This window comes from Panthera pardus, unplaced genomic scaffold (genome assembly GCF_024362965.1).
Source record: "Panthera pardus isolate Hobbes unplaced genomic scaffold, ASM2436296v1 HiC_scaffold_12, whole genome shotgun sequence".
NCBI lineage: Eukaryota > Metazoa > Chordata > Mammalia > Carnivora > Felidae > Panthera > Panthera pardus.
This window is the reverse complement of record NW_026526677.1, coordinates 14,450,482-14,522,570: the sequence shown is the minus strand read 5'-3', so window position 1 is coordinate 14,522,570 and position 72,089 is coordinate 14,450,482. Positions and strand designations below refer to the sequence as shown.

Sequence of the window (72,089 nt, the reverse complement as noted above, 5' to 3'; positions counted from 1 at the left end):
GAAACCTTGCTTCCAAGTTTCTTAGAGACTTTCATTATCCCTAACCCCTTCTCAACTTGAAAGTACCGAATCCAGTCACTGGTCAAAACCCCAGGGCAGATCTTTCTTGCCCCGGGTCCTGGCCCCATGCTTTAATAAACCACCCCTTTTGCACGAAAGATAATTCAAGAAGTCTGTCTTAACTTTTCCCTACCAGACTGCAACATTTCACATCACTTGGTCATTTTATATGACTCCTTCCCAAACTCATTTTCTCATCAGATGCTTCTCCGTCTCCAGGGATGACAAACCCCTTCAGGTTACACTCTGTTTAGATAGAACCTAAATTTACCGTCCTACACTTGACTGCCCCATAAACCATTTACGCTAAGTTCCCTTCAAACCCTTCCATTAAAATCTGAGCTTTAGGGACCATATGATTATAAAAAATTGGATGATTAACATCTCAAAGGATTTGTATTTCATTGATGATGGCTTTCGAAAATAATGAAAGAAAATTACTCCGTTCTAATGCAAGACACCAGAGACAAGCATGTGAAGAAAACAATTGTATCTAAACGCCCTTCCCTGGCGCCACAATAATCGATGTAGTCAGCTATCTGTTTATAAAGTCTCTCCTTCAGAAAGTAGCTGCATGGCTGTGAGTCTTGAGCTTTTGGGAAATAAGCTCAGCGCATGTTAACCATACCAAGGAAAACTGGGTTTACTAAGTCTCCTTGTTGCTGAAAACAGTATGAGAAGGGCTTACAGGTTAAAAAAGACACATTTGCTTTATTACAGTAGTTTTTTTAAAGTTTATTCATTTATTTTGAGAGAGAGAGAGAGAGAGCAAGTAGGGGAGGGGCAGAGAGAGAGGGGGAGAGAAAGAATCCAAAGCAGGCTTCATGATTATCAGTGCAGAGCCTGAGGGAGAGTCTCGAGCTCACTAACAGTGAGATCATGATCTAAGTCAAAACAAAGACTTGAACACTGAACCAGTTAGGGCCACCCAGGCACCCCTGAAAAGACAGCAAGTATTTATTTATTTATTTATTTATTTATTTATTTATTTATTTAAATTTATTTTTGAGAGAGAGAGAGAGTGCTTGCATGCGAATGAGTGGGGGAGGGGGCAGAAGGAGAGGACAGAGGTTCAGGAAGCAGGCCCTGAGGTGACAGTAGTGAGCCCGCTGTGGGACTCAAACTCAGGAGAAATGTGAGATCATGATCTGAGCCAAAGGCAGATGCTCAAACAACTGAGCCACCCAGGTGCCTCTATTTCCAATAATATTAATGTGAACATTTTTACACATGTCTTCTGATGGAGATACACTTATTTATCTTGTGTATAAAACCAGGAATAGGAAATGTGTGTGTGTGTGTGTGTGTGTGTGTAAAATTTATATTTACCCAATATTAGCATACAATTTCCCGAAGCAGTATGCCAATCTAGAGTTGCACATTATTAGTGAGTGAATCCTGTGTCTGTTTCTACATCCTCACTAATAGGTAATATTGTCTGTCATTTTCCATTTTAGCTGTTATGTAGAGTCCATAATTGTCCTAATGACTAATAAAGTTGGATATTCAAGGAGCGCCTGGGTGGTTCAGTCGGTTAAGCATCTAGACTTTGGCTCAGGTCATGATCTCACGGTTCCTGAGTTCAAGCCCTGAGTCAGGCTCTGTGCTGACAGCTCAGAGCTTGGAGGCTGCTTCAGATTCTGTGTCTCCCTCTCTCTCTGTCCCTCCCCTGCTCATGCTCATGCTCTGTCTCTCTCAAAAATAAATAAACGTCAAAAAAAGTATAAATAAATAAATAAATAAATAAATAAATAAATACTGCATACATACATAAAAGTTGGATATCACTTTTATATGGGATGTCTCTGAAAGTTAAAATGGAAAAAATATGAAGAATAGAAAATCAGTTGAGTGGGTCCACCTTAACGGGGTGAGGGCTCTTGCAATCAGTGCTATCTATCTGCGATCATTGCCAATTCCATTTCAGGTCAGATTAGCCTGGGGTTGTACTGTTAGTCACCATCCATCTGTTATATTTAAGATCTCCCCAAAGATAGAAGCGGGTTTATACATTAGGCATTTATAGAATCATATCAGTAATAAGCATGAAATGTGGTATCTGGAATACACAATAAAGATCATTCAGTTTTAAAGCCCTCTTTTGACAGAGTGGAAACTGAGGACCAAAGAAGGAAAATGATTTTGCCGAAGGTCACAATCACTGTGAACTGATAGTACAGATTCAGACCCAATTTTGCTACCATTCCTTTTCCAGTTCCCGGCAGGTTTGCAGAGTTCAAGTTAGGTTAAATTTGCTGCCTCTTAAGAAAAGAGCTACACAATTACCAATTGTGAGAATTAGTACTTTTTTATTTAATAAATTTTCCTAACCAGATTTTCCTCAGTATGGAGCCAATTGTTTCTATCATTATACATATTTTCTAATCGTTCATCACTGGTAACATTTATGTTTAGGGATGTCCATTCCATGATCAGAATAAGGAACCCTTAAGAAAAAATAGACCTATAATATTGACTCCATATCTAGAGTCTAAATTTAAATTTCAAATAAAACATAAGAAAACTGAGGAGAGATCTTAACGAAAAGAAGAAGCCCCTGTTCCCTTTTCTTTGTTTGTTTCTTCTTTGTTTTACCTTTATACCTTCCCCTACCATGTCTCAGAATCCCAGAAAAAATATCACCCTGGAGAACGGAAGAGTCTCATTGTCCTACTTGGGCTTTGCTGGCAATCTGAAATGTTTTCACGGAAGCCCTTTACAATGGCACGTAGGTAGACCTAGACTGAGTGATTTTCAGGTTGTGTAATTGTAGCAAATATTTAAGAGTGTCCCTGACTTTTCTTTGGTCCTGCAAGAGCTGTTTTTATCCAGACTTACTGAAGAAATCACTTCAGTGATTTCTGCTTTAGCAGAACAGAGTTGCAAATATCTTGGTAAACACCCAGGCAATAGCCCTCTGGGTTAATTATTTTCCAAGTAATTTGCATGTCTTTATCCTTCCCTTGAATTTGGCATCCACAACTACTTTATGTGCTTACATATATGATTCAAAAAACGTATTTAAGGCACATACTTGATCTCAGCGATTTTTTCTTTTACTTCCCATGAATAAACATTCAATAACAATTAACTTTTTGGATCTTTTTCATTTTTTCTTTACCCAGATGCTATAGTGGGGCTTGAGGAAAGAGATAAAAATATCCAGTCCTTAAACTCTGGGTATTCATTACCCCACATTGAAGGTAATGATTTAGGCAACAGAGAGTAGATTCAACAAAGTTCCCAGGCTCAGGGTGGTATGGGACCCAAACTTAGTGAGTGCTAGAGGGAAGGAAAGCCCCTGGTGGAAGTGACTGAGTTGTGAAGGGTAGCACTATAGCCCAGCCATACTGGTTTTCTTTAAGTTCCACAGAAATGATGTGGTCCTGTTCCCCTGGGGACCCTCTAGTTGCTGATCTATCTGCATAGAATGCTTTCTCCATCTAGTGCATCTCTCAGCTAATTCCTACTTATCTTTTAGATCCCAGATTGTTCCCATTACCAGGAAGAACTTTTCAACATTCTTCACTATAATTGAACATTGTGCTTTGTTTCTGTTTTTTTTTTTTTATGGCATAATTACTGTTTATTATAAATAATTTGAATGATAATTTAATTAACATTTGTCACTTCTGATGAGAGAGCCTATATAGGCAGGCTGAGGGCAAAATTGAGCTAACACCCCACCCCTCCTGCCAAGGTGGGATATGTGTGATATTCCACAGGCACTCCTGGCTACTCAAGAACAAAGGAAAGGAAGGAAAACAAATGGTTAACTGAGGGAGATCACAGTCAAGCAGGACTTGACACAGTCAAGCATGAGTCTCCATGTCTTGATAGATTACAAAAAAAAAAGGCAATTTTATTAATACCCTAATCTCCAGAAACCTGTAGACTCCTTTCCTGGAACCTCAAAATCACACCTCCATAGTGATATGGGGAACAAAGGCAAGAAGGAAATGGCAGGTAAAATTCAATCTCCTTATAAACTGCAGTCCATTGACAACTATTAGAGGCTGGCAGAGTAAAAAGTTTCTCCAGGATCTCCCTACTGTCTTAATGTTAATACTTTGCTGGAGGGAAAAACAACCTAAGCTTGACAACAGCTTGGATTCCAGTATCCTGCGAGTCTTCTTTAGCATATGAAATCTTTTTGAAAACTTCCCCTTGACTTCCCCTCCCCCCTCTCCCAACTCCCAACTATAGAACCAGTCTTTCCACAGGGTCCCAGGCAGCTCTTCCTGCCCATGGGTCCTGTCCCTGTGCTAAAAAAAAAAAAAAAAAAAAAAAAAAAAAAATCACCTTTTTGTGCAAAGGACATCTTCAAGAAGCCTTTCTTGACCTTCAGCTCTGGACCCCCACCATCACCCCAAAACTTCATCAGTTTCCACTAGATGACAAGATTCATTAACACAAAACTGTTAGATTCACCATAAAATACAAAACACATAGAAGTGCGTTACGTACTTAGAAAACTCTCACTAACATATAGGAAATTAGATTCATGCATAAATGAGAGATTGTAGAAACACAAATTGGGCAAACTAGGAGTCCATAAATTTTCCATAAATAAGGAATACCAAGTATAAGCTCAAGACATAAAATGAATCATGGAGTACTAAAGAAATGACACACTTGGTTATGGCAGGAACATGGTATAAATACTTGTTGGATCATACCACTTTTTTTTTTTAACATTTATTTATTTTTGAGAGACAGAGAGAGATAGAGCACAAGCATGGCAGGAGCAGAAAAAGAGGGAGACACAGAATCCAAAGTAGGCTCCAGGCTCTGAGCTGTTAGCACAGAGCCCGACGCGGGGCTCGAACTCACAAACTGCGAGATCATGACCTGAGCTGAAGTCAACCGCTTAACCAACTGAGCCACCCAGGCACCCCTAGATCATACCACTTTAATCAAAACAATTTTGAACTTCTCAAATGAAAGTGTAAGATTGGGAGAAAAATAGGTACATATAAGTTTTCAATGAAACCACTTTCTATTTTTAAGTTTTTTCCGAGCCTCTTTCACATCTTTGTTCCGCAGGCTATAAATCACAGGGTTTAACATGGGAATCACAAGGGTATAGAACAAGGAGGTCATTTTGTCTTGATCAAGAGAGTAGGAAGAACTCGGGCGGAAATACATAAAGAGCAGGGTTCCCTGGAAAATTGCAACAGCAGTTAAGTGGGAGGTGCAGGTGGAGAAAGCTTTGAATCTCCCCTCAGCAGAGCGGATCTTTATCACTGCCAGGATGATATAACAGTAAGACACAAAGAGCCCTGAAAGGGTAATCAGCTCAATGAAGCCAAAAATGGTGAATATCACTAACTCATTAACTTGGGTATCTGAGCAAGATAACAAAAGGAGAGGCGGGACATCACAGAAGAAGTGGTTGATCACATTTGATCCACAGAAACATAACCTGAATGTTAATATTGTATTTGCAGAAGCATCCACAAGCCCTACCGTGTAAACCCCAGCCATGAGCAGAAGGCACATTCTGCTGGACGTGTTGGCCTTGTAGAGCAAGGGGTTGCTAATGGCCTTGTAGCGATCAAAGGCCATCACCGCCAGCAGTAGGCACTCGGAATCTGCAAACGTGCAGAAGATCCAGAATTGCAGAGCACAGCCATAGAAAGGAATTGACTTTATCTTGGTAATGAGGCCTACCAGCATCCGGGGTCCAATTGCTGTAGAATAACAGAGGTCACTGAAAGAGAGGTGGCTGAGGAAGAAATACATTGGTGTGTGAAGCTTAGAATCCATTCTGATTAACATGATCATCCCGAGGTTTGCAATAAGAATGATGAGATAAACAATTAAAAATGTGACAAATAGGGTCACTTTAATTCCAGAGATATTGCTAATTCCCAAGAGAAGGAATTCATTCACAGAAGAGCAATTTTTTCCATCCATTCTTCTTTATTCTTCCAAAATGCTCCCGAAATAATCAAGAAACGGTATATCAAAGTTTTAATTCCTCTTGAAACTCACAAAAATACAATCTATACATGAGAAAGGTTTTGTTTCAGATATTATATTCTTTATCCTCAGAAAATAGCCCAGAAACATTTCATTGTTATGCTGTTGACAAAATTAAATGTTTGTGATAGAATTTAAAGTTTGATTATCAATTTGCATATTACCCACCAAATATATGACTTGTGTGCACCTTCACTGCTTTATCTCAGCAATCATGAATGAAAACTCATCACAGATCAAACATAATATAAAAGTCACATCTAAAGGCAAAGCTGAATTTACAGCTTTATGTCTGAAAAACAAATATCAAATTGAGCCTAAAAGCGATTACACTTACTGTTCTTCAAAAACCATGATTTGTTCAAGCCTGTGTGTTAAAACTGGAAATCATGAACAGATCTCTTTTTTTTTTTTTTTTTAAATTTTTTTTTTTTCAACGTTTTTTATTTATTTTTGGGACAGAGAGAGACAGAGCATGAACGGGGGAGGGGCAGAGAGAGACGGAGACACAGAATCCGAAACAGGCTCCAGGCTCCGAGCCATCAGCCCAGAGCCTGACGCGGGGCTCGAACTCACGGACCGCGAGATCGTGACCTGGCTGAAGTCGGACGCTTAACCGACTGCGCCACCCAGGCGCCCCTCAGATCTCTTATTTAAACATCATGAACACGAGTGTCTAGGTGGCTCAGTCAGTTAAGCATCCGACTGTTGATTTTGGCTCAGGTCATGATCTCACAGTTGGTGAGTTTGAGCCCCTCATCAGGCTCCATGCTGACAACATGGAGTCTTCTTGGGGTTCTCTCTCTCCCCTGCTTTCACTGTCCCTAAGCTTTCTGAAAATAAATAAATAAACTTAAAAAATTAATAGAAGAAAAAATAAAAGTAATGAACAATACAACATTTTTACTGTTTTGCCACATTATTATTACTTACACTCAGAAATGGTGGTCTGGTACCAAAGCTCATGTAGAGGAAAAATGCTAAAAACAAATGAAAACAGAAATAACATATACAATTACATCTCTTTGGATTTAAACCTAACTTTTTCATCAAAAATAGAGCTGAACAAGAAATTATATTTTTCATATATAGACTTCTGTTTGTTTATATATGTATGTGTGTGCATGCACCTGTCTTTCTATTGATATGTGAGAATTGGAATATAAATGATGGTCTTATTTTGCTTTGGATTGGAGTAAATATGGTATGTGGTTCATATGGGGTTAGATTTATATAAATTAGTATTTGCGTTGTGATATTTCAATTATTATTGTTTTCAAAAATTAAAAGAATATCTTAGATTTGCATGTACCCTTTCACACGATTAAAAAAAAAAGTTTTTCTTCTTTATTTTGGTTTAGGTAAAACTATACATTTACTAATGAAAGTTACTCCAAGGGGAACTGGGGTGGCCCAGTTGGTTAAACGTCCAGCTCTTGATTTCAGCTCAGGTCATGATCTCATCGTTGTGAGATCGAGCCCCTTGTTTGGCTCTGTGCTGACTGTGGGGAGCCTGCTTGGGATTCTCTCTCTCCCTCTCTTTCTGCTCCTCCCCTGCTTGGACTCTCTCTCTCTCTCTCAAAATATATAAATAAACTTAAAATAAAATTACTTCTAAACACCCTCTTTTATCAGAAGTACATATTTTTGCCATTTGATTGCAGATTATTACCCAAAGGAAGTAAAAAAAAATATTCACTTACAATGTCCTAAATATTTGATTCCTCATTTTTTCAAATGCAAGGTTTTTATTCTTTACTCTTTAAATTTAGTGACTCAGAAACCTACCTGTGATGAGCAAGTCTTTCTGTGCTTGCCCCTGGTAGCTGAACACTAGAGATGGCATTTTATTTTTACTCAGTGTCATTTGGGACTGAAATCTCTCAAGCCTTTGCCCTCACACTTAAACAAACATGTGATTAATTCGATTTCTAATTCTGCACTTTCCCTGGTGAACATAGCCGACAACTTCAGCAAAGACCAATTCTTTGTACTTGCACCAAATTGTTTGTTGTTAGGAAGGTGAGATGATTTTTGTAGTATGGTTTATTGCTATCTTGAGTTTATAGCGTCTTCTTCCAGACTTCTAAAGAAATTCAAATTTAATTATTTTATCTCAAATATTATTCCTTTTGTTTAATTTATTAAATTAATAAATTTGTTAAATAAAATGATTATTTTATTTGTTAATTATTTATTATTAATGATGTTTATCCTGGTTCTTTCACTTCGGAAAAAGTCTCTTTCCCCTTCCCACTTAGTAAGTATAAAAATTGGGGCACCTGGATGACTCATTTGGTTGAGCATCTGACTTCAGCTCAGGTGAAGATTTCATGGTTCTGGGTTCAAGTCCCATATCAGGCTTTGCACTGACAGTGCAGAGCCTGCTTCAGATTCTCTGTCTCCCTCTCCCTGCTCCTCCCCTGCTCATTCTCTCTCTCTCAAAAATAACTAAACATTAAAAAAATTTAAAAAAAGGAAGTATAAAATTCTTCAATGTTTATATTTTCATTAATCATATTCGATGGCATTCTTTCAACCACATATTACCTAACAGGATTCCAATTATTTTATGACTGTAACATCCACTCCATTCAGCACTTTTTCTTGACTTGTTTTTATTTCATTTAGATATTTTATTTCATTCATTCAGATATTTCATTCATATATTTTCATTTCATTCAGTCTTTTACTCCATTGTAAGCTCCTGAGAAATAATAGCTACTCTTGGCTAATTTTTGTATACCCTGCAGCCCTAGTACCAGGACTTTCACAAATAATGCCTAATTTAATATTAGTTGGTATTTTAAGTGATTCGATAAGTGGGTAACAGAAAGAAGAGGAAATATGAGTTTTGCAAACTGTTTCAACTAATATAGATCATAGGTGCATGTGTACATAGAAGAGGTTTTAGGGAACACCACAGTTTTTTTTTGCTTTTTTAAACAATTTGGTGTGTTTTATTTGTTGCAATTTTTACAAAGTTAAGAAGTATTAAAGTATAATTTTCTGTCCTTTCCAAATATTGTTAAAATAGCCATCCTACCTAAAATATCCATTTTACCAATCTACATATTTAGTGCAACCCCTATCTAAAGTCCAACAGTGATCATCACATGAGTAGGAAAAATAATCTTAAAATTTCTGTGAAACAAAGAAAAAAGACCTTAAAAAGCCAAACCAATCTTGAGAAAGCAGAACAAAACTGCAGGCATCACAGTATCTGATTTCATACTGACAATATTAATTCTTCCAATGTATGAGCATGGAATCTCTTTCCAATTGTGTCTTCTTCAATTTCCTTCATCAATATCTTATAGCTTTTAGTGTGAAATTTGTAAAATTCTTTCACCTCCTTGATTAATTTATACCTAAGTATTTTATTCTTTTGTTGTTAAGACATTTTTTTAAAAAAAAATATTTTTCTGGCTGATCACTGTTAGTGCATAAAAAGAAACTCATTTTTTTTGTATATTAGTTTTGTATCCAGCAACTTTACTGATTTTTTTTTTTTTACTAATTCTAACTACTTTTTGGTGGCATCTTTAGGATCTTGTATATATACAATATCATGTCATCTGCAAATAAAGATGGTTGGATTTCTTCCTTTCCAATTTGGATGCTTTTATTCTTTTCTTTCTTAATTGGTGTGGCTAGGATTTTTACTATTGTTTTAAATAAAAGTGGCAAGGGTGGACATCCTTGTCTTGTTCTTCATGTGAGAGGGAAAGTTTCACCTGTGCCCTGTTGAGTATTATGTTAGCTGTGGACTTGTTACATATGATCTTTATTTATGTTGAGGTAATTTCACTCTCTACCCAGTTTGCAGAGATCTTTATCATAAAAGGATGTTGAATTTTGTCAATTGTTTTCGCTGCAGCTATTGAGATGATCATATGATTTTTATCTTTCGTTTTATTAATATAGTATAACCCACTGATTGATTTAGGGATGTTGGACCATTCTTGCATCCCTGGACTAAACACACTTGATTATGGTTCATGGTCCTTTTTTATTCACTGTTGAATTTGGTTTGTCAATATTTTGTGGATGATTTTTCATCTATGTCCATCAAGGATGTTGGTCTTTAATTTTCTTACAGTGTCTCTGCCTGGTTCTGGTATTAGGGTAATGCCGATCTCATAAAATGAGTTTGAAAGTATTGTTTCTTCTAATTTTTTGAAGAGTTTGCAAAGAATTGTCTATGACATCTTCATAAAATTTTGATAGAATTCACCAATGAAGGATTTGGTGCTGAATTTTCTTTTTTGAGGAGGTTTTAGAATACTGATTTAACCTCTTTAATAGCAGTTGGTCTGTTCAGATTTTCTATTTCTTCATGATTCAGTCTCAGTCAGTTGTACGTTCTAGAAACTTATTTACCTTTTCTAGGGTGTCCAAATCATTGGCATATAAATGTTCATAGTAGTCTCTTATTGTTCTTTGTAATTGTTTGCTATCAAATGAAATGTATCTTCTCTCAGTTATAATATTATTTATTTGAGTCTTCTCAAATTCCTTCCAGGAAGATACTGGTGACTTGGGGTTGGCAGGAGGGAGAGAGTTGGGGACATGTCCACAGGCTCCTTGGTGTCCAGGGAGGATCCCAGTCAGCCCCTAGAAGCATGCAAAATCAGAAGCCGGACCCTCAGTCTGTTAAATTGTACAAATAAATCTCATTCAGGAAAAGACTGAAGAATGGTCTTTTCTATTATCTCTGCTCTGAGCCCTGGTGTGATAGCTGCATCTCCTATTTTATTTCTATAGTCTTATGACTCTTGTGATATAAGACTCATTGACCTTTGGAGCCAGAGGACTTGGAGGCCTATCCCTCTAGTGGGACTATTAAATGGTGGGACATTAGATGTGGGGGGGGGGTATATAAACCTTCCATACCTCATGGAGAAGCTGGTAGCCAGGAGTTTCTTCCCAATTGTAAATTTTATGGCAAAGTTTTGTCTTAGCTTTTTCTGTGATTCAGTGTGGTTTTCTCATTTGCTCAATGTATAACAGTTGCTCAGATAGTTTCTTGATTTCTTTCAGAGGGAATTGTAGCATCTGTAGCTGTTAATTTGGGGAGGAGGGAAATTTAAGGCCTCTTATATTATCATCTTTAAAGACTTCCCCTTTACTCAAAAAAAGCTACATTTGGACAATAATATTTTCTTTAAAAACTTTTTAAGTTTATTTATTTATTTCAAGAGAGACAGAGAGAGTGAGTGGGGGAGGGACAGAGAGAGAGGGAGAGAGAATCCCAAGCAGTTTTTTCCCTGTCAACGTGCAGCTCAATGAGGGGCTTGAATTAACGAACCACAAGATCATGACCTTCCCCAAAAGCAAGAGTCAGACACTTAACTCACTGAGCCACCCAGATGCCTCCAGACAATAATATTTTCCATCAGTTATTGGGTATATGTGAGAAGGATGTGATAGAGGTTACAGAGGAAAGGAATGATGAAGGTTGAAGTAAGCTAGAGTACATAAAGTATTTTGATGTGATACTCCTTTTTCATGTAAAATAAATAAGATAGAAGAGTCATTGTAGGCCATCTACCGACAAATCTAAAAATGTTCCCCATGATGTGTTATTAAACCCCTCATATTCAAGGAAAAGAAGTCCATGTTTAATTAAATTAGTCAATTCTATATTTGGAATCCCATTCATAGGACTCAAAATTTCCTTCTCTTTAAATTTTTCTTCCCTCTAGGTCAAACCAGATCTGATAAAACTGCTATATGTAGGTCAAATCCGTCTTTGGATGTTGTAATGTATAGCTGTTGAAAGGGAGAGAGACTAGTTACCTAGAAGACATATGTACATTCTCTGAATTACCAGCAATCTACTTATACCCCATTCATTTTTGGACAATGTATTTCAGACAGTGTTTTCTACCATGCTGCTGCTTATCAGTAACAATATTGACATAGTGTGTGTTAATTGAGAAAATATCATTCAGGTAGAAACACTTAACTCCTTTTATTAAAAACAGAAAATGTTCCTTGCATTTTTTTCCACTGTGATACTGTGTGACAGATAAGGGGTCCCACAAATGCCCCTATGAAAACAAGAAAATCTTAGGTTTACATCTTTTCTGAAATGTTTTCACACAAAGTCATTTCTAAATAGCAAATGGAAAATCTAAGGCATTCAGTGACTTTTAATTTCTATGATTGCAATTGGTAAGAGTATCCTTGAAACTTTAAAAATTTTTTTAAATTTTTTTTTAATTTCTTAAATTTTTTTTTTAGAAAGAGAGAGAGTGCTAGTGGGGGAAAAGCAGAGAGGGAGAGAGGGAGAGAATCTTAAGCAAGCTCCACATTCAGTGGAACCCAATGCAGGCTCTTGGAATCATGACATGAGCCAAAGTCAAGAATCAGACGCTCAACCAACTGAGCCACACAGACACCCCGGTCCTTGAGTCTTAAATAGTCTCTCAAATATATGCCATACCCATGTTGTCTCAACAAGCTAACTCACTGCTTTAGCCATCAGAAAGTTGAGCACAGACAGATGAAATTGATAGATACCAAGCATATACATGGGAAAATACTCTTTGCTTCTAATGTAATTAGTATGTAGCTCTTTATAGATCCATTACCTTAGTATCCACAACCATTTTATACACTTTTTGGAGAGTTACAAAATATATATATTCAAATCACTTATCATACCCTCAGTTAATTGTGTTACCAATGTCTAATAAGCTCTTAAAAATGTTATCTACTATTTCATTGGGTATATGTTTGTTTTGCCATTTCTTGTCTCCGGCACCACGAAGGCACTTTGGATAACAGGGATGGAATGCTCAATCCTTGAACAAAGAACACTTACCATCTTATTTTGGAGGCAATAAGCCAAGCAATATTAAAAAAAAAAATGCTTAAAGGAGATCATTGTCTATGAATTATAAAAAGGGACATTTAACCAGAGCAGAGAAGGAGGAAGATAGGAAGGAAATCTTCCTTTGGAAGTTATGGAAGACTTGTGGATAATTTCAGTACAATGATGTAATTTACCAAGGAACTTTACACTTCTCTTTAAAACCTTTGCATGTTGGACTATTTAAATCCCAAAATGGTATAGAACCTCAGGACCTCTGTAATGTTAGACCCTTTGCCTGGAATCTTTTATTTTCCCCAGCTTGATTTTTTTAATTAGATCTGAGACTAAACATCATCATAGAAGGAAACCTTTCTTCTAGACACTAGCTTTTGACATTTTTTTTCTAGATTTGTAACTGCCAACTCTTTTACTTCATGAATGTTTTAAGACTTATTTGGGTGCTCAGTTAATTAATGTTTGTTCATTCCTCTAGATTATAGGATTCATTAGTTTGGAACCTACTGTATTTATCATGAAATTCAAAATATTAACATGTATGAAAAGTACTTAGTGAACACTCAATAATAAATCCAAGTATACTTGTAATTAAGCTTACATGAAAAGCAAAGAAATAAATATATGGAAAATTAGAAGAGTCAGAATGTTTTGCACAAATAAGTTTCTTAAATAAATTGAAGACCACAGTGACACATGACAGGCTTGAGGAAATACAGTGTCTTGTTATGGTTGAGTTTTAATGCAGATACTCATTTCTTTAAGTATTTGAGAAAATACCATAATAATAAATACCATAATAATAAATAAATCATATCATATAATTTTATGAAAACAACAATCACGATATGTGTGTGGGTGTATGCACATATACAGACTATAAATACTTAAAACTGTAATTTGTTTTTCAATTTTTCTAAGGCCCTTTTTACATCCTTGTTCCGTAGGCTATAAATCAGTGGGTTTAACATGGGAATCACAAGGGTGTAAAACAAGGAAGTCATTTTGTCTTGATCAAGAGAGTAGGAAGAAATCGGCCGGAAATACATGAAGATCATGGTCCCCTGGAAAATTGCAACAGTAGTTATGTGGGAGGTGCAGGTGGAGAAAGCTTTGAACCTCCCCTCAGCAGAGCGGATCTTCAGGACAGATAGGATTATATAACAATAAGAGACAAGGACTACTGAAATGGTGCTCAGTTCAATGAAGCCAAAAATGGTGAATATTGCTAATTCGTTGAGTTGTGTGTCTGCACAAGAGAGCAATAGGAGAGGAGGTACATCACAGAAGAAGTGATTAATCTCCTTTGATCCACAGAAACATAACCGGAATGTTAGTGTCGTGTGTATCAAAGCATCTGCCGTTGCCAGCACGTAAACCCCGGCCATGAGCAGGAAGCACACTCTGCTGGACATGTTGACCGTGTAGAGCAAGGGGTTGCTAATGGCCTTGTACCGATCAAAGGCCATCACCGCCAGCAGTAGGCACTCGGAATCTACAAACATACAGAAGATCAAGAATTGTAGAGCACAGCCAACGAAAGGGATTGATGGGTTTTTGGCTAAAAGGTCTACCAACATTTTGGGCCCAACTGCTGTGGAATAACAGAGGTCACAGAAAGAGAGGTGGCTAAGGAAAAAGTACATTGGTGTGTTCAGCTGAGAATTCATTCTAATTAGAATAATCATTCCGAGGTTTGCCAGGAGATTGGTGAGATAAATAAGCAGGATGGTGGTGAATAGAGTCACTTTGATCTCAGAGTTGTCGGTAATTCCCAAGAGAAAGAATTCAGTCAAGGAGGAGCAGTTTTCTTTGTCCATTCTTCTTTGTGCTTGTTCTAAACTGCTTTCCAAAATGACCAAGCAAATTATAGATCAGGCTTTGGCTTTTCTGGGTACCCAAAACACCATAAGACAAAACGTGATTTTATGTTGTCTTCTTTATCCTCAGAAAAGAGTCCGGTGAGTGTCCCTATTAAAGAAGACTTGCTGTGTTATAAAAAACTAAAAATTTTGGGGATAGAAAGGTGATAAACTTGAATTCTAAATACATGTCATTCTTGAGATATGTTACTTGCCTTGGCTTCTGTTGTCCAATGTCAAGTAGCAGATCCAAATGAACTGTGAGTTCTCTCTAGAGCCAAAATCATATAAGAGGAACTACCAAGGTTTTAGAAAGTGTCAGAAGATACTGGATAATATGAGTTGGACGAAAAGAAACAAAAGTATAAGTTGCTTTCTTGAGGAAAGGTAATTGATTTTATCACTCACCGTGATAGCGCATATAACAAATGAAAATTAGTATGGGTTAGATTTTGGTGTATGCTGACTTTAGTGTTTACTGAAATATGAACATGTTTTATACAACTATTCTATCACTCTTCCTCACTGGTTTGACACAGCACTGAGAATCCATTTGTATGATTGACTTTTGCTGTAGGACAAATACTTTGAAAGACAAAGAGATGTGATAAAACGAAGTGGAAACAACAGACTATCATGTGCAAATTTTCAGATCTTTGAATTTTCAGTTGTCTTTTCCATTAAAATAAAAAAGGCGAAGAAAAATAAATGTTTCTGAGAGACACAGTCTTCAGTCTTGAATTTATATACACACATTATGTATGTGTGTATCTGTTGAGAACTTAAATGGTAATTTGAGTGGTGGTCTCGTTTTTATTTTTCTAGACTTAAATGCTATGGCATGTGGTCTATATGGGCTTGGATTTGTATATATTAGTGTTCATAATGTGTTATCTCTATTATTTTTGATAAAAATAGAGCAAATGTGCCACTTAAATGTACAGTATCACTTACATAGAGATAGAAAGTGATGGTATACTTATTGACCTAGAAGAAAATATAAGTAGGGAAAAGCTTTACCACCCTTATACAAATGACAAATGAGGCCAAATCCACATAAGTCTAATAAAGAAATATCATTATTTAGATGTTAGGTTGCAGAATTTATTTAACTGACTTAAGCAGATATAAAATGATTCATTTATAAATTCCTTAATACTTGATTCCTAATTTTTCCAAAAAAAAAAGTAAGGTGTTTTCCAGTCTGTATATATTTTTTAAAAATTTGGTTATTGGGGCGCCTGGGTGGCTCAGTCGGTTAAGCATCCGACTTCAGCTCAGGTCACGATCTCGCGGTCTGTGAGTTCGAGCCCCGCATCGGGCTCTGGGCTGATGGCTCAGAGCCTGGAGCCTGCTTCTGATTCTGTGTCTCCCTCTCTCTCTGCCCCTCCCCTGTTCATGCTCTGTCTCTCTCTGTCTCAAAAATAAATAAACGTTAAAAAAAAATTTTAAAATTTGGTTATTTAGAAACCTACCTGAAATGAGCGTCTTTCTGTTCTTATTTCTGGTACATGAACAATAAATAGATGGCATTTTATTTCTACCTTGTGACTGTTGGGGCTTTAATCTCTAAAGACTCTGCCTTTGCTCTTCTGGGTTATGTGAGTGTGACTAATTAGGCTTCTGCTTCTGTATTTCCTTCCCCCCCCCCCCTCCTGCCAATGAATGCTGCATCAAAGGCTGAACTTTCAATTCTTCACTCCTTAACAAATTGATCAATGCCAGAAGTTTACCAGAATTTATTCTAAGTCTATGCTTATGGTTACTATGAATCTACACCCTCCTTCAGTGAAAGTGATGTCTAATTAAATTCAAATAGATTTTCTACTTAATATTATTTTCAGTTCCTTTTCATTGTTCGCTCTGTTTCTTCCATTTCTGAAACATCCCTTTTACCTTCCATTTAGAAACATGATAATCTTGTATATTGTTTTTTTCATTAGTCATTGTTTGGTTCCTTTTTCATAGGAACACGCCAACAACTCCCATTTCAGTGATTTTTTGACTGTGTACAGGTGGAAAATCTTTCCCTTCTAGGTTCTTTCAGTGGTCTAATAATTAAATTGACATAAGACAGGTTAGCAGAAGAAAAACACACTTAACTTCCTGCATATGGAAGCCCCATAAAAAATATGACACTCAAAGCAGTGACCAAATCAAGCAGCTTTTATACCTTTTAGACAAGGAAGTGGTAAATTCGTGAAGAATTGAGAAGACAAAGAGGTTTGACCTTGGGGTAGTAAATTAGTGTGGAATTAAAAAGGTTTTTTGTTTTTTTTTTTGTTTTTTTTTTTTGTATAGCCTTTATGGCCCTAAATTCCCTCTCTCTGATGATAAGGATGCTACTTTATCTCCTTTTACAGGGAGTGTACTTTTCCCATGGTGGATTAACTTCGTGCTTTCAGAGCCGGATTCTTCCTTATTTCAACTGTATAACATCTACTACACCTAGTACATTCTTCATCAAGTTATGTTCTTTATTTATACATACGTCTTTTCACTTTCCTAAAACCTTTAGCATAGGATATGCATGAGTAATGAGCCAGTAAATGTGGGGTATTGAATATTTTCCTGTTGTTAGGCTGGTGGACGTTCAACAAAGAGGAGTAATAAACAACCTTTCTATGTACATAACTCACCTGTACAAGGATGATTTTTTATTTAAAAAATGTGTTGGGATAATGCTTTTGAAACAAAGCCAACTTCTGTTTATTGAAAAACAAGTTTTGTGTGCCATTATTCATGGCAGTACTTTGAGAATTGAGAGAAACGGAGATGAGAAATTTGTGCCTACCCAAATCCCACTGGTACAGATACAAATGAAATGCTCCACCTTCCTGTATCTTGGTCAACCATGTTGGTCCCTGAATGTTCTTTGGACTTCTTCGCTGGGACAGGGAGTTAAAACCTGTGTTCCCATTATTCTGCCCTATAAAACATCTCAACTCTCTCTTCTAGAAATGTACTTTTTTTAGCACTCAATTTGTAATGGAAAAGGTATGGAGATCTTACCAAATGATTTGTGGTTTTCATATATTATTTAGCTTATCCATATATATCATCGGATATTTCTAGCATTATCTTGTGTTTCCTGAGCTGTCTTTAACAACCTCATTATACTTATACTGAAAGTGGGATCCAGAAATAATCAGTAACGTTCTGGAATTTCATAAACATTATATTTTTAAGACTCAAAGAACTTGCCCTTAATAGTTTTTCGACTACAGGGTAATGAACTTCAAGGCATTATGCTAAGTGAGATGAGCCAAACAGAAAAAGACAGACACTGTATGGTATGATTTATGAGTCTAATCTAAAAAAACCAAACTCACAGAGACTTGTAGAGTGTAGAATGATATTTACCAGGGGCAATGGGGGTGTAGGAATTGGGAGATGTTGGTCAAAGAGTACAGACTTGAAGTTATAAGATGAACACATTCTGAAGATCTAATGAACAACATTGTGATTATAGTTACAATATTGTATTAGAAACTTCGAAGTTGCTATGAGAGTAGATTTTAAATGTTCTCACTACAAAAAAAATAATTACATGATGGGATGCAGGTGTTATTAATGCTATGGTGGTAATAACTCCAATATATAAATGTGTCAAATAAACACTGCATTTCACAAATCTAAGGAGCCAAGAAAATAAATAAAATGATTCTCCTGAGGTTGTGCAAACAGGCAATCTTGGGGAACACTCTGTATTGGCCCTGTCCTGAGTGACATTTTATAATAGATGAATTATTGCAGGATGCTGGTCAGTACAGATGCTTATCTGTTGTTAAAGTCTACTTTTGGTTATAACTTAAATAATGTATTCTTGCTCTATATTTTGCCTTATTGCAGTTAATTTATTTCTTTAAAAAAATCCAGTGAATGCCAAATCTGTGTGTTCAATTAATAATTGGTGTTACCAGAGAGCGTTTTGTTTTTTTTTTTTTTTTCCAAACTCATTTTCTCATCAGATGCTTCTCTGTCTCCAGGGAAAACAAATTTCTTCAGGTTGCACTCAGTGTAGATAGAACCTAAATTTACCTTCTTCAACTTGACTGCCCCTGTGGACCAGTTAATCTAACTTCCTTCTAAAGTTTTCCATTAAAATCTGAGCCTTAGTGATTATATTATCATTACAAACTGGATGATTACCATCCTAAAGGGATTTGTTTTTAATTGAAGTTGGCTTTCTCACATTACGAAAAATTGGCAGTTGGAATTTAAGACATGAGACACAAGCAAGTGGGAAAAAAAATCTGTGTCTACATGACTTCCCTGATGCCACTGAGCTTCTATATGTAATCCTATAAAGGCATCTGTCTACTTAAAAAGTCCTGTCTTTAGAAAATAGTTGTATGGCCCTGGGGGCCTGGGAGGCTCAGTTGGTTAAGTGTGCAACTTCAGCTCAGGTCATGATCTCATGGTTCCTGGTCTTGAGCCCTGTTTTGGGCTTTGCAATGGCAATACGGAGCCTGCTTGGGATTCTCTCTCTCTCTCTCTCTCTCTCTCTCTCTCTCTCTCTCTCAAAATAAGTAAATAAATGTAAATGAGATAAGATAAGATAAGATAAGATAAAAAAGAAAATAGTTGAATGGCCCTGAGTCATGGGTCACTATGAAAAAGTTTTATGCATGATAATGGCAGCAGGGAAAACCAGGTTCACTAAGTCCCTTTGTTGTTTTAAACAGGATTCGGAGTGCTTATGAATTGAATAAGACATCTTTGCTTTTTTTCAACAACAAAAGATATAATTATTTACTGAAATATCTTCTGAGAGTTTTTCCATTCATTTTTAAAAATAGACCAGATTTATTGTGTATAAAGCATTTCTAGGGATAAAACTTTATAATAACATTCTGCAATTTCTTATAATCTAAAGGTGAATAGGCCTTGCTTTTGGAAAGTCTTTTCTTTTTTTTTTTTTTTGTAAATTTTTTTAATGTTTATTTATTTTTGAGAGAGAGAGAGTAGGAGAGGAGCAGAGAGAAGGAGATACAGAATTGGAAGCAGGCTCCAGGCTCTGACCTGAGCTGTCAGTGCAGAGTCCTACGCAGGGCTCGAACTCACAGAGTGTGAGATCATGACCTGAGCTGAAGTCAGATGCTTAACAGACGGAGCCACCCAGGCACCCCTGGAAAGTCTTTTTGATGTGGAATATACATATGGAGAATGCTTAAATAATAAACATACTGTTAGATGAATTAAAACAACAACAACAACAACAAACACCTGTAACAACCAGGACCCAGACCAAGAATGGGAACAAAACCAGAATCAACAAAGACTTCTACATGCTCCCTCCCAAGTTTTTATTCACTTAGCCCAAGGAGTAAATATTTTCTTGACTTTTATCACGATATATCAGGTTAGTATATTTTTGAATCACACTTATGCCGATGCTTACAATATGTGTTGCTTCATTGAACAACATACTTGGGCAATCCATTCATGATGTTTCCTCAGTTGCGGTACGTTTATTCCCATTATTGAATAGTATTCTTTGTACAAAAATACCATTATTTATCTACTTTAATGTTGATAGGCAATTGAGTTGTTTTCTTTTTTCCAATACACAAAATGTTTTTTGAACATTTTTGTACTCCCTTTGGGACATACATAAGACCAGGAATATAAGACCAGGATTTGGAAATGTGTGCACACACATCTGTATAAAATTTAGACTTAATAAATATCATCATATGGTTTTGTAAAGAAGCATGCCAATCCATATTTCCACTATCACACTTTCAGTGTGTGAGTCGTCTGGCTGTTCCACATCCTCACTAACACTTAATGTTGTCTGTCATTTTAATATTAGCCATTAGGTAGAATATGTGGTTTCCTGATGACTAATAAAGTTGGGTATCTGCTATTATTAAGTGTCTCTTAAAGTCAAAATGCCAGAACAGAAGGAAAGTTAAATGAGTCCAGCTTAGTGGTATTGGGGTTTCTGTAATTCATGCTATCTGTCCTTATTACCACCCATATTTTGGGTCAAATTGACCTAGTGATGTAATGTAGTCCTTTGGTATGAATATATTGCCACCCATCTGTTATTCTTTTTTTTAATCTTCCCACAGATAGAAGTAGGCTTGTGCATTGATAGAATCAAATCAATATAGATGGAGAATGTGGCACCTGGAACACACAATAAATATTATCCAGTTGAAACTCCTCTTTTGACAGGGTGGTGCTGAGATCTGACGAGGAAACGTGATTTGTTAAAGGTCACAATTATAGTGAGTTGGGAATAGAGTCAGACCCAACGTTGTTGCTGCTTCTCCAGTTCATAGCCTTTTTCTAGGGAGGATATCAAACTAGGTTATATTCGCTGCCTCTAAAGGCACTTAGCAAAGTAGTGAGAAGCAGTACAGCATTTGGCAAATTTTGCTAAGCTTTTCACAATATAGAAATAATTGCTTGTGTAATTACACATACACATTAATCTGCATTTGTTTAAAGATGCCAGTGCCTGTGCAGAAATAAGGAACTGAGATGAAGGAAGGGACATGTGTTATTGGCTCATCACATGCAGACATTGATAATGTCTTACTGGGACAGTTACATTTCCTGCCAACAGGTGGCGGGTATGCTCTGAGAAGTATGTGGGTTACAGATACAGATGGTAAAGGGAATGGTGAGGATTGGATTAAAGAAGTTAACATAAAATATTTTGATGCTAACTTTCTCCGATTTTCTGTGGACAATCAAGACAGAAATCTTGGGCAGCCCCTTAGCCCTCGTTCACTCTTGAATTCCCCAGTTTCCGTGAAGCAGTTACACGTCTCCCACTCTCACAGATTTAGGCACAGGGATTTTGCAAATTTTATAGATCAGTTGATTCTATTTTTAGACACTTGTTCATTGAGCTTACAGTGCCTCATTTAATAGACTTAACGTTTGCTTCTTTTTTTAATGTTTATTTTATTTTTGAGAAAGAGAGAGTATACACAGGGAAGCGGCAGAGAGAGAGGGACACAGAGGATCTGAACGGGGCTCTGCACTGACAGCAGAGAACCCGATGAGGGGCTCAAACTCACAAACTGTGAGATAATGACCTGAGCCGAAGTCAGATTGTTAACCGACTGAGCCACTCAGGTGCCCTACATCTCCTTCTTTTTAGTTCACACATCAGACTTAGATTGGCTTATAGGAGCCAATATGTAGATCAAATCCGAGCTTAAATACATTACAGTTGTCCTATGAAGGGGCAATGTGTTGGTAGATGGCATCTTTGTGCTTCTAAGATTGACACCCATCTGTGTCTGGGCTTTGTTCTGATTAAATTACACTCCTAACATGCTGTACTTCATGAAAGAACCTAACTGATAGGTAAAATGTCTGAATAGCATTGCCTAATTGAGGAGAGATTTTGGCTAAAGGAAGCATCCCCCCCTTGTTTTATTTCGTTATGTATTTTTCTACCTCTATACCTTCCTGTACCATGTCTCAGAATGTCAGAAAGAATATCACCCTGGACAAAAGAGGAGCCTCATTGTCCTACTTGGTTTTTACTGGAAATCTGAAGTGTTTTCACCAAAGCCTTCTACAATGGCACCTAGGTAGTCCTAGCCATTGAGTGACTTTTAGTTTATGTAATTGTAGCAGACATTTGTCCCTTACAAGGAGGACATATGTTATTTACATTACAAGGCATGCGTAGATGGGGTGGGGTGCAGGTGCTCGCAAGAACGGAAGCCGGAAAAGAAGCAGCTTTTTCTCCCACGGGGTCCCTTCCAATTCCCTGTCTCAATGGGATCATGCACAAACTGGAGCAGAACCAAATTAAGTTGTCAAATACCTTGTGAACGCCCAGATGAGAGTTCTTTGGTTTATTTTCCCAAGTAACTTATATGCCTTTAAGCTTCCCTTACGTTTAGCATCCACAACTACTTTACGTGCTTACGTATATGATACAAAAACGTACTTAAGGCACATACTTGACCTCAGCGATTTTTTCTTTTACTTCCCATGAATAAACATTCAATAACAATTAACTTTTTGGATCTTTTTTCATTTTTTCTTTACCCAGATGCTATAGCGGGGCTTGAGCAAAGAGATGAAAATACCCAGTCCTTAAACTCTGAGTATTCATTACCCCACCTTGAAGGTAACGATTTAGGAAACAGAGTAGATTCAACAAAGTTCCCAGGCTCAGGGTGGTGTGGGACCCAAGCTTTAGTGAGTGCTAGAGGGAAGAAAAGCCCCTGGAGGAAGTGACTGAGTGGTGAATGGTAGCACTACAGCCCAGCCTTACTGGTTTTCTTTAAATTCCACAGAAATGACGTGGTCCTGTCCCCCTGGGGACCCTCTAGTTGCTGATCTATCTGCATAGAATGCTTTCTCTACCTAGTGCATCTCTCAGCGAATTCCTACTTATCTTTTAGATCCCAGACTAATTGTCTGAATTTGCAAGAATTACTTTTCAACTTCTGTTTCGCTTTGGGAAGCAAATTAATGCTCAGAGACTGGTTTGTCTTTGCCAGCAATGTATTTAACGCAGGTTCACAGTGGGAGTTTCACTAAGCAATGGCATACACAATAATGTCTCCAAATAAGCCAATAAAGGATAATATACTCCAGTGAATGATAGATTAGTCACACTAGTGCTCCAGGCAGGGAGAGATGAAAGGAATGGAGTTCAAATTTAGTCGAAGTGCACCTTTAGGGGAGCTGGGGCTCAGGAGAGACGGTTCAGCCAATCCTGAGCTGACGTCCGGTTGCCAGTGCAAAAGTAACAGTCCCCTGTTGCTAGAGCACGTTGCTAGGGAATGACAGAATCACTCATCATGAGCATCATGGGCAGGATGATCTTCTGCACAGGCTGCTGCTACCTGGCTATTGGCTTTTGCCACCACCAGTGGAAGAGTCACCGTTACCAGGCAGGAGCTTATTGACCCGAGGTCATTGGAGAGATATTATTTTAATTAAATTTAATTTTAAAAAAAATTTACTATTGAGTATAGTTGATGTGCAATGTTATATCAGGCTCAGGTGTGCAGCATAGTCACGTGACTACTCTGTGCATTACTCAGTGCTCGCACTAAGTGTAGTCATCATCTGTTGCCGATACTGTTACTACAATATGAATGGCTATATCACCTACGCTGTATTTTTTCCTCCCTGTGACTTATTTATAACTGCAAGTGTGTACCTCTTAATCCCCTTCACCAATTTTGCACACCTCTCCTGCCCCCACTTCCCCTCTGGCAAACAACAAAACTCTGCATTTATGAGTTTCTTGTCTGCCTTTTGATTGTCTGTTTATTCACTTGTTTTTTGAGATTCCATATATACATGAAATCATATGGTATTTGTCTTTCCCTGTCTGAGTGACCTCACTTAGCATAACGGCCTCTATGTCTGTCCATGTTACTGCAGGTGGCAAGATCTCATTCTAGTTTACAGCTGAATAATATTTCATTGTATATATACATCACACCTTCTTTATCCGTTCATTTATTAATGGACACCGGCTTGCTTTCATGCCTTGGTTATTGTAAATAATGCTGCAATACACATAGAGATATATATTGTAGCCTTGCTCAGACAGAACCCTCTTAGGTGGTCCTCACAAGAATCAATATTTAGAGTCTAAGTACTCCTTTGCCATAGTTGATTCTTCATGTGTGTTTATTCATAAGCTCCCAGTGGGGCCCTTCATCAGTTGAGCTCCTGAGTTATTATCAGTAAAAACATATGAGATAACAAAATCCTGGAAAACCTATTTCATCCTTATATCCTTATATCCTTTTGATATCCTTATATCAAAACAACTTTACTCTCAAAAACAATTTTATTTTGTCATAAGTGGATTTGAAGTCATCTCAAACAACAATTTCCTTCACTGTATTTGAAAAATGTACTTTGGTTTTATAGCGTTTAGCATTTCTTTCTTTCTTTTTTTTTACATTATGGGTAATTATAGTTTTATAAATAATCTGAGTGTTAATTAAAATTGTAACTTCCATTAGGCAATGAGATTTATTAGTAAATAAACTGCTGGATTCACCATGAAATTCAAAGCACATAAAGGTACTTAGAAAATAATAGCATTTAGAAAATTAAATTCATACACAAATGAAAGACTGAAGACAAAAATTTGGCAAACTTGGAATCTGAAAATTTCACACAAATAAGGAGTACCAACATAAATTCAATGTATAAAATGAAGCCTGGAGTATTTAGGGAATGACACATTTTGGCATGGCTGGTACATGTTATAAATACTTATTGAATCACACGCTTATAGCCAAAACAATTCTGATTTCCATGATTTATAGTGTAAGATTGTGAGAAAAAAAATGCATACATATAAGTTTTCAATGAAACCACCGTCTATTTTTAATTTTTTTTCAGAGCTTTGTTCACATCTTTGTTCCGGAGGCTGTAAATCATAGGATTTAACATGGGAATCACAAGGGTGTAAAACAAGGAGGTCATTTTGTCTTGATCAGAGTAGGAAGAGTAGGAAGAACTTGGCCGGAAATACATAAAGAGCAGGGTCCCCTGGAAAGTTGCAACAGCAGTTAAGTGGGAGGCGCAGGTGGAGAAAGCTTTGAACCTCCCCTCAGCAGAGCGGATCTTTATCACTGCCAGGATGATCTAAAAGTAAGACTCAAAGAGCTCTGAAAGGGTAATCAGCTCAATGAAGCCCAAAATGGTGAATATCACTAACTCATTAACTTGTGTATCTGAGCAAGATAACAAAAGGAGAGGTGGGACATCACAGAAGAAGTCGTTGATCACATTTGACTCACAGAAACATAAGTGAAATATTAATATTGTATTTACAGAAGCATCCACAATTCCCATCATGTAAACCCCAGCCATGAGCAGAAAGCACACTCTGCTGGACGTGTTGGCCGTGTAGAGCAAGGGGTTGCTAATGACCTTGTAGGGATCAAAGGCCATCACTGCCAACCGTAGACACTCAGAATCTACAAAGGTGCAGAAGATCCAGAATTGCAGAGCACAGCCATAGAAGGGAATTGACTTGTTCTTTGCAGTGAAGCCTACTAGCATCTGGGGTCCAATTGCTGTAGAATAACAGAAGGAGAGGTGGCTGAGGAAGAAATACACTGGTGTGTGAAGCTGGGAATCCATTCTGATTAAAATGATCATCCCAAGGATTGCAACCAGAATGATGAGATAAGCAACTAGAAATATGATAAATAGGGTCACTTTAATTCCAGGGTTATTGCTAATTCCCAGGAGAAGGAATTCATTCACAGAAGAGCAATTTTTTTTCCATCCATTCTTCTTTATTCTTCCAAAATGCTACAGAAATGATCAAGAAATGGTAGAACACAGTTTTAACTCTCAGTTTTAACACTCAGAAAAATAAACACTCAAAAAAAAAGTTTTAACACTCAGAAAAATACCATCTGTAAATCACAAAGGATTTATTTCAACACATTATGTTCTTTACGGTCTTAATCTTGAGACAGCAGTCCCGACAAGTTTCATGGTTATGTTGCTGGCAGAAGTTAAAGTGTTTGGGTATAGAATTTAGAGAAAGTTTGATTGTAAATTTAGGTATCGTCCATAAGATATATGATTTATGCGCACTTTCGTTGCTTTATATCAGTAGTCAGTCATTATAGATCATATATAATACACAAGTAACACCTCAATTAAAAACAAAGTTGGAATATGAATTCTTGTGTTTTAAAAATAAATATCTCATTGGGGTGCCTGGGTGGCTCAGTCGGTTAAGTGCCTGACTTTGGCTCAGGTCATGGTCTCAAAGTTTGTGAGTTTGAGTCTCACATCAGGCTTTGTGTTGACAGCTCAGAGCCTGGATTCTGCTTTGGATTCTGTGTCTCCCTCTTTTTTCTGCCCTTCCCCTGATCACACTCTGTCTCTCAAAAATAAAAAATATATATATATATATTTAAAAAAATTAAAAAAAAACCAAATACCTAATTGACCATAAAATGATTACATTTATTGAATTCTCTAAGAATCATAATTTGTTTGGGACATCTAGGTGGCTAAGTGGGTTGAGCATAGGACTCTTGATTTTGGCTCAGGTCATAATCTCATGGTCTTGAGATTGAGCACAGAGTTGGGCTCTATAGGGAGAGAGTGGAGATTGCTTGGGTTTCTCTCTTTCACTCTCTCTCTCTGCCCCTCCCCCACTCATGAGCCTGTGCGCACTCTCTGTCTCTGAAAATAAATAATAAACATTTAGAAAAAAGAAACCATGATTTATTTAAGACTTGTTAAGTTTGAAACAATGAACGTATCTCTGATTTAAGAATAATGAACAATATGTTTGTGACTATTTCCACCCACATTGTTTTTAGTATTTACTGAGACATTAGATATATCTTAATAAACCTTTCTCTAGTTATATATTACTATTTTGCCACGTTTATATTACTTACATGCAAGAGTGGTCTCATGCCAAAAGACATTTATCTTGACCAGTAAAAAAAGAATATTAAAAACAGGTGGATACAGCAGAATTTAACACATACATTTCCATCTCTGGATTTTAAAACTGACTTGTTTGTTAAAAATAAAGAGGAAAACAAGAGTAATAAACATACCTTTGATTTATAGGCTTCCGTGTGTGTGTGAGTGTGTATGCATGTACCCGTCTTTCTACTGATATATGAAAACTGAAATATGGATGATAACTGATTTTCTTTTAGATTTCAGTAAATATCATATGTGGTTCATATGGGTTCAATTTACACAAATTAGTATTTGTGTAGTGATATCTCAACTATTACTGGTAAAAAAAAGTAGAAAAAAATCTTAACTTTGCATATACCCTTTCACAGTGAGTAAAAAATCTCATATCTATCTATCTATATAAATTTTGATTAGGATACAAATAAGTAAAACTGTTTATTTGCTACTCAAAATGAATGGATTCACCCTACTTAAATGAGAAATACCTCTTTTTTTTTTGCCATTTGATTGCAGATTATTAACCAAAGAAAATGAGTAAAATAATCATTCACACTTTTAAAAATATTTGATTCCTCATTTTTCCAAATATAAACTTTTTTTTTGTTGATTATTTAAATTTAGTGACTCAGAAACTACCTGTGATGGGCAAGCCTTTCTGTGCTGGCCCCTGATAGCTGAATGCTGCAGACAGATTGTATTTTATTTTTACTCAGTGTCATTTGGGATTTAAATATCTCAGGCCTCTGTGCTCATGCTTCTATATTATACAGAAGCATCCAATTAGACATCTAGTTCTGTATTTTCTCCCGTGAATGTTGCAACAATTTCCACAAAGGCTGAATTTAAATTCTTTGCTCTTGCACCAAATGGGTCATCGTTAGGAAGGTAAAATGATTTTTATAGTATGATTCATTGTTACCTTGAGTCTATAACATCTTCCTCCAATCAGATCGGACTTCTAATGAAACTCAAATAGGCCTCCTACTTAATTACTTTGTTAATTACTATCTATTCCATTAAATATATTAAATTAATAAGTTTGAATTACTTTATGACTAAGGGTGTCTGGGTGTGTCAGTCAGTTAAGTGTCTGACTCCTGGTTTTGGCTGAGGTCATGATTACATGATTCATGGGTTCAAGCCCCATATTGGCCTCCATGCTGCTGGTGTGGAGCCTGCTTGGGATTCTCTCTCTTTCCCTTTCTCTGTGCCCTTCCCCTGCTGTTTGCACTCTCTCTTTCAAAATAAGTAAATATGTAAGGAACAAGTTTAGGAATTCCCTGGGCTTGCACCAATGCGTTAAAAAGGCACAAAGAATTACAAAGCCATAGGATGCTCACACCCAAGTTTAGGTAAACAAGATTAGGGGAATATGGATAAAGAAGGGGAGCGAAGGCCCCAGAATAGAGTTGGGGGGGACAAAGTCTTCCAGAATAGTGAAGGGGGGCAAAGGCCCCCAATACAATGGTATATGAGGTAAGCAAGATTAGGTAGTCAGGGTGAAAGCATCCCCCAAGTTAGTAGTATAGCAGAAAATTGCTTTCACAGGAGGGAAGGACCAAGTTAGGTAAACAGGTAAATAGGGCTATAGACTGCTGCTGTGCTGCTTGTGAAGCTGCCCAGAGTGGAGCTGATTAGCAAAAGAAAAGGTGCCTTGTTGACCCTGAAGTTACTCACTCTATCTGTCTCATCCCCTAGGCTGGCTAAAACAAACAGAGGTGGTGCCTCATGTCTGCTGTAAACAACCTTCTGCCCAGCTGCCAGTGCCAGGATTTTGTTTTGTATTAACCCAAACCCCTAACCCCAAATGTCTTCAAGACCCCCTTTCCTTCACATCCATGAGTTAATGTTCACAGTTTCATTGTCTCTTTGTGCACATCCATCACCATGTTTATAAGCCTGCTGATCCTAATAAAAACAGGACAAGAACCTTTATTCGGGGATCTTGTCTTTTTCTGGACATTGGCCATCTCTTGCATTTTAATCCTGCATCTGCTTTCTTACTGGCCAAGAAAGAACTTTAGACTTAGAGTCTATGACATATATACACTTAAAAAGTATTTTATGACCATCACATCCACTATACATAGCCTACTTTTTCTTGTACTATCTTTATTTTATTCAGATATGTATCTTTGACTACCTTATAAGCTCTTTCATAATAACAACTGCAATGGGCTAATTTGTGTATATCTTGCAGCCCTAGCACCAGCACTTGTACAAACTGAAACTTTGTTCTTAAGTATTTTAAGTGGATAGGCTGGTGGGTGATAAATAGTTGGAATAAAGAAGCTCTTTTGGACTGTTTCAGCTAATATAGATCATAAGTACATGTGTGCATGAAAAAGGTTTAGGAAAAAACAAGGTTCTATTTGTTCCTTTTTTATTTTCAAATTTTCTTTTAAATTCTAGTTGGTTAACATACAATGCAATATTGGTTTCAGGAGTAGAATCCAGTGATTTGTCAATTACATAAAACACCCAGTGCTCATCACCAGTGCCCTCCTTTTAAAAAAATTGTTTATTTATTTTTGAGAGATAGAGCATGAGCAGGGGAGGGGCAGAGAGAGGGAGAGACACAGAATCTGAAGCAGGCTCCAGGCTCTGAGCTGTAAGCACAGATCCTGATGCAAGACTCAAACTCATGAACGGTGAGATCATGACCTGAGCTGAAGTCAGATACCCAACCAACTGAGCCACCCAGGCACCCCTCAACTATCTTTTCTATTAGTGCATTTTGTTCTGTGTGTACTTCCAAGTATAAGAAAAATTCATTCACACACACTTATGTATTTAATTTGAATATATAAAAAACTAATAAAAAATGAGAAAATGGGAATTTTCAAGGTTCTACAACTGATTGATGGTAGTCGTGCTTAATTAAAGATGATTTCAAACTCTTTGATATTTGATATCATGGACACATGATATCTTTACCCCTTTCTGTTAAATTGGGCTGGACTTTGACTGCTTTGATGAATACAGTATAGAAAAAATAATTGTCATTCTGGGACCAACTTTCAAACGGTGTATACTTTTTACAAATGTAATTATTTTAATGAAGTTAATGGTAGTCAAAACTAGAAACAAAGAGATGTTCACAAATAGGGGAATAAATATATTAAGAACATTATAAAATCATTAAAAGGAATACATTGGTGCCCTTTGTATTGGTGTAGAAGTATTTGCAAAAGACTATAGTTAATTGGGAAATTTAACATGCAATGAATTATACAGTATTATACACTATTTTCTGGAAAGCAAATGATGATCATATAGTCACTAATGAATGACCATGATGAGAAAATAAGAAAAAAAAAGATGTAGCATACTTGAGATCGATGTGTGGAATGAAGTAATGAGGGGAAAAATTATCCACTATGAAAATAAAATTAAAACATACGTAAATTAATCCCATTTATATTTTTATATATATGTGTGTATTGTGTGTGTTTGTGTTTTCATTTATGTATTTCAAAGAGGGTATGATTTCCTAGTTTTACTGAGATACAATTGACATGTAATATTGTGGAGTTTTCTCCTGCTTTCTGAAACTTTGCATGAGATTAGTATCTAAAATCTATAAAGAACTTATCAAACTCAGCATCCAAAATATAAATAAACCAGTTAAGAAATGGGCAGAAGACATATAGACAACATTTTTCTAAAGAAGACATCCAGGTGAGTAGCAGACACATGAAAAGATACTCAACATTACTCATCCTCAGGGAGACACAAATCAAAACCGCAATGAGATAGCTCCTGTCAGATGCTAAAATGAACCTGTCAGGTTGGCTAAAATGAACACAGGAAACAGCAGATGTTGGTAAGGATGTGAAGAAAAGCAATCCCTTTTACACTGTTGGTGGGAATGCAAACTGGTGCAGCTGCTGTGGAAAACAGTATGGAAGTTCTTCAAAAAAGTTAAAAATAAAAATACTCTATGACCCAGCAAATGCACGACTAAGTATTTACCCAAAAGATACAAAAATACTGATTCAAAGGGCTACATGACCCCAATGTTTATAGCAGCAGCATCAACAATAAGCAAATTATAGAAAGAGCCCAAATGTCCATCAACTAATGAAGGGATAAAGAAGGTGTGGTGGACACACACACACACACACACACACACACACACACACACACAATGTAATATTACTCGGCCATCAAAAAGAATGAAATCTTGCCCTTTGCAATAATGTGGATGGATCTAGAGAGTATGACGCTAAGTGAAATAAGTCATCAGAGAAAGACAAAATACTGCATGATTTCACTCATATGTGGAATTTAAGAAACAAAACAGATGAACATAGGGGAAGGGAGAAAGAGAGAGAGAGAGAAGCAAACCATAAGATACTCTTAACTATAAAGAACAAACCAAGGGTTGATGCAGGGAGTTGGTGGGGGGGATGACCTAAATGGGTGGTGGGTATGAAGGAAGGCACTTGTTGTGTTTTGCAGTGGGTGTTGTCTGTAAGTGATGAATCACTCAATTCTACTCCTGCAGCCGATGTTACACTATGTGTTCCCTACCTAGAATTTAAATAAAAATTTGGAAAAAAAAGTAAATTTGTGTTGTACCACTTCATTTTTACAAAAGACCCACAATTGTATTTGTTTTTGCTAATTGTCTGATGTGCAGGAGTCATTTAGCTAGTTTCTTGGTTTCTTTCAGAAGGAATTGTACCATGTGTAGCTATGCATTTGGTGTGTCCGTGGGAAGCAGGGTGTTGAGCCTCTTATGTCACCATATTTAAAGACTTCCCCTTGGCCCTGATAATACTGCATTTGGAAGCAGCTATTTGCCTTTAGTCTTTGGGAATGTGTGAGAAGGATATGATGTAGAGAGACTAAAAGGAGGGTTGAAGTAGACAGGCTAGAATATATAAAGCCTTTTAATGTGGTGTTTCCTATTTATGTAAAAATGCCAAGATAGTCATTATAGGCCATCTGCCCAAGCTTCTATTTGAGTCACGATTCCTTAAAAAATATTTTCCAGAATGTGTTGTTCAATTTCATATATTCAGACGTAGGAGGCCCACGATTAATTGAATCTGTCAATTCTATTTTTGTAATTCCATTTTTAGGGATTAAAATGTCTTATTCTTTAGTTAAAAACCACTCGATCTGATAAAACAGCCAATACGTAGATCAATCAACCTTTAGATGCTATAATATATAGCTGACATAAGGGAGAGAGATGGGTTAATCTGATTATAGGTTTACACACTCTAAATTAGTAGTAATCCAGTGACAACCCATTCTTCTTGAACAATTTATTTCAAACAATATTTTCTACTGTGCTGCTACTTATAAGTAAGAGCTCCATAAAAGTATGTGTTAAATGGAAAAAGATCATACAGGTGGAAACCCTTGAAGCGCTTTATAAAAAATAAAACAAAATTCTCCATAGATATTTTTTCAGCATGATACTTTGTGAGAAGTCACAGCATCCTATAAATGCTCCTTTGAAAACCTGAGAATCTCCCTGGGCTTTACTTCCATTCTGAAATGTTTTCATACAAAGGCATTTTGCAATCGCAGCTAAAAAATTGAAGACATTCACTGGTTTTAACTTCTACAATGGAAATGATTAATTAAGAGTATCTTTGAGTCTTACATGGTCCTTCAAATATATGCTGTATATATGGCATCTCAATAAGTGGATTCAGTGCTTTTATTTTCAGAAGCTAGAGCAGAGACAGATGAAATAGATAAATAGCAAGAAAGAATATGGTATGTGGTTTATGTATGAAACTGTTAGGATATTCTTTCTATGCTGATTAATGATTGGCAGGTATAGCCTTTTTATAGTCATTTCTATCACTCTCTCTCACCCACACAGGGAGATAGATAGATGATAGAGAGATGATACATAGATAGATATGTAGATAGATGATAGATATATACATATAGATAGATATAGATAGATATATAAATATCTCTCCCTCTTTTCCTCTCTCTCTCTCTCTCTCCCTCTTTCTATATATATATATATATATATATACATATATATATATATATATATATATATATATCTGAATTCAAGTCAAAAATATTTTTTGGCCATATTTAACAGATGGGGGTTGCTTTTAAAACTTATAAATATGCATTAAATACATACAGCATCACCATAAAACCCTTATTCTGAGTTCCTGTCTTTATCATAAAAAGAATATGGATCTGTGTTTAATTGGAGAAAAGTCGACCTGAACAAAAATGACTGATAATGTGTTATTTCTTTCTGAAACTGAGTAAGAAGAGAATATACCATTTTTGTTTGATAGTCCTTAGGACTTACATCTCTAAAGTCTGTCCTGATTCACTATGTGGTAACAATGTGTAGTTAATTAAGATCTGTCTCCACAATAAATGACACAATTTTGTTTACCAGAGGGGAACATTTTTATTTTTATGAAAAAAATTACATTAAATTTAAATTAAATTGAGGGAAAATTAAATTAAATTAAGGGAAGATTAAATATAAATAAGAAAACCACAGCAATATATTATTATCTAGAACTGAACTAGTGATATTTTTCTTAGATGCAAGAAGGACACACTGACTCTCTTTTTCCCCCTGAAAGAAGAGACTAAATGTCCCAGGTGAAAAGTGCCTTCCCTGTACCAGAAGGGACAGAGACATCTTTATCACCAGAAAAAGTCAGAATAGAAAGGGCTGTATAAAGAAACCTTTATTACTTCCTTACTAATTTGCTCCCCGAAGCCCAAACTTCTTTGACTTTCCAGTTCTTCACGCTGTATTTTTCCTTTGTGTAGAATGTATAAAAGCTGCCTGCTTTGGTCACTGAGTCTTGTATTTCTATGAGCTCCGAGCATATGAAATTACACATTTTTCTCCTGTTAGTCTGTTTTGGGCCGATTTAATTATTAGACCGACCAGAGAATGTGGGAGAGAAGTAAGGAAAATTTTCCCTTCCATATTATATGCAATTTTTTATATCATAAATAACTTGAGATAAATGAAAGTGTGCATCCATAATTCATCAGATGCTGTGTTTCTATATGGAAATCCTTCAAAATGAACTTAAGGAAAGAAAGACCATTTTGTCATATATTACGTCTTTCACTACTATACAATATCACATATTTAATATGCTATCTTATGTATTCTAACTGGTTATTAACAACCTTCTCATACGGATGCAGACATGGGCATCTGGAGTCTCACAGATACTAGGCTTTTCTGGATGCAATACCCTCGCTCTCGATAGATTCCTGATGACAGCATCAGGAAATAAATCTCTCTCCAGAAATCATTCTCATGGCTAATCTCAGGGAATGCTAAAGTGTGTTTACCCTAAAGTCTCATTTGGAAATGAACAAAACCGGGGATGACAGATTTCCAGGATTCTAAGCAACTTCAAGTTCCTCTAAGTTGGTTCTCTAATGCAGCAGGATTCCAGCCTGTGTGATTGATGGCTGAAGGCAGCATATAAGGAGGGTCACCAGATGGAAGCGTGGTCTGTAACTTATATTAAGCTGAACTCTTGAACATCGCTGACATTGGTGTGATGAGAAAGTAATGTGGAAGGTGGCTGCATTGCAGGATTCCAGAGAGCAAATACATAATAAGAAAATCAGTGGCCTCTGAATTTGTGCACTGTGGTAGCCGCAGGGGATGCTCTCTTTAGTGGCCATGTTCTGAGTGACACTTTACAACATGCTAATCAAGACAAGACACCTAAATATCACAGCTTGCTATGCATTCATTGAATATCTACTGTTGATAAATGTCTCCAGATAATGTATAATAATCATGCACATCAGCTGTATTTTCTGAGCTTTAATGCAGTTCATTTAATTGCTCCTAAACCAGTAAATGCAAAACTTGAGGAGGAAAGAAAGTAAGATGTGTTAGGCATATACTAGCTTATGTTCTTGAGTAGTCCGGTACTTTCCCGTTTAATCAGAAACTTTATCTGGGACTTAGCAAGGGCACAGGATTTCTTCTGCTTTTTTTTTTTTTTTCTCTTATTAGTGTATTGTTTTTGTTTCTTGCTTTCTATAAAGCTAGAACTCTCCACAATGAAATTAGTATACTTTTAAATTTGGAAAAATGATTCTCAGTGACAATTTTTGATGCTTTCATACATTCCTTTGTCATTCTTTGTGTGATGGTCCCAGTACTAAGGTAACAAAAGTATTCGTGTGGGAGATACTGTTGAGGCAAGGCTCAAACCATGTAACTAATTGCTACTAATTGCCGACCAGTTAAAATTAAAAAACGGATTCATTTTTGTTACTCAAGACATTTTCTGCCATTGTTTACTTCCTTGGTACTTATTCAGAGGATGTGGAATTGTCCTCAGTCCTTTCTTCTGATTCTTTTCGAATTAATTGTTCCCTCAGATGCTCCCCTGTGTAGAGGGATGTGAAAATCCCACAGGTTCCATTTTGTTCAACCAGGACCTAACTTTAGCCTCTAAAACAGGGTTTCTCCTCAAGACCATGTAAATTAACTTCCCTTCACTCTCCTCCTTCCCATGATTTAAATCTGAGCTTGTATGGCTACATTATTATTATAACTTAGGTACCCTAATGGATCTTGGTTTTCTTAAAAATGGAGTTATAAAGGGACACCTGGGTGGCTCAGTTGGTTAAGCATCGGACTCTTGATTTCGGCTCAGGTCACCATCTACCCTGTCGTGAGTTCCAGCCCTGTGTTGGGCTCTGTGCTGCCAGTGTTGAGTCTGCTTAGGATTCTCTCTCTCCTTCTCTTTCTGCCCCTCCCTCACTCTCTCTCTCTCTTTCAAAATAAATAAACTTAAAAACAACTAGTTAAATTACAGGGGCGCCTGGGTGGCTCAGTCAGTTCAGCGTCCCACTTCAGCTCAGGTCATGATCTCACGGTTCATGGGTTTGAGCCCCACATCGGGGTCTGTGCTGACATCTCAGAGCCTGGATCCTGCTTCGGATTCTGTGCCTCCCTCTCTCTCTGCCCCTCCCCCCATTCTCTCTCTCTCTCTCTAATATAAAATAAAGCATAAAAATTTAAAAAAAGAGAAAGAGTTATAAATAACTGAAAAAAGAATGTTTTTAGGAGAAATTCTATACATCAATTATAGGCAAGTGAGAAAAATTTATGTATAATTAGGGATTTCTGGATCACCCTGGTGATACTCAAGTAGTAGGAGGTAGGCAACCATCTACCTAGAAGATCACCTTCTTCAGAAAATAGTTGTCTGTCCTGTCACATTGAGTATTATGACAAAGGGTTCCTGACATGATGATGGTACCAAAGTACACTGAGTTTCCCTGCTGCTGGAAGAAAGACTAGAAGTTCCTGCAGGTGGATAAAGGCGTTCTGCAAGCAAGACAGAATTTTTACTAACGTGAGGGGCGCCTGGGTGGCTCAGCCGGTTAAGCGTCTGACTTCGACTCAGGTCACGATCTCGAGGTCTGTGAGTTCGAGCCCCATGTGGGGATCTGGGCTGATGGCTGGAACCTGGAGCCTGTTTCGGATTCTGTGTCTCCCTCTCTCTCTCTCTGCCCCTCCCCCATTCATGCTCTGTCTCTCTCTGTCTCAAAAATAAATAAACGTTAAAAAAATTTAAAAAAAAGAATTTTTAATAACGTGAAGAATGTGTACCGAGATATTCTATGACATACGGGCACTACATCAATTTTACAGATATATTAAGAACACATACTGTGTACAAGGAACTGTTAGGTTAAACAACGTAGGTTGTTAACCTAGGTTAAGCAACCCTGAGGTTGCTTACGATACGGTAGAAAATATACTATGTGTTTGGGAAATATATTTAGAGTATAATCTACTTATAGCAACTTTCTCAGGATGTATACTGCAGTTATTTTCAGAAACAAAAATTTCCTTCACTCCAAAGGAGAACGTTACTAGCGTCTGTAGAAATCGTCCCGAGAACCACCGCAAGGTGACGTCTAGCGAGCTAGGTTAGTTTTAAGTTCTTAAAGTATACACAGCTTTTACACGTTTTTTTACCTTGCTCATTTCGCGGAGCAGTATGTTTGTGAAATTTCTCCGTGTTGTTGCACATGGAAGCAGTGAGTTCACTTCCCTGCTGTGTCGTTTTCCAGTGTGCTAACATGTCATGAAATAATTTATCTCCTCTAGAGCAGGAGTCAAACTATGGTGCAAAGTATGTTTGGACGTGAGACACTTCCTATTTATATATGGTCGAGGATTGTTTTGGCAATACACGGACAATCCTAAGGGACTGTGACTAAGAATTTATGGCCTGCAAACCCTAAAATATGCCGCATTTAACACTTTAGGAAAAATTTTTGTTAACTCTTGTCCTGTTGTGTTGATCTAAGTTGTTTTCAGTTTGATGCTAATGATAATAATGCAATGAGAAATATTTGCACACATGTCTTGGGCAGACATACTCGCTCATTTCACCTCAGCATAAATCTGGGAATAGAGTTTTTAGGTCATAAGACATTTATATGGCCAGCACAAGCAGACAAAAGCATACGGTTTTGCAAAGTAAAATGCCAATTCTGCTTTCTACTGTCAGTGTGTAAGAGCTACGATTTTTCCATGTCGTCATCAATACTTGGCATTTCAATTGTTTACATATTTTGCTGTTCTATATGTGAATCAGAATATACTACGTTTACATATTCATTTTTATTTTCTTGAATACCAATGAAGCTGGATATCCACTCTCTGAAGTGTCTAGGAAATTCTGAATTTGCGTAACTGGCCACTAAAAAGGGTCACCCTGACAAGTACTTGGCCCTCTGAAATTGGTATTATCTACCTGGCTTCAAATTTAGGGAGAGGTAACCCAAAATTAGTTGAGTCAGTCAATTCTATTTTTGGAATTCCATTTCTGGGGTGTAGAAGTTCCTATTTCTTCGTTCACACCCACTAGATCTGAAAAAACAGTTAATATGTAGATCAAATCAGTCTTCAGATACTGGAAAATATGGTGGCTGTCCTAAGGGAGCAATGCTGGTTAATCAGATTGCATATTAAAATTCTCTAATTTTAAGTAGCAATCCACTCACGCTCTCTTTTTTTGGACTTAAATATTTTAAGCAATGTTTTCTTCCATGCTGCTGCTCTTAATTTTAAAAGTGCCTGTGTTCATTGAGAAAATATGGTACAGATGAAAACCTTTCAAACCTTTTATTAATAAATAAATTTCTTCACAGTTTTTCTTTTCCAGCATGACACCCAGTGACAGGTCACAGGATTCCACAAATGCCCTCTGAAAAAGGAGAGGAATTGTTTCTTCCAGTCTAAAATGTTTGCTCACAAAACTATTTAAAAGTAGCAGCTACAAAATCTAAGAAATTCAGTGGTTTTTAGCTTCAACAATTGTAATGGATAATTAAGAGTGTCTTTGGGTCTGATATAGTTCTTTAAATATAAGGATATTCCCATGCTATTTCAACAAGTTGTTTTAGTCATTAGAAATTAAAACAGAGAAAGTTCAAATACACCAATATCAAGAAGATACACACATAAATGCTCTTTATTTCTAGTGTAACTAATATGTAGGTGTTTACAGACTCATTATCTTGGTATCCACAATCATTTTATGTACTTCCTTAAAAGTTATAGAAAACAAAATATAATATAATATAACATAATATAATATAATAATAATATAATATATAACATAACAGTATAATAATAAATTGCATATATATATATATATTCTGACTACATACTTTACAGTTATATAATTGTGTTACTAATTTGTAATAAACATTCAAAAATGTTGCCTGGTGTTTTTAATTTATCATTTAATTGTTTTTTTTTTTTTTTTTTCCATTTTGTGTCCCATACAGTAAGCAGGTACTTTGGATAATACAAACAAAATGTTCAATTCTTTTTTTTTTAATTTTTTAATGCTTATTTATTTTTGAGAGAGAGAGACAGTGTGATTGGGAGAGGGGCAGAGAGAGAGGGAGACAGGGAATCTGAAGCAGTCTCCAGGCTCTGATCTGTCAGCACAGACCCCAGAATGGGGCTCCAACTCATGAACCATGAGATCATGACCTGAGCTGAAGTCAGACACTTAACTGACTGGGCCTCCCAGGTACCACTCACATGCCCCCAAAGTGTTCAATTCTTGACAAAGAATGCTCCCAACCACATATTAGAAGCAGTTATTTAATAAATGGAATGATATTAAAACAGTGTTTCAGGGAGAGGTTTTACTATGTATTACAAAAAGAGATATTTATCCAGGACAGAGAAGAGAAAAGGAAGGAAGGAAATTTCCCTGGAGGATTGGTAGAGGAGCTGATTTTTGATAATTACAGCACAATGATGCCCAAAGCCCTTTCCGCTGTTCTTTATAACCTAACCATTTTGACTCCTTTTCTTCTCCCCCACTTTCTTGGGATCAAATTGACATATAACATTGGGCATTTTTAAAAGGGTACAAGGTGGGTTTTGATATATGTCTACTTGGTGAAATCATCATTGCTATAACGTTAATAAACACATTCGTTGCCTCACATAGTTGCCAATTTTATATCGTGTTGAGAACGTTTAAGAACAAATTCTTAGCAAATTTCAATTATGCAATACAGTATTGTTAATTGTAGTCACCATACTGCACACTATGTCCCCCAAAACTTATTCAGCTTATCACAGAAAGTGTGTACTATCTGACCAACGTGTCCCCATTTTGCCCACTCCCCAAGCTCCTGGCAACCACTGTTCTACTCTCTGCTTTTATGAGTCCAGCTTTTTTAGATTCCACAAACCAGTGAGATCATATAATATTTATCTTTCTCTGTCTGACTTATTTCACTCGGCATAATGCCCTCAAGGTCCATCCATGTTTTGGCAACCACAACTTCTTTACTTTGAAAAGTCATGACTTGGCCACCTCAAGACCTAACTGTCAGATACACTGCCTACTATCTTTACTTCTCCAGGATCCAACTTGCATCATTTGAGATCTTTTGAGACTCAATATCTCCAGCCAATGAAGCCTTTCTTTTATACTAGATTTAGACATTTTCTGTGGATAAAGCCCCCTGTTTTTTACTTCATGATGAATTTGAAAGTTATGAATTATTTGGTGCATAGTTAAGTAATGTTGGTTACCTTGAGTAGATAACAAGATTCGTTAGTATAGAAACTACTGGATATGCCATGGGATACAAAGCACTTAAATACCCAAGTTCACTTAGGAAGCACACACTCAATCTAAGTATAATAAATTAATGTTTGAATGAATGAAAGAATGAACAAATAAAAATCTGGCAAAATGAGAAAAGTGCGAAAAGTTTTCCACAAAGAAGGAGTACCGTATACAAAATCTAGATGCAGAATAAAGTATGATATATATAAGGAACTGCAATATTATTGTGATAGGGCTTCAAAACAAACTCATTTTATTCAATTAAAGTTTTCGAGACAACTTTATTTCTCTTCTGTTATGCAATATAATTTTATATAAACTATAACCACAAAGTATGTGTGTGTGTGTGTGTGTGCATGTGATATTTAAAACCATCTTTTAATTTTTATTTTTTTCAGGGTCTCTTTCACATCTTTGTTCCTCAGGCTGTAAATCAGTGGGTTTAACATGGGAATCACAAGGGTGTAAAACAAGGAGGTCATTTTGTCTTGATCAAGAGAGTAGGAAGAACTCGGCCGGAAATACATGAAGATCATGGTCCCCTGGAAAACTGCAACAGCAGTTAAGTGGGAGGTGCAGGTGGAGAAAGCTTTGAACCTCCCCTCAACAGAGTGGATCTTCAGGACGGATAGGATTATATAACAATAAGAGACAAGGACTACTGAAATGGTGCTCAGTTCAATGAAGCCAAAAATGGTGAATATTGCTAATTCATTGAGTTGTGTATCTGTGCACGAGAGCAATAGGAGAGGAGGTACATCACAGAAGAAATGATCAATCTCCTTTGATCCACAGAAACATAACCGGAATGTTAGTGTCGTGTGTATCAAAGCATCTGCCGTTGCCAGCACGTAAACCCCGGCCATGAGCAGGAAGCACACTCTGCTGGACATGTTGACCGTGTAGAGCAAGGGGTTGCTAATGGCCTTGTACCGATCAAAGGCCATCACCGCCAGCAGTAGGCACTCGGAATCAGCAAACGTACAGAAGACCAAGAATTGCAGAGCACAGCCAACGAAAGGGATTAATGTGTTTTTGGCTAGAAGGTCTACCAACATTTTGGGCCCAATAGCTGTGGAATAACAGAGGTCACAGAAAGAGAGGTGGCTAAGGAAAAAGTACATTGGTGTGTTCAGCTGAGAATTCATTCTAATTAGAATAATCATTCCGAGGTTTGCAAAAAGATTAATGAGATAAATAACAAGAAACATTGTAAATAGGGTTGCTTTCATCCCAGGGTTATTGGTAATTCCCAAGAAAATGAAATCAGTCAAGGATGAACAATTTCCTCCATCCATTCTTCTATATCCTTGTCTAAACTTTTGAGAACATGACCAAGACGATGATAGATACACATGTAACTCTTCCGACAGCCACAAAATACCTGTAAGGCAGAACACAATTTCTTCCCTCAATTGTCTTTTATACTCATAAAATTACTTGGTCAATTCTTTAAAGAGGCATCGCTACCTCTATGACAATAATAAAAATATCTACGATAGGTGGTTAAGAAACTTTGATATAAATCTAGATGTCATTTAGGGCACCTGGGTGGCTCAGTCGGTTAGGTATCCAACTCTGGATTTCAGCTCAGTTTCTCACGGTTTGCGAGTTCATGCCCCACATTGTGAAGAGCACTGTCAGTGCACAGTCGGCTTGGGCTTCTCTCTCTCTTTCTCTGCCCCTCCCCCTGCTCTCTCTCTCTCTCTCTCTCTCTCTCACTCTCAAAATAAGCAAGTAAATAAATACATAAATAAACTGTATAAATCTAGATGTCATTTATGAGGGATGCAACTTTCAACAAGCTCTTTAATTCCTCCAAATATCACCTTCCTTTTATCAAGGATGATATTTGGGTGAATTGATATCTCATTCATCTTCAAAATAACCTGAAGAAGCACCAATATTAGGCCATAAAATGGAGGACTAAGCCTTTTCTCTGCTTGAAAGTATTCCATGGACACACACACAAAATGAGTATATTTATTCTATTCTTTAAAAAAAACATGATCGGCTTAAAAGATTTTTTTATACTAGTTTTTAGAAACAATGAGCATATCACACTAATAACAATGAAAATAATTATATTCCTGATCCTGGGGTGAGTTGTCTTCAGTGTTTGCTAGGACAAGGAGTAAGAATTACTGACTTTTTTCAGGAAATGTATTATTGCTTTGCCAAAATACTCACTACCTGTTTGTGGAGTGGTCTGATGCGAAGGAGGAGTCTCTTAACCAAAGAAAAGGGAAAAAAAAAAAAAAAAAAAAAAAAAGAAGTCAACACATACATTTGCATGTCTTTGGATTTTGAATGGACTTTTATATTAAAAAACGAAAGTAAGATGAAGAATGATAAACACGTCTGAGTGATACAGGTTCTCTTCCTTGTGTGTGTATTTATGTGTGTGTCATGTATTTGCATGTGTATATATGTCTCTCTCGTACATAAGAATAGAAAGTGGACAATGGACTTGCTCTTTAGACTGAGGTAAATATGGCATGTGGTTCACATGGAGATGCGTTTGTGTATGTTGTTATTTGTAAAGTGGTGCCTACATTATTTTTAAGTAAAACAAAAAAAAAAAACTGCTTAAATTCATGTATATACTTACCCAGCAATAACAGTAATAGAAGCTTTCCTGTAAACCAACATCCAAATAAAATAATTAAAAGTTATATTGTGAATACTAAGCTCAGACAGATTCAGTTTTGAGAAGAAAATATTTTTGTCCATTAAACTGCAGAGTTTATTTCATTGAGTAAACAGGCAAAAAGATGCTTTTTTAAAAAAAGAACTTTTTTTCTTAAAAATTTAAGTTTTTAACCCTATATTCTTTAAATTACAACCTAAAAGCCTACCTGAGATGAGCAGGTCTTTGGTGGTTGAACAATAGGCAGCGGGCATTTTATTTTAGCAGGTGCATTTGGGACTTAAATCTGTAGCTACTACCCTTAGGCTTTGATGTTAGGCAAACATATCATTAATTATATTCCTGGTTCTGTATATTCCCTCTGTGAATTCGGAAACAACTGTAGCAAAGGCTGAACTTTAATGCTTCACTACTGTTGATCTCTGCCAGGAAGAAAACCCCAAATTATTTTTATAGTATGCTTCAGCTTCTCAGAATTTGCATCATTCTTCTGCAGTCAAAGAGGAAATCTAATAAAACCCAAGTAAACCCCTCCTTAATCATTTCTAGCTCCTTTTGATTGTTCATTTTGTTTCTTCCATATTTGAAATATTCTCCTTCCCACTGTATTGAGGCATATTAGCATAATTTGATAACATTTTCTTTTTATTGAAATATAATTGATCGTTGTAAAATTCAGCCTTTCAAAGAATGCAGTTCTTTGGTTTTTAGCATGTTTTCAAGGCTGTTCAGCCATCACCACTATCTAATGCCAGACCTGTGAGAAACCCATACCTGTTAATTGCCACAGCCCTTGCCCTCTCTCCCAGCTCCCAGAACACTAATCCACTTTCCACTCTGCCCACTCCGGACATCTCAAATAAACAACATCAATTGTGTTGTGTTGAAATGGGCTTCTTTCCTCCAGCCTAATGTTTTTAAGGATCATCCATGTTGGTGCGTGATTCAGAATTTTGTTTCATTTTATGACTGAATAATACTTCACTGTCTGGATATAATACATTAGTTGATTCATTCATCAGTTGGATGCACTTTATGGATATAATACATTGGTTGATTCATTCATAAGTTGGATGGACATTTTGGGTTGTTTCCGCATTTTGGCTATTGCGAACAACAATGCTAAAAATATTCTTGTCCATGGTACTTGGCTTGCCGGTCTGCTTTCCTCAGGGAGTTTGGTCTTCTTCCCATCCCCTGACCACATGCAAGTCACCATTTCATTGACTTTAGGACTCTTTCACATTATCTACACTTAGTACATTCTTTACTAAATTCTGTTCCTTTTATTCATATGAAAATTCATCTACTACATTTGAGACTTCAGGAATAAGACCAGTGTTTGTATTTGTGTTCTAAACTATCTAGTATAGGGATTTGCAAAAGTCATGGTTTTCTAAATATTTATTGTTGGGTGTTTCTGGCTATTTAAAATGGAAGGTGAAGTGAAAATATTAGTAATATACTAGATTTGGGTTTGGGGATTTTTTCTATTAATATACTTCCTATGTACAAGGATAATGCATCTAAGGAAATTCACATAGATGCTGATAATTCTAAAAAAGCAGAGAAAAAGATGTAGCCCTTCTCTTATTATTCCTAATGGTCCATTAACAAAAACTTTTCTTCCCTCCTTTGTAATTTTAGGGTCTTTGGTCTTTGTTTAAAAAGAAAAAAAGTAATTCTTCCAACAGGTAACACAAATTAGTTCCATTGAACCAAATGCCAAGACAGCTATCTGGTCACTTAAGACCCTCATGCTCCTTAATCAACAGGCAAAAGGGGGTTCTCTACCAGTTGGGGTGATTGTTCCTGAATATAAAGGGAACATGTGATGTTTACTATAGAGCTAAGGTAGCAGGGAGTGTTCCTGGAATGCATGAGAGCCTCTGGGGCACCTTTTAGAATGCTCAAATTCATTATTAGAATGTTGATAGAAAACCATAACAGCCCCAAATAGAACTAGCAATGATATCTATACTTGAGGGATATAGGTTTGGGCCACTTTACAAGGCAAGAAAGCAAGACAACGGGGTGCTTGTTGAAGTTAAGGGGAATTCGGAGGAGGTTGCAGAGAAAAGGAAATTCTATGTTTGAACGATGATCACGTGGCCAGTAATGAAAACAACACCGTAGGAGTTATGATTGTGTTTTCCTTTTGTTTCGAGGTAAATATGTTAACTAATATTCCCACCTTGCCTATTCCCCTACTTCCTTCCATAAGATAGCGTGAGAAGGTTTAGACTTCTATCTCAAAATTTTCACAAGTTATAGGCTGTCAAAGGTGTGTGACTTAGCTAGAAGAACCCTAGGTCACCCCCGTAAGGATAAAATGGCACATGAAACTTTGTGTAGCCTCTTTTTTCTTTCAGTTGTATGAGTGAATCTGTTAAAAGCAAGCATGTGTTTGCTGTTGTCTTATTTGAAAGCTGAATGTGATTATAAGAAAGTCCCTGAATGGCATGCTGAAAAGGAGTGGATTATTTGGGATCTTGCCGTCAGTGTGTCTATAGATGCATTTTCTAAATTGTTTCAATGCTGTTTTCAGGTTGGAATTGGTACAAAATAGGAATTTACATGAGGGTTGGGCATAAATCTCCTGTTTCCATAATGTTTACAGTGGTTCTGTTTTTATTACTGAAATGATGATTAAGCAGCTTCAGTAATAGCACAAGGACCACATAGACTTCAGCAAAAACCACAGAGGACGGCTTAGCTAAATGGGTTGCCATGGAAAGTTTGACCATTCCGGGCCTGAAATATAAATTCAGGCCTTGCTGACTATCATACAGTCTTGGGGATTTAGCAGGTGGCCTATGGCTAATGAAATACTGTATGTTACCAGTAGGAAAAGCAGTGTAGGCCATCTAGAAAGCTCAGCAACTAACAGCAGCTCTGGGGACCTTGAAAACATACTGATACCCTGTATTTTTAGTTATTCCTTTACTTGGAAACTGTTAAATTTTCTCATAAGTGGCATAATGTTTGGTGATATAACTGTTGAGCACCAAAACATAGTGATGTAGGAAAAATAAGATTTTCACAGGCATCTGGATATGTAATATTGTGCTGTAGACATATCATTAATAGCTGCATACGTTTGTTTTAAGTAAGCTCTATGTCCAGCATGGAACCCAACGTGGGACCCGAGATCCTAATGACCCTGAGATCAAGACCTGAGCTATGATCAAGAGTCAGACACTTAACTGAGTCACCCAGGTGCCCCAGATATTTGCATTTGTTAAGTGTTTAGTGAACATGAAAAGCCGTTGAGATATACTTATCTAATACTGCTTTTTGTGATTCTCTATAGCCTTGGCCAAGTAATCCTTGGCTAAGGAAATATAAACTTAATATTAGAGTATGGTGGTGGGTATGTAGCTGTGAGTGACTGTGCTCTCTTTTTAGCAAATAAAACAACAGACATGCTCAAGAGAAGCATTGTTGGTCAGAAATCTAAAGAAACGATTCTTAGAGGAATTTAAAACTGAGAATGATTTGGGCTGGATCTTGTGGACTTTCACAACAAAGAGTACATGGGTTTAAATGTACTTATAAACTTTAATATTTCTGAGTCAAAGCTTATAAATATTTATTATGGAGAGAAAAAATAATAAAAATAACATACAGAAAAAAAAAACACATCAGCTACTGAAATACATTTTGCATGATACATGCCTCCAATTTCAGCCTTCAAACATCCCACCAGGGCATATGGGTTGATCTCCCAAAAGGATACAGGTGATATATATTGGAGAGCCAATTCTGTTTTTGAGAAGACAGAGAAAGATGTTTCTTCCATACCTCTAGTAATACTTCGGTGTATAAAAAAGAAAAATATAGGAAGACAAAAAGTTTGCCTTGCAGTTAACCTATATTCTTCAAAGTGCTACTTAGAAAAAATTTTCAAATTACTTTGGAGTAGAATGGGGGTAGATTAGCAGCGTATTATTGAACTGAACTTAAGAAAGTGTACTTGATTTTGTATTAATGCTTCTATGACATCCCTGCCTCTCACCATCTCATCATAAAGTGTACATTTGAATTAATGTTAGCTATAATACAAATATTTATAATTAACACCTGTCAAGTACTTAAAAATTACAGGTGTTATTCACAGCATTTGCTCAGTTATTCATCCAACAATCACTGACATGCATACTTTATTCTCCCCATTTTTCAGATAAGTTAACAGGCATAGAAAATGAATGAACTTGGGGCACCTGGGTGGCTCAGTTGGTTAGGCCCCCTGCTCTTGACTTCGGCTGAGGTCATGATCTCATGGTTGGTGAGTTTGAGGCCCACATCAGGCTTTGCACTGGCAGCACAAGCCTTCTTGGGGTCTCTCTCTCTCTCCCTCTCTCTCTCTGCCCTTTCCCTACTCAGACTTTCTCTGTCTCTCTCAGAATAAATAAATAAAAAAAAAGAAAATGAAGTAACTTGTTCAAAATGCCTCTCACTAGCCAAGTACAGAGCTTCCATACGAACCAATAGAATCTGGCCTCCTTCTTCATCCAGTAATCTATCATATAAATGAGATATATTACAGACACACATGCGCGCACACTCACTTTTCTTAGGTATTTACTATATCCCTTAAGACAGCCTGATAAAACACATTTTAGTATTAATTCCAAGCTAGCGATCATTGAACAGTAGTCTATTCTTTAGCAGCAATTTTGAAACTTCTAAATGTTTTCTTACATCGTGGGTTATGATTTAAATTTGGCTGTATGAAAAACAAATGTTTGATAAAAATCCCTTGTGTATCTGCTGGTACATGTGTTGCAGGTTCCCAGAGTTTGTAACTGGGGATTTAGATGAATCTCCGAACTTTATAGCTCACGAGGCATCTACCTTTGATCGTACAGCTCTCTTAGCAGCATCTTTGACATCTTTATTTCTCAAACTATAAATCAGTGGATTCAGCACTGGGATGATGATGGTGTAGAACACGGAGATAATTTTATCAGTATTAGGAGAATATAGATAGCTGGGCCGTGAGTAAATGAAGAGGAGAGTCCCCTGATAGATGGTCACTGAAGTCAGGTGAGAGGCACATGTGGAAAAGGTTTTCTTCCTCCCACTGGAAGAACGGATCTTTAAGACTGAGCGAAGGATGAAAAAGTAGGAGATGATGATGACGATGAAACAGATAATTTCCACTGAGCTGCCATATGTAGAGAGAAGCCACTCATTAACTGATGTGTCTGTGCAGGATAACTTAAGCAGTGGGGGGAGGTCACAGAAAAAATGATTAATGACATTTTTATCACAGTATTTCAGAATAAATGCAAAGGACGTATGAACCAGGGAACTCAGGTTGCCTCCAATGTAGGACAAGACAATCAACCATATACAGATGTCCCGAGACATCACAACCATATACAGTAAAGGGTTACAGATGGCGACGTAGCGATCGTATGCCATGGCAGCCAAGATAAAGGATTCTGTATCGGCAAAGGCACAGAAAAAATAAAACTGGAGGGCACAGCCATAATAAGAGATAGATTTGTTCTCTGAGAGGAAATTGATGAGCATTTTGGGAACAATGACTGAGGAGTAACAGAGGTCTGCAAAGGATAAGTTGCTAAGGAAAAAATACATGGGGGTTTGAAGGTGAGAATCAGTCCTGATTAATATCATCAGTCCAATGTTCCCTGTTAAAATCATACCATACAGTGTCAGAAACATGAGGAATAGGACAATCTGCAGTTCAGGGCGGGTCGGAAACCCTAAAAGAATAAACTCAGTCACCAAAGTGTAGTTTCCATCTATCAATTCCATATTCTGTGTTGTTTTCTTCCTACAGGAATTCTAATGTCCTAAAATGGTATATCGATGGAAAGAGAAAAACAGATATAATTACAAGGTTATTTTATTGTTTCCATGAATAAAGAAACAAACAAGCAAATAAAGAACCAAACCCAAACTCCCTTTCAAAAATAAACTCTGAGAAATATATTTCAGGATTTAGTAGCTATCAGATTCCATGGTTGCTAGTTTTATCGTATTTGCTTGATTATTGATGAGTTCTTCCATTGGATAGTTGGCTTCTGCATGTAAGGATCTGGTTTTGCTTACTTTTTTTGTACTCAAGGATAGCACAATAGCTGGTGTAGAGGATTAAGGAAGTAATGGATTAATGGACTAATGATGATATGAAGAGGAGAAAAATATCCATATTCTTAAACATCAGTTTGACTTTAGAGTCTGCCTTAGAATGATAACTGTAGACCAATTAGCATTTTCTGTTCAAGATTTAATAGACAGGGGTATGCTATACTGTTGAGAGAGCAGATACAATGGTGTTATGAAACATATGCTGGCTAATTTTTTTAATGTAAAGTCAAAGTGATAATAATAAAAGGGGGAAATGCCAGTAAACATCAGTTCTGAGTATATTTTTGACAGGAAAGAGTTTAGGGTAATTCCACAAATCCCATCAAGATACTAAACCAAAATGATTACACAAATCATTTCTTCAGCTTTGGCATTTATTAGAATACTTGGCTTCTAGAAAAGGCCTGATGAATATTAGCTGACTAACTGGATAAAGTGGGGAAAAAATTTAGTAGTAGGTTGATTTCTAATTAAATAATATTGTTATACTACATGGCCTTCTCACGCATTATATGTTCCGTGCAAGCAAAAATAGTCACCTCCCTTTAATTTTTACACTAGCCTAATTCAGGGTGCTGCGTCTAAAAATTATGTCAATACTTGCTTATGGGGTCTCTGAATTTTTCCAGAAGTAGAAAAAAATAAACTTGAACTTGAAGTAAAAAAAGTTTTATCTTAATCTTAGAGTGTGTATTTGAAAATATATAAAACAAGCAAGCAGTTTTCGGTGAACTATGGTAGTGTTACCAAAAAGGGAACAAAATTGTTTTGTATTGTTTTCTCATTTATGTAAAACATATTCTATCAGTGACAATGGTGTGAGCTTCATTTGTTTAGGTCATCGAATCATTCAAACACTGTAAGACACAGACACGGAGAAGCCTGAGAGAGACTGAAGGGTTAATATACTGTCATGTTATTACCTCAGAGTGTGAATGAGATGAAGGACTATAATGGGATAATGATTAATGTATTCTTTTGTCTGTTTTCAAATTCATCAAGATATATGGAAAGGGTAAGATTTTATTTCAGGGTTGGAAAGAATTTGATTAGAATCTCATATTGGCCCCAAGTGAGCTGTGACCTAGTGCAATTATCTATGTCTATGTCTATGTCTATGTCTATGTCTATGTCTATGTCTATGTCTATGTCTATGTCTATATGTATGTCTATGTCTATATATATATCTATATCTATATCTATCTATATCTATATCTATCTATATCATCTATACTGTAAAGATGACAAGTATATCACAAGGTTGTTGCATGTATTAGAAAAATTTGTCCGTCTCTGAATCTATCATCATCATCTATCATCATCTATCTATCTATCATTTATCTGCTTATTTACCTTTCTATGTGGTCACAGTTTAGAGAGACTGACACATGGTATATAAAGAGCAAAGATTAGTGTTAATTTCTCTATTGTTCTCTTCCATCCTTGGCTTATGAGCAGTGCCAGGTGGCAAGGTCTTACTAATAACGACTATCATTTATACAATGGTTACTACATGCAATGCAACAGTCTAAACACTTTATATATAATTGGTCACACACACCATTTACTAACAAAATCACAATGCAGTTACCCTCACTGCGGTCTTTCTTTTGCAGGTGAGGAAGCTAAAGCACATGTGGTCAGGGCTTGACAGGTAAGATGTGATGGAAACAAGATTGGATCCCAAGCTTCTGACTCCCAAGCCTTGGCTCTCTACAGAGCTGCATACTTTTTTTTTAAATCATTTTTTTGTAATGTTTATTTATTTTTGAGAGAGAGAGAGAGAGAGAGAAGGCTTGAGTGAGAGCGGGAGACACAGAATCAGAAGCCGGCTCCAGGCTCTGAGCTGTCAGCACAGATCCCGACAGGGGGATCAAACTGACGAATTGTGGAATAAAGACCTGAGCCAAAGTCGAACCCTTAACCAACTCAGACACCCAGGCACCCCTCTACAAAGCTGCATTCTTATTAATTCCATATTTTGGATAAGAACACTGAGGTTTAGAGTAATACACCATGTCATTCAGCTACTCATTTATAGGCGTAGCTCAAGTCTGGGTGTGTCCCAAGCCAAAGCTCATGACAGCCACCATGAAGGTGTTTGGAATATTAAGGGGGGTGGCCACTGTAAGACAGGCTGAGGTGCCGAGGGTTGCTGAAAAGGGGAATAAATTCTCACATGTTTACAGAAAAAGCAGGGCATATGTTTTGAGAGCTTCCAATTGGTCATCATTTCCATAAAAAAAAAAAAAAAAGAGAACAGCATGAATGAGGGTAAAGGTAGGAAAAGATAGTGAAAGTTAGATTCTTGCTTCAAAAGGTAATGAGCACAAAGATTGAATCAAAATACTGTGATTTACTAAATTATTTCCAAATCTATAACAAAACTATCTTGGTATAGACAATAAATTTATTCAGGGGCTCCTGGGTAGCTCAGTCAGTTAAGTGAGCTAAATCAACTTTTGATTTAGGCTTAGGTCATTATCTCACAGTTCATGTGATCAAGCTTGGTGCTGACAGTACAGGGCCTGTTGGGATTCTCTCTCTCTCTTTCTCTTTCTGCCCCTCCCCCACTTGCTCTCTCTCTCTCTCTCTCTCCAAAGGAATAAACATTAAAAAAAAAGAAAAGAAATTAATTCAATCTATCAGGTAGCAGCCAAGCTTCTGTTCTCTTATCGGTAACAAAAAAGCTTATTTAAACCAAAAAGTGTTTTAGATGCCTGGAGAAGCTATATAAGCAATAAGGACCCAAGATACATTACGTAATAGATTACCTTGTGGGTCTAACACTAATGGATGAATGTGGTCTCTGAACCATTTAGACGCAATTCTGTGGTTCTTGCTCTCAGAAACTCAAAAGACTGTCTTTTCTCTATTAAAGCACAGAAACCACTTACCAAGGAAGGAACTGTTTTCCAATAACCTGCATCGATAATTTTTCCAGAAGCACCGATGACTTTTACATGCATTCTCATGTCATTGGGGACCTCATAAATGAAGGATTCCAAATGTGCTCATTTCCAAGGGGCACCTAGAGAATAATTAACAAGTCATTGCCATTGTGAGTCATGTTTCTAAAAACCCATGGGTAGTTATAACAGATATTCTGGTAGTGTTAATTTGAATAGGCAGTTTTTACTCTCAGTTATATTGGGGTTGTTTGTACTGACACTTGGAATCCCAAAGCATCCTCTATTGTGGAGGTTCTTTGGAAATCAAATATTTGTGAATGTTAACTATAACCATTTAATTTTTTTTCAAAAACCCCATGGAAGCTCAAACATTGTTGCTTATTATTATCAGTGCTGAAAACTGATAATTATCTTTCTCCTGTCATCAGAAGCTGAGCACAGTAGAAGTTTCTGTACATCTTGGTAGATGGAAGGACTCCTAGGTGAGTATCTTGTGCTGAAAGCATCAAAAATGACAGAACCATTCCAGTTAATAAGTGCAAGCTTTCATCAGCTAATTAGTCTTACATACAGAGTATCTGACAGCTTTACTAAAACAATGATATTTAAGGGCTAGTCGTAGTTAGTGGAGCTCCACTAATTATATTATAAACTACATTTTTTTTCACAGTATAAAATGGGTTTATAAATGACTCCTACATTTGCAGAATCTTTAAGGGAATCTTGTTAAAACTTGTATCCAATGCCAAGATCTACTTCTTATTCAGGACTGAAAAATGGTCACACAACTTCAGTTTAATTGTTTATAAGGGCCAGAGTTTCACATTTTCAATTCACTGTGGATGTTCTAACAGTTAAAAATTTCTCCATTATAGTGAACTCAGATCTGAATTTATTTTTCCTCTTTGTTTGCAGTGTGATCCTCCTATCTATATGTAAACCATACTGAAATTATTTTGTGATTGTGGACAGTTTAGTGGCAGGTGTGATGGACTGCAGAAAAACAATTTAAGCAAAAATGGAAGCCATTTTAGCATAATATGGTCATACTGAGAATTTAAAAGTGTAAAAAAAATACTGTAAAAAAATTAAAAATTGAAAAAAAATTACTGTGATAATAATGATGGTAATGAAAAACATTGAGAAATGTTTTAAAATTGTAATAAAATTTTTGAGGAATCTTCATACTGATTTCCAGAGTAGCTGCACCAGTTTGCATTCCCACCAACAGTGCAAAATGGTTCCCTTTCTCCACATCATCACCAATAGCTGTTGTTGCCTGAGCTGTTAATGTTAGACATTCTGACAGGTGTGAGGTCGTATCTCATTGTGGTTCTGATTTGTATTTCTCTGAGGATGAGTGATGCTGAGCATCTTTTCATGTATCTGTTAACCATCTGGAAATAGAACTACCCTACAACCCAGCAATTGCACTATTAGGTATTTATCCAAAGGATACAAAAATGCTGATTCAGAGGGGCACATGCACTGCAATGTTTATAACAATGCAATATTTGGCTATCAATAATAACCAAATTATGGAAAGAGCCCAAATGTCCATCAACAGATGAATGGATAAACAAGATATGGTACACACACACACACACACACACACATTCAATGGAAACTACTTGACATCCAAAAAGAATGAAAATCTTGCCATTTGCAACAATGTGGTTGGAGCTAGGGTGTATTATGTTAAAGGAAACAAGTCAGGCAGAGAAAGACAAATATATGATTTCACTCATCAACAGATAAACATATGGGAAGGGAAGGAAAAATAAGATAAGATAAAAAGAGAGAAGAAGGCAAGCCATAAGACACTCTTAAATACAGAGAACAAGCTGAGGGTTGCTGGAGGGGTGTTGGATGGGGGCGGGGAATGAGTTAAACTGATGCTGGACATTAAGGAGGGCACTTGCTCGGATGAGCACTAGATATTCTATATAAATGATGAACCACTGGGTTCTACTCCTGAAACCCATACTACACTGTGGTTAACTAACGTGAGTTAAAAAACATGAATTAAAAAGATAAAATTTTAATAAATTATTTTATTAAAACCAATTTCCCATATATGCTTTATATACAAATTTACATTTTTAAATACACAGATTTACATTTTTAAACTGCAATTATTTAGACTTTCATCCCTTAAAAGCTAAAAATACCCATTATCTTTCCCTATTCCTACATTTCCAAGAGTGATAACCTAACACCAATTGAGTCATCTATTTGAACCTATAGGCAGAGGTCCAAGCCTTTGAGATTGTTATAACATGTAGCAGTAGCACTGCTTCTGTAGCAAACATTTGGAATCTCTCCATAATTCCTGGGATTTTGCACCATTCTTTATTATGATTCTAAATGTCCTTGCCATCATATTCAGGAGAGATAGAAGGCAAGATGGGATGAGGGGAGTCTTTCTAATAAAGATAAGCTAATTGTACTCATTATTCAAGTGCTCTAGGAAAACACTTAACCAAATGATTGCAGTTGAAATTTAACTTTTTCACACCAGATCAGCTGATATAGAGCAAGTATGATATTGGCTGTTACTTTTAACTTTTTAAAATGCTATAACTGAGCTGCAATCTCAAATGGATGCCACGGTGGCAAGGATGGATGAGGCAGAGCAGAGAATCAGTGATATAGAGGACATACTTATGGAGAATAATGAAGCAGAAAAAAGAGACTAAGGCAAAAGAGCATGATTTAAGAATTAGAGAAATCAGTGACTCAATAAAAAGGAACAACATCAGAATCATAGGGGTCCCAGAAGATGAAGAGAAAGAAAAAGGTGGAGAAGGGTTATGGGAGCAAATCATAGCAGAAAACTTTCCTAACCTGGGGAAAGAGACAGACATCAAAATCCAGGAAGCACAGAGGACTCCCATAAGATTCAACAAAAACTGACCATCAACAAGGCATATCATAGTCAAATTCACAAAATACTCAGGCAAGGAAAGAATCATGAAAGCAGCAAGGGAAAAAAAGTCCTTACCCAACAAGGGGAGACAGATTAGGTTTGCAGCAGACCTATCCACAGAAACTTGTCAAGCCAGAAAGGATTGGAAGGGTATATTCAATGTGCTGAATCAGAAAAACACGCAGCCAAGAATTCTTTATCCAGCAATGCTGTCATTCAAAATAGAAGGAGAGATTAAAAGTTTCCCACACAAACAGAAATTAAAGGAGTTCATGACTAGTAAACCAGATCTGCAAGAAATTTTAAGGGGGACTCTCTGAAGGAAGAAAAGATGAAAAAAATAAATGAATACCAAAAGCAACAAAGACTAGAAAGGACCAGAGAGCACCACCAGAAACTCTAGCTCTACAAGCAACATAATGGCAATAAATTAATATCTTTCAGTACTCACTCTAAACATCAATGGACTAAATGCTCAAACCAAAATACATAGGATAACAGAATAGATAAGAAAACAAGATCCATCTCTGTGCTGTTTACAAGAGACCAACTTTAGACCTAAAGACACCTTCAGATTGAAAGTAAGGGGATGGAGAACCATCTATCATGCTAATGGTCAACAAAAGAAAGCCGGAGTAGCCATGCTTACATCAGACAATCTAGACTTTAAAATATAGACTGTAACAAGTGATGAAGAAGGGCAATATATCATAATTAAGGGGTCTATCCACCAAGAAGACATAAAAATTGTAAATATTTATGCTCCAAATGTAAAAACACCCAAATATATAAATCAATTAATCACAAATACAAAGAAACTCGTTGATAATAATACCATAATAGTAGGGGATTTCAGCACCCGACTTACATCAACGGGCAGATCATCTAATCAGAAAATCAACAAGGAAATAATGGTTTTGAATGACACACTGGACCAGATGGAGTTAACAGATATATTCAGAACATTGCATCCTAAAGCAGTGGAATACACATTCTTCTCCAGTGCACATGGAACATTCTCCAGAATAGACTACATACTGGGACACAAATCAGCACTCAACAACTACAAAAAGATCAGGATCATACTGTACATATTTTCAGACCAGAATGCTATGAAACTTGAAATCAACCAAAAGAAAAAAATTTGAAAGGTAACAAATACTTGGAGACTAAAGAACATCCCACTAAAGAATGAATGGGCTAACCAAGAAGTTAAGGAGGAAATTAAAAAGTATATGGAAGGGGCACCTGGGTGGCTCAGTCGGTTAAGTGGCCGACTTCGGCTCAGGTCATGATCTCGCGGTCCGTGAGTTTGAGCCCCACGTCGGGCTCTGTGCTGGCAGCTCAGAGCCTGGAGCCTGTTTCAGATTCTGTGTCTCCCTCTCTCTGACCCTCCCCCGTTCATGCTCTGTCTCTCTCTGTCTCAAAAATAAATAAATGTACATGGAAGCCAATGAAAACAATAATACCACAAGTCAAAATGGGACGTGGCAAAGGCAGTCACAAGAGGAATATATATAGCAATCCAGGCCTTCCTAAAGAAGGAAGAAAGGTCTAAGATACACAACCTAACCTCACACCTTAAAGAGTGGAAAAAGAACAGCAAATAAAAACCCAAAACCAGCAGAAGACAGGAAATAACAAAGATTAGAGCAGAAATTAATGCTATCAAAACCAAAAAAAGCAGTAGAACTGATCAATGAAACCAGAAGCTGGTTCTTCAAAAGAATTAACAAAATTGATAAACCACTAGCCAGTTTGATCAAAAAGAAAAAGGAAAAGACCCAAATAAATAAAATCAAGAATGAAAGAGGAGAGATCACGACCAACAAAGCAGAAATAAAAACAATAATAAGAGAATATTATGAGCATTTATATGTCAATAAAATGGACAATCTGGAAGAAATGGACAAATTCCTAGAAACATATACACTACCAAAACTGAAACACAAAGAAATAGAAAATTTGAACAGACCCATAACCAGTAAGGAAATCGAATTAGTAATAAAAAATCTGCCAAAAAAATAAGAATCCAGGGCCAGATGGCTTTCCAGGGGAATTCTACCAAAAATTTAAGGAAGAGTTAACACCTATTCTCTTGAAGCTGTTCCAAAAAATAAAAGTGGAAGGAAAACTTCCAAATTCTTTCTATGAAACCAGAATTACCTTGATTCCGAAACCAGAATTACCTTGATTCCAAAACCAGACAAAGACCCCACTAAAAAGGAGAACTACAGACCAATTTCCCTGATGAACATAGATGCAAAAATCCTCAACAAGATATTAGCCAACCAGATCCAACAATACATTAAAAAAATTATTCATCATGACCAAGTGGGATTTATACCTGGGATGCAGGGCTGGTTCAATATCTGCAAAATAATCAATGTGATTCATCACATCAGTAAAGGAAAGGATAGGAACCATATGATCTTCTCAATAGATGAAGAGAAAGCATTTGACAAAATACAGCATCCTTTCCTGATAAAAACCCTCAAGAAAGTAGGTATAGTAGGATGATACCTCAAGATCATAAAAGCCATATATGAACAACCCAACGATAATATCATCCTCAATGGGGAAAAACTCAGAGCTTTCCCCCTAAGGTCAGGAACAAGACAGGGATGTCCACTCTCGCCACTGTCATTCAACATAGTATTGGAAGTCTTAGCCTCTGCAATCAGACAACACAAAGAAATAAAAGGCATCCAAATTGGCCAGGAGGAGGTCAAACTTTCACTCTGTGCAGATGACATGATACTCTATATGGAAAACCCAAAAGACTCCACCAAAAAACTTCTGGAACTGACTCATGAATTCAGCAAAGTTGCAGCATATAAAATCAATGCACAGAAATCGGTTGCATTCCTATACACCAACAATGAAGCGACAGAAAGAGAAATCAAGGAATCGATCCCATTTACAGTTGCACCAAAAACCATAAAATACCTAGGAATAAATCTAACCAAAGAGGTGAAAAATCTATACACTGAAAACTATAGAAACCTTATGAAAGAAATTAAAGAAGACACCAAAAAATGGAAAAAGAGTCCATGTTCCTGGATAAGAAGAACAAATATTGTTAAAATGTCAACACTACCCAAAGCAATCTACATATTCAATGCAATCCCTATCAAAATAACACCAGCATTCTTCATAGAACTAGAACGAACAATCCTAAAATTTGTATGGAACCAGAGAAGATCCTGAATACCAAAGCAATCTTGAAAAAGAAAACCAAACCAGGAGGCATCACAATCCTGGACTTCAAGATGTATTACACAGCTATAATCATCATGACAGTATGGTACTGGCACAAAAACAGACACTCAGATCAATGGAACAGATTAGAGAAACCAGAAATGGACCCACAAGCGTATGGCCAACTAATGTTTGACAAAGCAGGAAAGAATATCCAATGGAATAAAGACAGTCTCTTCAGCAAGTGGTGCTGGGAAAACTGGACAGCGACATGCAGAAAAATGAACCTGGACCACTTTCTTACACCATACACAAAAATAAACTTAAAATGGATGAAAGACCTAAATGTAAGATAGGAAGCTATCAAAATCCTTGAGAAGAAAGCAGGTAAAAACCTCTTTGATCTTGGCCACAGAAACTTCTTACTCAACACGTCTCTAGAGGCAAGGGAAACAAAAGCAAAACTGAAGTATTGGGTCCTCATCAAAATAAAAAAAAAAAACTTCTGAATAACAAAGGAAACAATCAGCAAAATTAAAAGGCATCCAACAAAATGGGAGAAGATATTTCCAAATGACATATCACATAAAGGGTTAGTATCCAAAATCTATAAAGAACTTAGCAAACTCAACACCCAAAAAATAATCCAGTGAAGAAATGGGCAAAAGACATGAAGAGAGACTTCTCCAAAGACATCCAGATGGCTAACCGACACATGAAAAAATGCTCCACATCACTCATCATCAGGGAAATACAAATCAAAACCACAGTGAGATACCACCTCACACCTGTCAGAATGGCTAACATTAACAACTCAGGCAACAACAGATGTTGGTGAGGATGCAAAGAAAGAGGATCTCTTTCCCACTGCTGGTGGGAATGCAAGCTGGTACAGCCACTCTGGAAAACAGCATGAAGGTTCCTCAAAAAATTAAAAATAGAACTACCCTATGACCCAGCATTTGCACTACTAGGTATTTATCCAAGGGATATAGGTATGCTGGTTCCAAGGGGTACATGATCCCCAATGTTTATAGAAGCACTATCAACAATAGCCAAAGTATGGAAAGAGCCCAAATGTCCATCGATGTATGAATGGATAAAGAAAATGTGATATACACACACACACACACACACACACACACCCAATGGAGTATTACTTGGCAATAAAAAAAATGAAATCTTGCCATTTGCAACTATGTGGATGGAACTAGAGGGTATTATGCTGAGTGAAATTAGTCAGAGAAAGACAAATATCATAGGGCTTCACTCATATGAGACTTTAACACACAGAACAGATGAACATAAGAAAAGGGAAGCAAAGATAATGTAAAAACAGGGAGGGGGACAAAACATAAGAACTCTTAAATATGGAGAAAAAACAGAGGGTTATTGGAGGGGTTGAGGGAGGGGGTATGGGCTAAATGGGTAAGGGACATTAAGGAATCTATCCCTGAAATCATTGTTGCGCTATGATGTAACTTGAATGTAAATTAACTTGGATGTTAATTAACTAACTTGGATGTAAATTAAAAAAATAAAAAAATATGGAACTTGTTAGAAATGCAAAAAAAAAATTATCTAAGTTTTTGCCCCAGTAAATCTTTTGATTTCTCACTGCAGAAATTTCCAGAACAACCCACAGACTCTTTAATGGAAAACATTAACAGCTTACTCCTTAAATTCTTTGAATCTCTTGACGCAAAATCCTTTCCTTGTTCCCCTCAACCTGAACTGTTGTCTCTTGACCTCTAGCCAATACTATCAAATCCTTCCTTTGAAAGCCCTGCTTTAAACCAAACTTTCACTTCTTAATAAATTCTTTCCTCCCTTACTAAGGTAAGCAGTAAGCTTACCTTTGTTATCAACCGTTTGTTTTGGTGATATTTAAGGAAATCACCTTTTGCATCATATACGTAAACTCATCATAATGCACTAGAGAACCTTCAAGAAAAGCTATAACTGTTAACCTTAAAGGTGAGCTGAAAGCTTACAGATGTCCTTATAAGAATTTATCAAGCATGACTGAGCAAACTCAGGGCAAGATACTGAGAATACGGGATTTTCCAGAGCTTTTGGCAGTTATGTAGTGCTGGAATATCAAAACTGAAGATGTGAGAAACCTCAAACAAATGGTAGATTTCCTATTCCAGACCATTTCTAAATTCAAAGCGTTAGCATGTAATAGACAAAAGCGCTAAAAAAAATGGATAAGCTAAGTGGAATTTCTTGCAATTTCTTAGTGCTGAGGATACAAAGACTTGCTATTAATTTGGGTTCTGAAAATAAATCCCTGGAGGGATTTGTCACTTAAGAAAATTAATGTTTATTCATTTTTGAGGGAAGAGAGAGAGAGAGAGAGAGAGAGACAGAAGACAAGGGGAGGGGCAGAAAGAGACACAGAATCTGAAGCAGGTTCCATGCTCTGAGCTGTCAGCACAGAGCCGGATGGCCGGTTGTGGGGCTCAAACTTGTGAACCGTGAGATCATGACCTGAGCCCAAGTCCATCACTTAATCAATGGAGCTACTCAGGCGCCCTGGGATTTGTCATTTGATCTAACAATCGTAAACCACGTTTATCTGAGAAGCTAGGCACACAAAAGCATTTGAGAATACAGGTATGGTCCCTGGAAGAGTGTTTCAGCTGGACTTAGAAAAACTTTCAGAACTTTTGTTAATTGCATAGGTTTAGTGCAACATTGGAAATTTGTGTGGGCTCAAACACATATAGTGATCTTTTTTTCATGGCATTTGCCGATTCTAAAGTTGGTTGGGGTAGAAAATTTAAAGATATAAACCAGAAATCTCTGAAACACAGAAGTGACATTTTTCATTCTCTTCTTGCAGAAGAGACAGAGTCTAAGTTCTTAAGTAAAAGTCCTGGATTGCCATGCCCTAAAAATAGGGGTGAACTGGGGGTACACTGCATCTTGTCAAAACTGTAAGGGAGAATCGACTCAGATCAGTTTCTGATTGCATTGAGATTTTCAGCTTTAACTTCATTGGAAGAATGATTGAAAACTCTTTGGTGGTGAAATCATCTGGAACATTTTTCTGTGTAGTCACTATATGGCAAGTAATAAACAAACACAGAGAACAGGCAAGACATTATGAGCAACAAACATGGGGAAAACAGGCTAAAAGCAAATGCACATTGTACCACATATTGGAGTTGGCAAGTAAGGACTTTAAAATAATTGTAAAAGTAGCTTTAAAAATTGTGTTTAATTGGAAAATGGCAAAGGAGTGGAGAAATTCACTGAGGAATTGGAATCCATAGAAAAATTAAATCGATTGAAAAAATATATTTATAATGATCAACTTATTGAACTAATTTAACTTAATGAGCGGTGCATTGAATATTAGATAACGGAAGTGGAAGAAAAGTGATGAGGGTCAGTGAGCGTATATTAGGATCTTTTGCTTAGAAACTGAAACCAATGTGGCAGAGAAAGTAATCAGAAAAATATATGCTCTGTCACTCAAATACTTAGAATACCCACCTTGAACCAGCTCTTAAGAAATCAGACTTCCCCAGCAAGTCTCTTTCACCCTGGGGCTGCTTGGGAGTGCGTGAATTTAGTGCTTTCCTTTTGCCCCAAAATCTAGAGTTGTTACATCTTCCACACACTAGATGGCACCAGAGACAAACATGTAATCACCTCAGTAGTAAGGACTCCTAATGTTTCAAAGTTCCTACAGATCTTTGGTGTAATTGTTATTTCATTAGGCTGGTCAGTATTTGATTTCTCATCCTGTGGAAGTGTTTTTCAGACCTGGTTATTTTCTTTTAAGGAACATTTCTATTACTTGGGTAAGATATATCTCTTCTCCCTCTGCACCTGATATTCCGACCCTCAGCTCCCCATAAAGCATCATCAAACAGTAAATCCTGATTCTATAGTTTCCCATCCTTTGTATCAATACCCCAATAGGTTGAACTGATTTTTGTGGCAGAGCAGCTAAAATATAATAGATTATATTAATTTAATATTAATATTTAATATTAACAATTTAATAATTAATTATATTATATATTAATATTGTATATTAATATTATATATTAATTTAATATATTAAATATAATATATTAAATATAATATATTGAATCAATATAAAATATAATATAATATAATATAATATAATATATATTTTATAATATATAAAATATAACTCATAAGTGAGTCCTGGAAAAACTGTCAAAACTTTGGGAAAAGCTAGTTTACATGAATGAACAAGTATTTCATAAGAAACTAGACTCTTCTTTTGGGACTATGACAGCCTAAGATATTCAGACCATCCAATATACTAAAATAAAAGAATGAAGTTATTTTAAATTTACACAAAAGCATCAAAGAATAGTCAAGAAATTCTACTTTTTCTCAAACTGAGCACTAAAGAAGGAAAAATCCCCACCACAGTACTACATACAAATAAAAGAACTATTTAGAATGGGAAAATGAATCTAATTAAAGTGGCAGCAAAGTCCAAACCAAGCTTAACTATAGATTTGATTGACTTAGCACCTCATCCTAGCAGTTATGCAGAGGAACGTTCATAATTCTGAAGGCAAATATTATCTATTTAAATCTCTATATCCAGTGTAAAATAAGTTTAAAAAAATCCAGTGTAAAATAAATTAAAAAAAATAATGGAACATGTATAGAGACAGGAAAATGTGATCCCTGAAAAGAAAGAAAAAATCAATACTATAGGAACATAGATAAGTGACATCGATATTCAGATTTATAATCTTGGTGAACATATGCTGAATGCAAAGTGAATCAAATCTAGGCATAGAAAAGTTAAGTAAAAGGAAATGAAACAAAACAACAACAAAACAACAATTATAAAATATACAAAAGACATTAGAACACTACCACTAGAAAGATGAAGTTTAAAAATTTAAGCCATTATTCTGAATTCAGGAAAATAATAACACTCAAAACTTTCCTACAAAAATGTTACCAACCCACAGGGCTTATCTGCTGAATTCTAAATATTTTAGCAAGAAATAATTTAAAATAATGCAAAATAGTTCAGAAAATAGAAAGCTGTAGCACACTTTCATACCTTCTGTATGAAACCAAAATAACCATAAAATGAGGAACCTGAGAAGAACTTAGGGGCGTCTGGGTGACTCAGTCAATTAAACGTCCACCCTTGATTTCAAGTCAGGTCATGATCTCACAGTCATGGGATCAAGTCCTGTGTTGGGCTGTCCACTGAGCCTAGAGCCTGCTTGAGATTCTTTCTCTCCCTCTGCGTCTCCCCCAGTTGAGCTTTCTCCCTCTCTCAAAACAAATAAACAAATAAGACACTCCCCTCAAAAAAAAAAAAAAAACCCTTAGAAGAACTTGCAAAAATGAGAATAGGAGCACTTGAGTGACTCAGCTGGTTAAGCATCTGACTTCAGGTGCTTAGGTCATGATCTCATGGGTTGTGGGTTCAAGCCCCGCATTGGGCTCTGTGCTGACAGCTCAGAGCCTGAAGCCTGCTTCAGATTCTGTGTCTCTCTCTCTCTTTCTGTCCCTTTCCCACTTATGCTTGTCTCTCTCTCTTTCTGAAATACAAATAAACATTTAAAAAATGAGAATATTATAGTCTAATATGATAATATGACTTTTGGAAATAGATACAAAAAGCCCTTGACAAAATATTTGTAAATCAAATCCTATGCTACTTAACACAGATAATATAACATGACCAAGAAGAGTTTCTTTCAGAAATTCAGTGTCGATGAGCATTAAAAAATCAATTTATTTAGCTGTGTGAACAAATTAAAGGAGAAAAGCCAGAGGATTATTTCAATAAGTGAGGAAAGAATAACCCCAACAATGTGACACATTGAATGTACATTCAAAGTAAATTGTCTTAATGAATTAGAAAAAGAAGCCTTCCTCAAGCTGATAAAGAATATCTATATTACTCATCTATTGCTGCATAAGAAATTACCAGAAACGTAGAAGATTAAGTCAGTGCCTGTTTACCATCTCACAGTCTCTCTGGGACAGGATTGTGAACAGGGTTTAGCTGGGTCCCCCAGAAAGCTGTGAACAAAAAGCCTTGGCTGGAGCTGGGGCATGACTGGGGAGGGATTTATGTTTATGATCATTCAAGTTCCTGGCAAAACTAATTTATTTACCATGGTAATAAAAGGGCCTATTTCCTTGTTGGCTATTTGCCAGAAGCAGTGGCAACTTCAGATAAGAAATCAATTTTCTTGCTATTACGCTGATTGGACAAACTATTGTCAGTGGTCCAAGAGTTTATAAAAAGGTAAAGATGGGACTGATGATTGGCCAGAGTACTAAGATGACTGAATGCCTGAAGTCTGAGCAGCTGTGCCCATTCTGAGCTCTCATCTGTGATCAGGGATGTCTTGATAAGGGACAAGAAGCAACTGTTCTGGGGAGCTCCATCATGTGCAATGGTTGAGATGTTGTCTCTAAGTGTAAAAAGTCCCTTTCCTGTACATCCAGTTGACTCCAGTTGCCCCTAAGTTATCCAAAATAACTCACTCAGCACCACGGTTTCTGCCAAGGGACTGAGCACGGGAGGCCACATACTCCTGCAAGTGGGATATACCTGTGGGTCCAAGTTTGGTTTTATCCTGTAGCAGGGAGGCCTCAGCAGCCTCCCTAATCTTGTGGGGGTACTGTTTCCATGACACAAAACAAAGTGGAGCAGCTAAATATAGAAGGACATGGGAATAGGGCCTGTGAAAACCCAGGTAACTCTGCACCCACAATGGCCACTTTAATGGTACGTAGCATGGAGCTGAGAAGGGCAGTTTCTTGTATCAGAAGTCCTTGGGACACTTATGGCCACCATTGGGGATCCAGGCTTTCTAGGACAATGAAGAGGTTGCTAAAACCTCTAAATGAAGGACACTCTGGGAGGCACTAACAGGACAGCCAGTTGTATCGTGATTGGGACGGATTTTAGAAACTTTTTTTAAAGAAGCCCTATTAACCATGAGCAGGTAAACGCATAAATTGTCTTAAGTAAAATCAAACATATATTGCTTCCAGAATCCCCAAAGTTCTATAAGATGTTATCTGTGTTTTAATATTGTGAGTGCTAACATGATTAATAGCTATTTCTTTACAGTGGCATGGATAGATAATCTCTGGTCTACCAAATAATCTTCAGGGCTTTAACTGAGTTGGTGGGGTCTTTTACTGTGTAAGGGATAATGGTCCACCCCTTTTTATGAGCTCCTTAGTAAATGTTTATGAGCTCCTTAGTAAATGTGTGTCCTAAATTATTCTGTCAAATGAATCTCTTTGGAGGAGGACACTTTATACATAATATCATACCTATGTTTGCAGAGACAGTTGGATGTTGTTAAAATGTTGCCTGAAAAAATTGCATGTGATGGCAGGGCTATTGAGATACCCCACGGATGGCCAAGCAAAGGGAATTATATCCTTTTAGAGTTGAAGGCAAACTGTTTCTAAGAGACTGTCGAAATAGGCACTAAACGGAACATATTAGCCAAAACTACAGCTTCAAAACATTTAACAGTAGTTGTTTGATTGAGTAAGTAATTTCAATAATATTGCACATGGGGACCTTAAAGAGGGGGAGCACAGTATTAAGGCTGTGGTAATGTCATGGCATCCATTATTTCCAAGTTTAAATACAGGTCAAATTAGGCTTTAAGATGGAGAAGTAGTGGGGATAATCACCCCTTCTCTAAATAAGTCTTGTATAATACGTTTAAATCCTTAAGGGTCTCATTTTATTTTGCATTGGGATATTTTAACTATTTTAAATGTGTGGGTACTATGAAGAAAATTGTGTACCCCTAAAAAGGCATACATTTAAGCTGTGATCAATGTGATGGTATTTGGAGTCGGAGACTTTTGAAGGTATGTTAGACAGGGGTCTCCATCAGAACAGAACCAATAGAAAAGATAATGATGGAGAGAGAGAGAGAGAGAGAGAGACAGAGAGAGAGAGAGAGAGATGAGAGATGACAGAGACATAAAGACATACCCAGAAAGGAAGAAAGAAAAGTAAAAGGAAACCCTGATTTGTAGCATTTGATAATTTCCATGATGTAAACATCCCCACTGTTCTTAGATGAGGGAATAGTATTAGAATCTATCACCAGTGCACCTGCTCCAGAAGACATACTGAGGCAGCTCTTCAGAATGAAGGAGATGATATAAGAGGGAAACATGGAGCACAGGTGTATGTGTGTGCTCACACACACAACTGAGTACAGGTAAAACTGGGGAGATTGGTGTGGGGCGCCTGGTGAGCTCAGTCAGTTAAGCATCCAACTTCGGCTCAGGTCATGATCTCACAGTCTGTGAGTTCGAGCCCCAGGTTGGGCTCTGTGCTGACAGCTCAGAGCCTGGAGCCTGCTTCACATTCTGTCTCTCTCTCTCTCTCTCTCTGTCCCTCCCCTGTTTGCACTCTCTCTGTCTCTCAAAAATAAGTAAACGTTAAAGAAAAATTCTTTAAAAACTGGGGAAATTGGAATAAGACCAATATTGTATTCATGTCAGTATTCTGGTTTTGATATTATATTATAATTTTGTAAAATATGCCAAGAGGAGAAACTGGGAAAATTATAAAAATGAGCTCCTTGTGTTATTTCTCATAAATTCATGTGATTCTACAATTTTCTCAATTTAAAATATTGGTAGGGGGATGGAGACATCTGCCTTTTCTTATTCCTGCAATCCTGTTCTCTGATGACACCAGAAAGCTGCCATATAAATCCTACCATAATAAAAAAATATCCTACTAAGATAAAAATTTATCTGTTATAACAAAATAATTAAATAAATCTTACATTTGAAAAGAAAAAAAAAATGCCCAATAATCTAGGCTTCCATGATAAGAAACTAGATAAACAAGAGAAAAATAAATCCAAAGTAAACAGACCAAAGAAAATAACTAAGATTAGAGCAGCAATCAATGACATTGAAAACAGAAAAAGAGCAGAGAAAATTAGTGAAATAAAAAGCTTGTTTTTTTGTAAATATCATTAAAATGGATCATAGATGTAAATATAAAAGTATAACTGTGACTGTTTTAGAATAAACATAGGAGATACCCTGTGACCTTGGGTTAGGCCAAAAATACATAAATACAACCCCAAAAGCATGAATCATGGAGGAAGAAAAAAAGAAATTGAATTTCATTAAATTGAAATTAAAGTTCACTATACATTTACCTTATGTATTTACCCGAAAGTCCCACTGTTGGGTGTTTATCATAGAGAAGTGAAAATTTGTGTTTACACACACACACACACACACACACACACACACACACACACACACACTATATATATATATATATAGACAAAACATTCAGGGTAGTTTTGTTTAAAACAACTAAAAAGTGGAAACAACATGAATGCTGTCCATCTAGGAAATGGATAACAAACTTCAGTACCTCATACATTGGAACACTACTCAGCAATTAAAATGAACAGACTCTATTAATGCATGCAACAGAATTGTAGATGCCAAATGCTTTATGCCAAGTGAAAGAAGCCAGACTTAAAAGATTTTACTGTCTGATTCTATTTATATGACATTCTGAAAAACGGAAAGCTATAGGGACAGAAGAAGGTTGCCTGGTGATACCATTGGTGGGAATTGTCAACTGCAAAAAGGCAACAGGTGAGAATTTTGGAGAGTGCTGGGACTGAGCCTTAATCATGTTAGTGATTATACACCTCCATGAATGTGTCAAATCTCAGAGAACTTAGACTGAAAAGAAAGAATTTTACTTTGTATATAAATTTAAAATTTACTGTGTGTAAACTAAAAATAAATCTTATAATGCTACCAGTTGACAAAGGCATCACTAAGAGGCTGTATATTCCATTTCCTTGATCCAGTCTAAAGATTATATTTTAACCCCATTTTACAAACAATCTCTCTTGGAAACTCCATTTAAGAAACTCTTTCCAATGTCAGCCTGCATATTTAAAAATAATCTCAGATACTGGAAGGAGGTCTTTCTTGCTCCCCAGAACTGACTTTTGTTTGTCACGGACATTCTCAAGTAGTCAACAGAGCCTGTAGAAACGGGCACAGACAATGGTGAATGATAGAACAGAGCACATATGGTTTTTATGTCACAAATATTACTAAAACATTTGCACAAACTGTTAAATTTGTCTTATATTTCAAATACAAGAAATTGAAGCCCATCAAGTCAAGACGATAAATCATACTTCCTTATGAGACCATTTGTCAGTATTTAGCAGACTTTATCTTGATGATGAAATATTAGTTATAGGAACTTATCATGGTTGCATGAATGCTCAAAGGAAACATAGATTAAAAAGTAACCACAAGTCAGTACTGATACAGGTACTATTTAAAAAAAAATTTTAATCTTTATTTTTGAGATAGAGAGAGAGAGGCAGAGAGAGAGAGAAGGAGTGTGAGTGGGGGAGGGGCAGAGAGAGAGGGAGACATAGAATCTGAAGCAGGCTCCAGGCTTCGAGCTGTAAGCATAGAGCCTGACGCGGGGCTCGAACTCATGAACTGCAAGATCATGACCTGAGCTGAAGTCGGATGCTTGACCGACTGAGCCACCCAGGTGCCCCTGATAGAGGTACTATTAATCATAAGATCTTGAAATAGTTTTCCTTACTTTAGGATACTCTTTCAAATAATGGTGAAGACGTCATATTCTTTGGAAGCCAAGGAATAAAGAATATCTGTAAAATCCACAGATTTAGCAATGTTTTTCTAATGCCAAAATCATCCAGGAGTGGAGCAAAGTTGATATTAGACACAGTGAAATATATTTCTTTTAATGTGACAGATTTGTGAAGGAACTGCTTCCAAATCATCCAATGTCTGGCATATGATTTAATTGGAAGAACCATACCTAGAGAAATACACACATCTTTTCTTTGAAATCTCAATGGGTCACTCTTAGACTTTTTTTTTTTTTGCTACTCTCCTATTGATACTTGTCATATATTAAATTTTTGCCAAGTACTAATAAAATGTGTTTGTATTCCCAACCTTCTATATCTACAGAAGGCCGTACAACACAAGATGTCTTAAATACACGTGAAGTGAAGAAAAGCATCCTGTAAACACCCAAAGTGTTCAATCTTATCACACTCATTAAAAGTACCAAGAAATTGCATTTCTGAGAAACATTGCCTACCACAAAAAGGACTTCTGCACAAGCCGAGAATAAATGAAAGAGGTACTATTCACCGCCAAACATTGCGAAACATTAATATTGTAGGTGTATTCTCCTTTAGGGTTATATTTAGGCATATACAATAAAACATATTTATCTGCTTCACGCATCAAAATTTCTGGGGAATGGGGGAAATAGTCTAGGGCTTTTAGCATGATATCAGAAAGCCCTGTTTCTCTCATCTTCCTGATTTTCCATTCTTAGATATGATGTCTGCAACCTTTCAGGAAGGAAAGAAAATGAAAGCAAAAGATAGAGCCACTAGCTGAGATCTACATTTATCACCTCAGTCAACATGGAGTCATCCGCTCATACTTAGCTGGAAGGGGGCTGGGAGGTTGAGCGTGTAAAGTCCTCAAACTCTGTAGTTACATTGGTTATAGGATAGAAGATTTACTTCAGTATGTTCTGAGGCAGGCTACAACATCTCCCACGTAATATGTGAATCTCCGTATTCGTTTTCTATTGCTATTGTAATAAATTGTCACAAATGGGTTGACTTGTAATAACTCACTTTTATTTTTTTTAATGCTTATTTATTTTTGAGAGAAAACACAAGTGGGGGAGGGGCTGAGAAAGATCAAGAAAGAGGATCCCAAGTGGTCTCTGCATGGCCAGCAGAGAGCCTGATGTGGGTCTTGGAGATCATGACCTGAGATGAAGTCAGATGCTTAACTGACTGAACCACCCGGGTGCCCTTAATAACACACACTTATTATCTTAGAGCTCCATGGATCGTAGGTGCAACATGGGTCTCAATGAGCAAAAATCAAGGTATGGGCAGGGCTGCACTTCTTTCCGGAGCTCTTGTGAGTACTCCATTTCCTTGCTCTATTAGACTATTAACAGAATTCAGTTCTCTGACGTTTCAGGACTGAGGAACTTGTTTCCTTTCTGGCCATTGGCCAGCCAAGTAGTATGCTTAGCCTCTAGAAGTCACTAGAGAAAATAGGCCACGTAGTACTTTGTGACTGAAAGCAGTATGTTAAAATCTTTTATATATCCTGTAAAGGCACATATTTTTCATATGTCATACCATCCCTTGATAAAATAAGCTTTTGTAAAATATAACTACTACATTCCTATAGGTAACTCTTCTTATTTTTCAAAGTTCTTTATTTTGAGAGAGAGAGAGAGAGAGAGAGAGAGAGAGAGAGAATGTGTGTGTGTGTGTGTGTGTGTGTGTGTGCGTGCACGCACATGAGCGGAGGAGGGGAAGGGGCAGAGAGAGTGGGAGAAAGAATACTAAGCAGGCTTTGCATTGTCAGCGCAGAGTCCGATGTGGGGCTCAATCCCATGAACCATGAGACCATGATCTGTGCCGAAACCAAGAGTCAGTTGCTTAACTGACTGAGCCACCCGGGTGTCTCTCTGCTTATTTTTTAATAGTGTTTTCTTCAGAGGAACATTATGTCAAAGTTGTCACTTTGTTGAGAAAACAATGTGTAAATAGCCCTTGGCAAGAGGCAATCTTCTACAAATAGTAACACTCATCCAATACAAGTTCAGACAGGAATGTGCATGTTTCCTTTCTCATTAAATATACATATTCTTGATGATGTATATACTGACACCTATTTTGACATAACAATGTAAATCTTTAGCAAATGGCACACCAACTTATATACTGCATTCCCCATATGTTGAGTGGCCAGAAGTCAGAAAATGGCACTATCTAGAAGACTGGTATAATATAAAAATCAGAAAAAAAAGGAAGGTGCATGAGAATAATTTCTTGGTCTTTATATCAAAAAAATGTGTGGAGCCCTCACTAACAATCATGGATTAGTCAGAGAATTATGTGTAAGGTCAGATTATCAATTTTATAAGCTAAATATAGTTTGTAGCTCATAAATTTCAATCAGCCTCAATTATATTAGCCATAAGGGATATCATATATAATTAAACGAATCCACGTAGTAATTTCCAGAGTCTGTCTCATTGTGAATTAACAGACTGGGAAGTCAAGGGATACAAAAAGAGAAAAAACAAAGGTTTCAAGGAATTTTGTAAAAGTGTTAAGGAAGTCATAATCATACAATTCTTAATTGACACTGAGTTCATAATGATATAAATGTTATATTTCATTCGAGTGTTAATGTATATTTAGCTCTGTTCCATAATCCTTGTTTAGATGAGCAAGGAATTAAGTAACACATTTTTAAAAACTGAGCATAAATAAAGTAATAGGAAAATAATTCTAATTTGTAGATAAATAGGTTTTATTCCCTAGGTAATTCATATTGTGGAATATCCCATTCCCTCAAAAATAGCCGTATATTGGTTATCTCTATGTATTTGAATATAAAATACAACACAGCTAGTGATTTCCCTGAGAAAAACAGCCAGCACTACCATTTTTGGTGCTTTAAACTCTTCCAAATGCTTCTCCATGCCAGGTATATATTGATCCTTATAATAATCCTGGGAGTTAATAGAAAATAGTGTGTTTTTCCCATTTTATTTATTGTGAATTGTTAAAGACAAGACAACAGGCCCAAAATAGAGTCGCTTATGTTAAGCCCCACATCACCAAATGAAAACTTAGCTCCAGTTTTGGCTTTCCCAAAAATGTAATCTAAAACCACTCAATCAAGGTAATCAAGCTTGGTAATCTGCCTGATATATCCCTCCATGCCTTATAAGGAAAGTAATTTTGCCGTAACCAATTCAATTTTTGCCTAGCATAACTTCCTTGTTCCTGCTTCTTCCTGCCTATAAAGTCCCCTTGCCTTGTGTAGCTCTTTGGAGCTCCTTCCTACCTGTTGAATTGGATACT

General features: G+C 36.7%; 5 protein-coding genes across 5 annotated transcripts; all 5 read right to left on the bottom strand.

Annotated features, from left to right (window-relative positions):
* Positions 1 to 5,043: 5,043 nt before the first annotated feature.
* Positions 5,044 to 5,979, bottom strand: LOC109245290 (olfactory receptor-like protein OLF2). Its single transcript, XM_019412595.2, has one exon. The coding sequence runs from the start codon at positions 5,977 to 5,979 to the stop codon at positions 5,044 to 5,046; it is 936 nt and encodes a 311-aa protein (XP_019268140.2).
* Positions 5,980 to 13,770: 7,791 nt separating this feature from the next.
* On the bottom strand, positions 13,771 to 14,706 carry LOC109245202 (olfactory receptor 5W2-like). Its single transcript, XM_019412517.2, has one exon. The coding sequence runs from the start codon at positions 14,701 to 14,703 to the stop codon at positions 13,771 to 13,773; it is 933 nt and encodes a 310-aa protein (XP_019268062.2). The 5' UTR covers positions 14,704 to 14,706.
* Positions 14,707 to 21,671: 6,965 nt separating this feature from the next.
* Positions 21,672 to 37,168, bottom strand: LOC109245203 (olfactory receptor-like protein OLF2; the record flags this gene model as incomplete). Its single annotated transcript, XM_053900610.1, is given in 3 exon segments — positions 21,672 to 21,680; positions 25,096 to 26,025; positions 37,160 to 37,168. Coding segments are annotated over 3 exon segments (948 nt in total), but the record flags the coding sequence as incomplete, so codon positions are not given.
* Positions 37,169 to 40,657: 3,489 nt separating this feature from the next.
* LOC109245291 (olfactory receptor 5W2-like) lies at positions 40,658 to 41,590 on the bottom strand. Its single transcript, XM_019412596.2, has one exon. It carries the CDS (start codon positions 41,588 to 41,590, stop codon positions 40,658 to 40,660), a length of 933 nt encoding a protein of 310 aa, XP_019268141.2.
* Positions 41,591 to 47,784: 6,194 nt separating this feature from the next.
* On the bottom strand, positions 47,785 to 48,729 carry LOC109245292 (olfactory receptor-like protein OLF1). The gene has a single exon (XM_019412597.2). It carries the CDS (start codon positions 48,727 to 48,729, stop codon positions 47,785 to 47,787), a length of 945 nt encoding a protein of 314 aa, XP_019268142.2.
* Between the last annotated feature and the right edge of the window lie 23,360 nt (positions 48,730 to 72,089).

Bases quoted from the DNA above. Each gene is read 5' to 3' on its own strand.
- LOC109245290 (XM_019412595.2), bottom strand. From the start codon at position 5,979: ATGGATGGAAAAAATTGCTCTTCTGTGAATGAATTCCTTCTCTTGGGA.
- LOC109245202 (XM_019412517.2), bottom strand. From the start codon at position 14,703: ATGGACAAAGAAAACTGCTCCTCCTTGACTGAATTCTTTCTCTTGGGA.
- LOC109245291 (XM_019412596.2), bottom strand. From the start codon at position 41,590: ATGGATGGAGGAAATTGTTCATCCTTGACTGATTTCATTTTCTTGGGA.
- LOC109245292 (XM_019412597.2), bottom strand. From the start codon at position 48,729: ATGGAATTGATAGATGGAAACTACACTTTGGTGACTGAGTTTATTCTT.